The 72089-nt window shown below is 39.6% G+C and overlaps 1 protein-coding gene across 1 annotated transcript; it reads left to right on the forward strand.

Annotated features, from left to right (window-relative positions):
* Positions 1-3658: 3658 nt before the first annotated feature.
* B3GLCT (beta 3-glucosyltransferase) lies at positions 3659-56560 on the forward strand. Its single transcript, XM_054387087.1, has 15 exons — positions 3659-3746; positions 12733-12794; positions 15536-15575; positions 23179-23288; positions 29556-29632; positions 34656-34767; positions 36922-37058; positions 39012-39075; positions 43938-44069; positions 44185-44254; positions 49374-49487; positions 50777-50876; positions 51831-51950; positions 52306-52450; positions 56393-56560. The coding sequence occupies exons 1-15, from the start codon at positions 3659-3661 to the stop codon at positions 56558-56560; spliced, it is 1539 nt and encodes a 512-aa protein (XP_054243062.1).
* Positions 56561-72089: the final 15529 nt, after the last annotated feature.

Here is a 72089-nt window from a genome sequence, read left to right on the forward strand (position 1 = left end):
TTTTCTGTGCCAGCGACCAGAGAGAAGGTGTTAAGCAAACATTATTTGCCCCCTAGGGGAGGAATTGGTTTTGATCCATCTTAACAGTCTTCTAAGCATCTTTGACTGATCACTTCATGCCCATTTTTTTCCCAGGTCCTTTCTAAAGTGTCTGTAATCTAAAGCAGCAGTCTCCATCATTAGAAATTTCTTCGTTGAACTCTGTACTCAAGACTCTTTGCTATAGCCCCATGGAAGTACTCCATAAAGCTTTGACTGAATACCCTAAGACTTACCCCAAGATTTTAATTATAAGCAAGTGCTTCCCAGGAAGGAGAGAGACTAAATTCAGACTACACTGTGAGCTATCACAGGACTGACTGGAATGCTGATCTCAGTGGTTTGGTTGTTTGGCTTACAGCATGTGTAGGCTCAGATACTGCAACTTTATAAATTCTTCTGAACAAGATGGGGCAAGTCCCAGGCCAAGTGTCACTGACCAAGTCACTTGAGGCTTTCCCCAATAATGCAGATTTCTCCTGGAGACAGCTATTTAAAGTGGTCCAAATTGGACAAGGGAGTGCAGTTAAGGGCTCCCTCCCATGCTCAAGCTTTCTGCCTAGCATTTGACAAATGTAGATGTACTCCCAGGGTGTTAGCTGGACATAGAATCATAGAATCATAGAATCATAGAATCAGTCAGGGTTGGAAAGGACCACAAGGATCATTTAGTTCCAACCCCCCTGCCATGGGCAGGGACACCTCACAGTAGATCAAGCTGGCCAGAGCCTCATCCAGCCTGGCCTTAAACACCTCCAGGGATGGGGCCTCAAACACCTCAACCACATCATGATCTTAATGTAATGAATTATTGTTGAATTAGTGTCTTGAGTAGCTGAAAGCTGAGAAATTGTGTTTCCAGATGCATGTTATGTTTCAAAAAGTAATTATGTGATTCTGAACTCATTTGGATTGGTTTTGCTGATTTCTGCAGAATTAGTCGTAGCTTAAATTTGTGCTGAGTAGGACAGAGAGATCAAACCACAGCAGTCTGAAGAAGAGTTAGAATAGAACTTAACTCATGTAATTATCAGGCCTGTCTCTGCTTAAAAGTCCTTTCCACCCCATCCATTGCAAGAAACCATGAATAATTGTCATTCCTAGATTAGTTAAACTAATTATGTGTGTGTGTATATATATATATTTATATATATATATATATATAAAACAAAGTAGTTCCAGGCAAGTTCTGTAACTCAGTAACTGCCCTTGTGTCTGGTTCATAATTTCTCTCTTCTTCTCCCAAATTATAGTCCTTCTGCAACAGAGCCATGAGAGTGTCCTGTGTCACACAAGGGCAAACCACCTTTGGAACACATGCCAGCCTGGCCTGTCTCAAGTAGACATCGTCAACTGCCTTTGAACTTCTCCCACAGTTCCCTTTTTTTCTGACATGGCAATGTGAACATCTTGTTCTGAGGCAGAAAGGTTGGCTGTCCCTTGGTTTATGTAAAGAGATGAGTGAATAACACGTTAGCACAAGTGGTGCAGCAGTGTGCTCTCACGGCCAAGACAGCCAGTGGTATTCTGTAATGCATTAAGAAGTGTGGTGAGCAGGTTGAGGGAGGTTCTCCTCCCTCATCTGCCCTGGTGAGGCCACACCTAGTGTATTGTGTTCAGTTCTGGGCTCCCCAGTTGAAGAGGGATGGAGAACTACTGGAGAGGGTCCAATAGAAGGCCACAAACATGATTAGGCCCTGGAACATCTCTCATACAAGGGAGGCTCTTTAGCCTGGAAAAGAGAAGACCAAGAGGGGATCTTATAAATCTAAAGGGTGGATGGGGCTGGGCTTTTCTCAGTGGTGGACAAAGGGAAGTGGGTACAAGCTACAACACAGATTTCATTTGAACATAAAGAAAAGCTTCTTTACTTTGAGGGTGATGGAGCACTGGAACAGGCTGTCTGGAGAGGCTGTGGAGTCTCCTTTGGCAACTTTTAAACCCCACTTAGATGTGTTTCTGTGCAATTTGATCTATGCAAACCTGCATTAGCAGATGGGGTTGCTTATATGATCTCCAAAGGTCCCTTCCAACCCCTACCAATCTGTGATTCTGTAATTTTATTTAGTATCTAAAAAGATGTCCTACCAGGATAAAATAAATATTATGTACATACATCTGATAGAATTTCTTTGTATTCATAGCCTCCCTGGGTAGTCTGAGAAGTGAAACAGCAACTGAGAAGTGAAACTTACGAATGTAAGATTTATGTAATACTGTAAAAGGAAGGAAAGCTTGCTGGTGTTCTGCCCATGTCCCTTACCAGAAAGGTCATGATCTTCATCCTTCCTGAGATGGAAATTCTCAGTGGAGTAGTTAGAATAACAAATACAATCTGAGTTTATACATTGAATAGAATTTGAGAAAATGTAAGACTTTAAGGCCCAAATATGAGACTTAAAACACTTGAGTGTTGTTTTTTGTTAACAGTTGGAGAACATCAGGGTTTACAGAACATAGAGTTCCATATTTCTAGGAAGGGTGCTGCAGTGAAATTTCTATTTGTGAGAAACCAAAATGTTGCTTAGCTTTTAGCAAAAGGTTGGGGTGGTAATTATTTGACTGACAATATTTAAATTTGTTTGTGAGAGGAGAAAGATTAAGTTAATAACCAAACAACTCTCTTTTGTCTGAACTGAACAACCTAGGACTTTCCATGGAGTTAATAATTTAGCGTTAAGACTTAGTGACATTACTGGTTTTGGTACCATGATGGATGATCAACCATGACTACAGAGAGCTGTGCTTACTTGGATTTATTTTAGGTTGGCCATTTAGATGACAGAATCACTTCATCTGGAAAACACCTTCATTGAGTCCAACCACTATCTATCAAGTTTGGTGCTAACCCACATCTATGTATCTTGTAAACACCTCCAGGGATGAGGACTCCATCACCATCCTGGGGAGCATAATCTAGTGTTCGATAACCCTGTCCATGAAGAAGTTTCTTCTAATATCCAATCTAAACCTCTCCTGGTGCAACTTGAGAACATTTTGTTACTAGGGAGAAGAGATCAACACCCACTTCAACACAACCTCGTTTCAGGTAGTTGTAGAGAGCCTTTTTTTCCAGACTAAACTCCTTCATCCACTCCTCATAAGATCTGTTCTCCAGAGCCCTCACCAGCTTTGCTGCCCTTCTCTGGCTCCAGCATCTTAATGTCTTTCCTGTAGTAAGGATGCCAAAACCGAACACGGACGTATGTAAGGCTGCAGGCTCCGGATACTCCTGGGGAACGGACAGTCCGTGAGTGCGGCCTAAGAGGGCTGGGAGCCCACGGAGCGGCTGTCGGGCGCCACCTGCAGGCCGCAGCGAGCCAGAGCCTGCCGGAAGACGCGGAGCTGCAGGGCGCCGCCTTTCCCGCTGCTGTCCGCCAGAGGGCGCCGCAGGCCCCGCGCCACCTCCTCTTCCCGGCACTGGCGTCCGGTCTTGCCGGGCCCTGGCAGGGGGGAGGGAAGAGGAGGAGAGGGGAGGAGAGGAGGGCGGGCTGGCGGCGGCGGCACCGCCACCCAGCTGGAGGCCGCTCGGCCGTGCTTCTGCGGCAGAAGTGGACGGCGGGCGCACCGTGCCCGTGTTCTCCTTCCCCTGCCGTAGGGCTTGGCGGCCGTTGCCAAGATGTCTCGGGAGCCCGGTTGCAGCCGCTGGCTCCTTTTCGCCGCGTGCACCCACCTTTTCTTCCTTCTCCCGCCGCTCCGCACCCCGGGTGAGTGGCCGGGAGCCGGGCTGGGCCGGGCCGCCATGGCGAGGTGAAGGGAGGAGACCCGGGACGTTCGGCCCCTCCGCGGAGGTGATGAGAGGGAGGAGGGCACAGGACAGAGCTGGAGAGCTCGGGGTCACTGGAGCCGCCGCTGGCGCTTCCTCACCCTTCTGTCCCGCCCCGTGAGAGGAACCGTGCGGGAGGTGCCCCGTCCCCCGAAGTTTGTTACTGAGCTGAGCTGGAGCGCGATCTGGGCAGTGCAGGCTCCCCTCAGCGGCCCCGACTCGGAGGTGCCGCTGACGGCCGGCCCCGGCGCCGGACCCGTTTCGCGCCCTTTGGGCTCCGCGGCGGTCCGTGGGGTCGAGAGGCCAGCCCTTACCCTCGGGCCACTGCAGGGCAGGGGAGGGCTCTGGCGGTGAAAACTGGTCATGATGGGGCTAGCTGCCTAGGTCAAGACAATGTTGTTTAAACTAGCTAAAACCCACCAGGAAGCCACTTGTACTCTTGTTCGAAATAGCGCCTTCCTGACCGGGTGATGCCCAAGGAGATGGAAAGGTAAAACCGCCTAATTAAAACGTCAGCATGGAGGAAAACAAATATAATGCTGTATTTCAGGGGTGTTTTTAATGTGTCTAGTCAGGTGGGAGCAGTTGAAAAGCTACAGGCTCTTGGAGTTTGGAGCTGTTGCTCTGAGTGTGACAGAAAAAAATAAATGTTCAGATCTGTTCTCATCATTTTTGTACCTGAATGCTTCCATCTCTATAGGGTAAGCTTGTCAGTTCTGAAGCTTTGGATTTCATTGTCTTCTGTCACTATGGCTTGTGGATCAAAATCCTGCACGGGAAACCTGGTAGAAATAAATCCTGTTTTCAGCAAACTAGAGCTGTGATATTTTGATTTTTCTTCTATAAAATACTTTTCACTATGCACTTTGGGTTTTGAAGGAGTCCTATTACCTCATAAAGCTACATTTCATTCTTTCCACAGTGAGTTTTGCTCCAGTGCTTCAGCAAGGTACTGTAGCACTTCTAACCTTGAAGAGATTGTAATAAGAGAGAATAGCACCTTCTCTTTTTTTTTCATATTTCTTGTACATATGTTCAGATAAAAGGCAGAAATGGAGAAACTTGAGTTCTTGCTTCTTGCAATTCTATTTTGTTTAGTAGGTCTTGATGAATGCTTGCATAGAATTTGTTCCTCTGAAGCTTACTGCAGTGCCATGGCTTTCTTGTAGTTTTTAAAATATCCTTGTAGAGTAAAGCCCATTTTTTTTCTTAAATACCCCATGCTTTTGAGATGGCCAAGATAGTAAGTTTGCAAATCAGCTTTGCTCTTGCAGAGCAGAAATAATTTGGATTGCATTTCACAGAAGAAAACAGCTTGTCTGTTGGTAGTTAAGTCATTTCATAAATTGCAGCTTGCAGGTGGCAGCTTGCAGAATGGGAAAATTTATTCAGATGATTTTGTTTGGACAATCAGAGGAAATAATGATGATGCTTTTTCTTCTACTGTTTGTTTTCCTTTTCTAAAGATACTGGTGTATGCAGCACTCACTCAGACGTTTCAGTGTCTCATAGGGGTGGTTTAAGCTGCCCTGTTCCTATATGTGCAATTAGCTTTAAGAAATTTAGTGAAGAAATGAAATTAGTTGCTTTTGTGAAAAGCTACTGGAAATCTGCTTGCAGCACTCCATCCTCTTTCTCCCTCCTGTGCTCTTTCCCCATTTTGGGCTGATAATCTGTAAGTCTTCATTCTTACCTGGCTAGACCAGGGGTTATGGTGCTGATAGGGTAGCAACAATGAAGAAATACTATAAAAGCTTGCACACAAACAGGTGCAAGTAATTTATTTTGCTTGCTACTGCTCCAAGGCTGTCTCATTATGAAAGGTTCTGTCTCTTTGAGTGACAGCATCAGTGCAGATTTTCTCTGGAATCATGTCAATCCATATGATCTCGTGTTCTTTGAAAACTTCCGAGTGGGAGAAAGCCCAGCCAACCCCCAAGAAAAAAATAGGCCTTTCATTACATTATAGTTACAAGTACAAAGAAATGCCATTTTAAATGTTTTGTTTACTGCATACAACATAATCGGTAGCTTTCATTACTTGAAGTGATTATTTTTAGTCTTGGTTTTGCTATATGTAAGTCATAGAATTATGACTTTTTCGGTAGCTCTTTTAAACTGACCCACAGCCAGGTAAGGTGATTGAAATGACTCTCGGGGTCAGTCAGCCTCGGAGCAGATCATAAAAGAGGAAGATAATAGCAGTGTTGCCTTTCTGCCCCAAATGGATTTTGTCTGTGAAAGCAGAAGAATTAACTCGTCAGTTTTTAACATCTTTGGAACTTAAAGAACATACAATTGTAAACATTTGGAAGTACTACCTCCTACTACTAAGCAAAGATTAGTTCTGCGTTTATATTGTGGTACTATATCATTACATATATTTATACAGTATATTGTATTTTAATACTAGAGTATTTCCATCAATTTTCCTAAAAAATTGTTGCCATCTATTCCTGCAGTTCAGCTGCTGAACAATAAAAATAAATTACTGAGGTTTACTTTCTAGCGTTATAAGCAAGTCTGTTTACCCACCTAAATTTTAGTGAGAATAATGGAACGCTTGAGAAAAATAAATAGGAATTGAAGCTGCTTATATTACATTCTCTGGTTAAATTTCCAGGTTTTGAATAGATCTACAATGTTGTCTAGTTTTTTTCCAGTGGATTTTGGTCCAGAGTAATAAAAATAAAGAGCTTTCAAGTATTTCTTAAATGTCTTTCCTTTTTTTCCTACCTTTGCTAAATCTTGAGGATTTAGCAAAAGGAGGAGAGGACTGGCAATTGATCATTCCACTTCTGTCTCCTTGTGTCAGTTATGCAAATAGCTACTTGGCTTAACAAACTTAAAAGTACACAAAGCCTTAAATAATGAAGTGACAAACAGACAATTACGTGTTGCACCTAAGACAATGTCTTGCTGGTTTCCTTTGCTATAAGTAGCTTCGTTTACAAGAAATCATGCAGTTAACTGCCCTAGCCTTTTTGCTTACTGTGGTGCCTACACAGTTTGAATTTTTATCAGCTAATCTCTTTCTTCTTGCAACGTAAGTTCTCTGTGCTTTTCATGGTAAGTTAGTGGTCCACCTGACGTATACTTGCACTGCATCAAAAATCTCAAAGGGGCTAGAGGAAATTCTGGATTTAGCAAAGGTACCTCTAGCTCCAGGGATCAATGTGTGTCTTAGGCAGTTCTATACTGGAAGGAATGTGTTGGCAGTTTTCTGAATACTGACGTTTGAACATGAAAAGTTACTTTTGTGTTATAGTAGAATCATCGAATGCTAGCGGTTGGAAGCGACCTCCAGCGATCATTGAGTCCAACCGCCCTGCAAAGCAGAACCACTTAGGGCAGGTCACACAGGAAGGCATCCAGGTGGGTTTTGAAGATCTCTAGAGAAGGAAACTCCACAGTCTCTCTGGGCAGTGCTCCATCACCCTCACAGTAAAAAAAATTTTTCTCATGTTGAGATGAGATCCTCTGATTTCCTGTGGTGGAGATAGTAACATCTGTGATAGTTCTCAGACACAAGTCATCCCTCTTTGTGCATGTGTAATTTACACACAAGAAAAATATATCCTTGCCAGTTTACAGTTTCTACCTGCGTTGTACAACTGATCTGGTCATGAGCTGTGTTTGTAGTTAGAATTTTTCCACCTGTGGTCCAGTCCTGGGCACACCTTTTTCAGAAACTTCTTGAGAGTGAATTGTGGGTGGATGAATTAATCTTAGAAATGTCCTCTTGTGCCCAGGCACCGTATTTCCTACCTACCCTTTGGCCCCTTTGCTGATAAGTCTATGCCAGCTAGATTTGCCATGTTCTCATGCTGCCCTTTTCACAGTAAATCCTCAGAAGAGGATATTTATTTCCAGACTGAGAAACCAGGTTACTGAGCCAGAACAGCTTTGGCTATATGTCAGTTAGATTTGAATTTACCCCAGAAATGCGTTGCAATTTACCTCTGAAGACTGCTTTGTTTGTATCAAATTATGTGTGCATAATAGATTTGCTAATAAGGGGCTAGAGGGGCTGTGGCATATTTGTTGATAGAATAAATTCACACAGTCTGACTGAAAGGCATTGGGTGAAGATTCTTGAGTCTTTTTTGAGATGTGTTCAGGGGTCTGCTAGTCTGTTCAGTCAGTGGTTCTTCAGTAGTTTGAAAATAGTGTGAGCAGTTCTTATCATTAAAATGTATTAGCTGTAAAGTTTTCCTGGAATATTTAATGTGAAAGATACTGAGTAATTTTAATACATTTATTTATTGGAAAAAAGAGGAAGCTGCATGGCTGAAATTGGTGGGAATTAGGAATAAGGTATAGAGACTTTAGTGTTCATCACAGATACTGGTTTGTTTCATAAGTGATCTATATGAATGTTGAAGGTGCACTGTGAAAGGGCAGTTACAACAAAAATAATTTTTAGTCAAGCATATTCAATCTACCACTGCCCTCAACAGTATGGAAAGGCAATAAAGGAGGTGGTCATTTTCAAGGTTCACCACTTAGAAGCTCAAGTGGTCCATCCCCACATTCAGAAAGGCAAGCAAAGGTCACAGGAGGCCCATATACACGAACAAGGAGCTCATGGTGGAACAGACATAAAAAGGAAGCACTCAGGAGATGGAAAGAGGCCAGGTCATCTCAAGAGACACTGATGGAGCCACTGAGAGTGCAGACATGCAGGTAGGAAAGACCTGCCTACAATAATCTCAGGCCCCTGAATTTCAAGTAAAAGTCTGGAGTAAAGAAGAGTGACTCTCACTGGAGGAGACCAGTTTAGGGAGTATTTAAACCAAATAGATAAACAGAAGTCCAGTGGCCCTGATAGGGGTGTTGGGGCTTAACAATGTCAGTGCCACTGTTGGTAATCTTGGAAGCGCCATGTTGACTGGGGGAGATTTCTGAAGACTAGAAAAGATCAAATGTCACCCATGTCTTCAAGGAGGGCAAGGAAGAGATTCTGGGGAAGCTATAGGTTAGTCAGTGTCACCTCAGTGCCTGGAAAAGTGGTGGAGCAGTCTTGAATGCTGTTACCAAATAAGGAAGGACAAGACAAAGAGGAAGGACAAGAAGGTAACTGGGAAAAGTCATGCTTGGCAAACCCAAAAGATTTCTGTGATGAGGTGACAGCCTTTGTGAACGTGGGCAAAGTGGTGGATGTTATCTCAACTTGAGTAAGGAGGGCAGTGCTGTCTCCTATAATGTCATACACAAACTGATGGAGTGTGGGCTAGATGTTTGGACAGTGAGGTGGTTAGAAAACTGTCTGACTTGTTGGGTTCACAGGCTCTGATCAGTGTCATGGAGCACACCAGGCATTGATAAGAGGTGTTTAGCCTCTTTAGTAATGACTTAGACAATGGGATAAACTGTACCCTCAGCAAGTTTGCAGAGGATACCAAATGGGCAGGAGAGTTTGTGCACCAGCTGGTTGTGCTGCTGTTCAGAGGAACTTCAGAAGGTTGAAGAAATTGGCAAACAGGTAACTTGGAAAACCAAGTTCAATGAAGGGAAATGGTAAGCCCTGCCCCTGGTGAGGAGTCACCTCATACAGCAGTGCACATCAGGGACACACTGAAAACAGCTTTGTAGAGAAGGTCCTGGTGGGCAACAAACTGACCATGAACCAGCAGTATGCTGATGTGGCAAAGGTTGCCAGTAGCCTCCAGGGTTGCATTAGTGTTTTCAGCAGGTCAGGGCAGGTGATCTTTTTCCCTTTGCTCAGCACTGGTGAGACGTGCCTGCTGTGCTGTGTGCAGGTCTGGGCCTCCCCAGTAGAAGAGAGACATGGACGTATTGGAGGGAGTACAGCAAAGGACCATGAAGATTATTATTGGTTGGAGCTGAAGGAGCTGGAGATGTTCAGCTTGGAGAAGTTGCCATCTGGGGACTGTATTACCAACATGTGTAAATACCTGATGAGGGGCAGTGTAAAAGACTGAGCCAGACTCTGTGGTGCCTAACAGGACGTGAGGTAGCTGGCGCAAACTGAAATACAGGAAATTCCATTTAGATATAAGTAGCATTGTGGGTTTTTTACTCTAAGAGAGATTGGATAGTGGAAGAGGCTGCTTGGAGAATTTAAGTCTCTGTCCTAGGAAATACTCAAAACTTGACAAGGTCCTGGGCATCCTGCTCTAAGGGGGGCTGAACTAGATGATCTTCAGGGACCCTTTCCAACCTCAACAATTCCATTGTTATATAGCACAAAGATGAAGTAGATTGTTAAAATAATTCCCCAAAGAGATTTCTGTCCTCTCAGGCATAGTATGGAACAGTTTTGGGTTTGTTTTTTTATTTTTCCCCAGGTTATCTGTGCGTTTCAAGGATCATGTGCATTAATATTTCATAAACCTTAGAAGCAGTGTGATAGGGGTTATTCAATGTTATGGTGAGAGAGGCAGCATGTCTTGTCGATGATGGCTGTTTCAGGTCTCGTGCGCTCTTGCTCAGCTGCATGTTTAAAACTGAAAGTCATGAAAATTTTACTTACATTCCATTGTGCAAATAAGCTGAATTTATGAAGTCGTACTTCTTCAGGGTAATTAATACATTTCCTGGAGTAAGGGTGTTTCACGTTGATCTTGTAATTAGGATTGTGCCAAGTAGATGTGGATCTGATTTGTATAGGGGAAGATATTCCTTATTAGGAGCTCTAAGTATTGTTACGTTGGAAGAGGAGGAAAATGATCAGAACATGCTGTTGGCAAGGAATATAATTGATCAATTGAAGTATTCTCTCCATTTTGGAACTAGAACCACAGAACGTTGTCACAGTGTGAGAGCTGAAATCCCCCTCCCACACCCACAATAACCAGGCTAGCTCAGTCTGGAAGCAAATGAAACTCTATTTACAGAACTACAATCTATGATGAAATGCAATTAATATATACAAATATACACTATTCATAACATTTGCAAATATGTACAATCAACAAAAAAGAAAACAAACCAAGCCCTTTGGGCCCCTCAAAAGGGAGGGGGCTGTTTTTCTTTTTCCTCCCTCTCCCCACGCCCCCACCCCCCGAGCAGGCAAAAGGGAGGAAAGCCAAGAAGCAGAGAGAGGTTCGTTAGACTGAGCTTGTGAAGGTCAGTAGGTGTGTTATCTTCAGCCAGAAAAGAAGAAGCAAGCAGACTGAGAGAAGACGGACTGCGAGACTGCCCGACTGCCCCACTGTCCCATATCTTGTTTTGAGTACTGGCTCTTAAACATTTCTCTCTCTCCAGTGGAAGTGTTTAGAATAATCATTATTTTGCTTTCTTACACCCAATAGTGATTTATTTACATCCTTTCACTTTCTCTGATCAAACTTTGTGAGGAAAATTGACAGTCTTCAAAACCATCACAAATGTTTACTTGAGGACAGTGCTGAGGGAGGCACGCTCCTAGTTGTACACTAGGAAATTTCTTCTTCTTGGCTAAGTGCCATATTGAAGTGTGGCTGTGGTCAACATGAGTCAACTGTTTTAGAATGATTTTGGGATATCTACATCTTAGTGGTGTGTTTTGAGATTAAAGTTACTCAGGACCTGAGATGTTATTGTGAAACTTGAAATTTAGTCTCCAGCTGAAAGAGCATAGGGATATAGGAAATCAGAGATGGAGCACCACAGGCTTTGCACAGTCTCGTCTCCCTGCTTTCCTACATTCCAGGTTTCTAGCGTGCCAGAGGAATTGAGTTGTTCGCAATTCAGTTTGAAATCAATTTCAAACAGTAAATAATTTAAATTTGCAATAAAACACTCCACTTGAATCTGTTGATTTTTTTTTCTGCCCTAGTTAAAAAATAACACATCTATTTGACCATGATGAGTACTACCTTGAGTTCCTCCAGCTTACCAGAATTTACTTTCATTTCCATCTTCTTTGTACCTTTATGAAAAAGGCTTCTTACAAAGAGGAGTGTATGCATAGGATGGTGTCAGTGTAAAAGATGTAAAAGATTTAACATAATGATAGGTCTGTGCACATTAGCTCTTTAGCATCTCTCTTCTTTTTCTGAGTGTTTGTTTGGGTCTTTTATACATTAACAAGTTTAAGTGTTGTTCAGAGATGGCGTGCAGAGCGTGTGACAGCCATCTTCAAGTTTGATACGAATTTCTACCAGCTGCTGCCAGTCCCTGTTGTTCCAAGTGCAGCTTTGCTAATCCACATTTTAACCCAAAGAGTGGAATGCAGGTCTTCCACATGATATAACACATTATGTTCTTGTCAAGTGAATTACTGTTTTTTTTTTTAAACATGGGATTTATTTACCTTGAAGCCAAGATAAGCTTCACAACAAAGAGTGATCTTGTCAGTGATACATCACAGTACCACAGTATATCAGAGGTTGGAAGGGACCTCAAGAGATCATCAGGTCCAACCCCCCTGCTGGAGCAGGATCTCTTAGGGTAGTCTGCACAGGAATGCATTCAGGTGGGTTTTGAAAGTCTCCAGAGAAGGAGCCTCTACAAGCACCTTGGGGAGCCTGTTCCAGTGATCCGTCACCCTCACTGTAAAGAAGTTTCTCCTTATGTTGAGGTGAAATCTTCTATGTTCAAGTTTGAGCCCATTGTTCTTTGTCTTATCACTATGAACCACCGAAAAGAGCCTGGCCCCCTCCACTTGACGCTCACCTGTCAGATATTTATAGACATTGATCAGATCCCCTCTCAGTCTTCTCTTCTCAAGGCTAATATGGTGAATATTTTAAAAAATTATATAAGACTAATATATAAGAATATGTAAGACTAAGATATGGGAATGTATTAGTTCTGTAAGAACAGACTGTTGTATGTTGATAAAGATTATTAGTAACAGACTATCATTTAATGTGAAAATCTGCCTAAACGTGGTGTGGTTTTGTTTTTTTGCCGTAGAACTTTGTCAGGTGTGAAGATCGGCTCCTATAATATGAAAAAACTCTCCTTTTTTCTTGCAGCTTTTGCTGTAAGTGTAGTTCCTGAAGGTGCAGAAGATGAGACTGAACTCCCTGTGCTGCAGGTAGTAAATTTTAATTGTTGGAGCGGAACATTTTAGAAACATTAGAAAATCATCCAGAAGAGAACTGAGCAGAAAGCTTGACATCTGTGACATTGAATATTTGATCATTGACTTTAATGGTACTAAATGTTATATGATATCTTTCTGTTCTGTGTGGCATATAAGAGACCTTTAATAGGACATAAGTTATATGTAGCACTACTCTTGTAGTGTTACTGAGATCTTAACTGGATCTATGTAGTCTTAGAATAAACACAATTTTTTATTTCTTTCTTAACACTGGATTTTCTGACTTACATTGGCATTATTATTAAAAGAATTAAAGTCTTGGGGTCACATTGTGGAATAAAATTGTAATTTGGGAAACAATTTATTTTCTTTTTTTCCAAGATCAGCTGAAGAGTGCATTAGAAGCAGTTAAAAAAAAAGAGCAGTTTTGTTTAGCTCCCACAAGTTGATAGTGTTACTGCTTTTGAAAACAGTTTCTAAGTAGCTTACTTTGATTAGTTCAGAGACAGGTTTTCCTTTTTTCTTGGTTTTGTTAAATATATAATACACTGAGAGGGAAATGGCTGCTACTGTCTGCTATATTAGTGTAATTAGATACTACTACCCAAGTCACTGCTCAAGTAAAGCTTGCATATGAAATTTCAAATTAACAGAAATTGGTCAGAGCTAGCTTTACTGTTAAACAGCATAATAGCTAAGTGAGAAAATATGTATGTCCTTTAACAGACTTCTGTCTAGCAATTTATTTACATCTATATTTTTATAACACATTTGTGTATGTATAAAAGAGATTCAGGGAAGGAAATCAAGCAAAAGTACTGGCTGAATCAAGAGTTAGAACCTATAACTGCCACTTGGATCTAGTGATCTCATATCAAATGCAATAGAAGTATGGTCAGAGATAACGTGTTTCTAAATAATTTTTGGGTATGATGATGATTGCTATGTCTACAGTAATTTTCACAAATAAAGATCCCAGCAAAATGCTGATCTGATGCAGTGTATCTGGGAGACTATGTAATGTCATTCTGTTTTCATTAGTCATAAGTTGCTGTTAGTCAAATTCCATTATTCTCTCAATCTATCTGTTTAATGTTATCATTCTCATTTGAGAGGTGTTCCTGCCTGAGGCAGGGAGGTTGGAGTAAATGATCTCTAAGGTCCCTTCCAACCAAAGCCATAATTTGTGAGGTTTTCCTACTGCTTCAGAGTTTCAAAACCTTCCCTCATATGAAGTCAAGAGGTGCCTCCTAGAACTCTTCAGGCCAGAATACTATTTTTTTTCCCTTTATGTTAACAGGAATGCAACAGGCAACAATTGTGTTGTGTTTTAATAAAGGTAATTGTAAACCTTGACTTGTTAAAACACATCCTTTTTTGTTTGCCTAGAAATTAATCTTCCTATATTGTTTATGATACAGTTTTACTTAGAACGTGCTGACTTTAATGCTGTAAGAAGGCAGTACTGTATATAGTCATCAAAATTACCTAGTCTTATATAATTTTTTAAAACTTTATTCACCCAGTCATCAAGAAAGGTTCATAAGCATGGATGCAATGCAGTCATTCCTGAAAAGGTTTTACAGATGGCTACCAAGAATGTTGCAGCTTATGCATTTCAGGGTGAAAGTCAGACCTGGACAGAGGGAGAGATCATCTGATGCAAGTAGGACTAAAAGGATTAGATGGAAATGATAATTTTTATTTTTTTTTTCAAATGGGAGAGAAAAAAAAAGGACGATTTTATAAATAGGAATTATGTCACAAGGCTGTGAAAATTATATGCAAGCTGAGGAGTGCCTTATATGGCATTTCCATCTGAAGGTCTTAAACATTTGAACCAAGATAAATCCTACAACAGTCTTACACGATTATTAAAGATGATCTTGATTTTACATGTGGAGAAACCAAAGCAATGAGGTGCTACTACCAGGGAGAAATTGCGTGATAAATGAAGGCTCCATTTTTCTTTCCTACAATTTTTGTAGGAAGCACAGTACTGTTTCCCCATCCCTATTTCTCTACAAATCAGCAGTTCTTAAACACCTTTTCACCCAGCCCCTATTCTTTAGAAACAACTGAATATGCTTCTAAGATACTTTTGTTTGTCCTGGTTCCTGATTAAGGATGCAGATTCAATGTCACCATTGTCTGTTCCTCATCAATCTGTTAAAATTCCATCACAACTGTCTGTGATACAGGAGTAAATCCTAGTGTAGTCATGTTATGTACAATAATCTGTTCAGTTTTATTTGTCTTGATATAATTACCTTTGAGTCTTTCTTTAAGAATTGTTTCCTTAGATGCTTGATAGTGGATCAAGTGAGTGAGAGTGTGGTTGGGTTTTTTTTTTTACATGTTCAGCAGGTGTGTTTGTATTATAGACTTCCATATTCCATTTAAAAAAGAGAAAAAGAAGACACAACAAACATTGTTAGCAGTTAAAGATCTCTGGTATAAACTGAGTGATGGAAAAGCATTGTCTCTCATTTTTTTATTTTTCATTTTTATACTTTTACAGTATTGTCTAATTAATAATATACACTCATGTAGACTATGTTCAATTCTTGATGATGAGAACCTGTTTACTTTAGTTTTCTTACTAGTTCTCAAGTTAAAACGTTTATGTATGAACTTAGAATCTGATGAAAGCTTTGACTTCCTGTGTCTCATTATAGAAGTATTTGAGTTTTTGTGTGTATCCTTATTTTGTTTTTTCTCCTTTATTCTAGAAGTCAAAAAAAAGTGGAACAATTAGTAAAATAAGTGGAGGTGAGTACTGTGTAGTCTCTTTTTGTTTTCATTTTGGCTGCCTTTTTAGTATAAATAAAATACAGTTATGCTTTGAGGAGTGACTGAACAGTGCTGAAGTGCTCAACAGCATTGTTAGGGAATTGCTGATTCTCAACTGCTTTGTCTTACCAAGCAGAAGTTTCTTGATCTTTGTATTTGCAATTCCTGTAGCTAAGCATTTTCCTGAAAATGTGCACTTGCATTATGAAAGTAATGCATCACTTTTTGTAGTACACTATGAAATCAAATTTCATGATACTTTGTAGTTGCTGCAGTAAAAATTGAACATGAAACTGAATTTTACCACTCTCATGGTATTCTTAATACATTATTATTGAATTTATTATTGTAAATTACTTGTAACAGCTTGTAGTAACTTTGTAATATCTAGAAGCAAGCATTTAAGAAACATTAATAGGACACTGACTGGTAAAATAATTTTTTATTGGACACATGAAATAAATTATGAGAATAAAATTCTGCAGGCTACTGACTTTTCCGAAAATAAGTCTGATGTCCTTCCAGCAAATCGTTTGCAGACCTGAGATAAGGACTTGCAATCTCTGCACTGCCTATGCTATACTACAGCAGTTCAATTCTTAAAGTAGCTTGGACTGTTTCAGTACTTTCCTAAACCTTGTGCTCCTGGGTCTGCTTCCTCTGCAGAACCAGCCTAACCATGTCTCTGTTGTAGCTGTTTCTGAGTAGTTGTGAGTTCATTCTGACATCAATGATCAACACTGGGAAACTTAACATGCTTTTAGTGGAGTTGCTAACAGAACTTAGAATAGTGCTGAGAAGATCTGGGTTTTGCTTGTTTATTGACTTTTTCATTTGGATGTAGCTGCAGGCCGTATCCTTAAAACAGATAACCACTTGTGGAAAATAATTAAGGCCTTTGTCCCATTATCTTCTATTTTACCACTGAAAGGTCAGAACTATTCTGCAGAAGCTTTATTACTCTGTTTCCATGTTTACCCTTCCTTACCTGGTGTGAAACAAAGTCCACTTCTTCTTTGTGTCCTTTCATCTCTTCCTGTGGAATATCATAGCACAGCCAGGTGCTGGATGCTGCTTTTATCACTCCCAGCAGACCTGCTGTGTCTCACTTCATAAAGCGCCCAGGGAGGTATTGACAGTCCTTTTTTCCCCCCCTTTTGCAAGTGCTCAGTTTTCACAAGTTTTAATATAATCTTAGTACTTAGGAAAGCTGTATTTGGGGATGTTACAGTGTATTTTATGCAGCAGGCAGCAAAATTTAGAAACTCGATGCCACAGGAGGCTGTAGAAGCAGACCATACCAACAGTTTCAAGTGGGGACAAGTCCATAAATGTAGGGACTATAGATATATATGTATGGACTATAGATAGCAATGTATCTTCTGGCTTTTTCTAATACAATAGTTGTCAGTGCTGTTCTAGAGTACGAGGGGTACTGGAGAAAGTGGTCTTGTGATGTCTCTAAATAGTGTTTCCTATTGCTGCTGTTAAAGACAGTATACTACACTAGATGGACCAGTGGTCTCACGTAATATGTCATTTCTTCTGTTCTTTTATTTTTTTTTAAATGACATTCTGTCTCTCCCTAAAGAGTTTTAGGATTTTTTTAAAGTCTCTTTTAATTCATTTCTGTGGGTAAAATCGAGGAATAACTTGAAAGATAGAATAAAGCTATTGTAATTTTTCATTCTTCTTTTTCAAACTGTTATATAAGAAAGTTCTTTGTCTTTTATAATTAAACAGCACCTTTATACCAAGGAAGTAAAGTAACCATCTGTAGTTTTCATTTCTGAGATCTTTCTAATTGTCCTTAGTCAAGCCTTTGAAGATAGATGTCAACATCTTGATATCCTAGTCACTGGGAAAACAAGTGTGATAGAAGACTGAACTTAATGTTTCCAAGCTTGCTTTGTCTACCCAGAACGTGATGTAGCTTTCTGGATTTGCTGATGTGTAAAGTGTTCCATGCATGAATATGTTATAGCCCAGCCAGAAGGTCAGTGATGAAACCTTCCAGTGCTGGGGTCATCATTGCCCCTCCATGGCAAAACATTTGCTTTTCAGGTGGATGCAGAGATGCTCTATTAGTGGATGTATTTGTCCCCAAATGCTAGGCTACAGTGCTGACCAGCAGTTTTTTCAGTCTTTAGAATTTTTAAATAACAATAACAAATCTCTTGAAGCAAGGCACTGGCAATTTCAGGCCTAGTGTACAATGATTTTGCCTTCTTTATGAACTCAAGGAAACATTGAGCTTGGGAGCATGAGTTCTCTAGGTTCTTCTGCAGTTTCTGGAGAGGAGCATGCCTAGAGGGTGACTTGAGATCCAAGGTATGCTGTGTCATTCCTTCACCACAAGAGTATCTACTAGCTGTGGTGTGAGACGTTTGAGGTTTTTCTTCCTTTTTTTTTTCTTTTTTTTTTTTTAGCGTGTATGTTAAATGAGAAAAGAAGAACAAAGTAGTCTTGAGGGTTTTTTTCCTTTGATTTGATTCTTGCAAATATAGTGATGTTATACTTCCTCTTATCTGCAGATACTTGCAATATTCTCAAAGGATCAAAAGAATTTTTTGCAGTTATATCCTTTTAATATCCTGTCTGGCCTAGTTCTGCACTTTAACTAGGCTCTTTAGGAATTAATGAGGGAAATTTGGGTGGAAAGGTGAGAATAATATGAAAGGTTTAAATAAATTTTTTCATTAGATTGAGAGTAAATGTGTAGTTGAATTTATTTTTCTTTTTAAGTAAGCTTTAAGACACATCCTCAGTTCTGAAGACGTAAGCAACATACTTTATTGAAAAGCTATGAAAGTGTGCAGTTTGAGGAATAACTGGATACTTTCAACTTGATACCATTCTAATTTCAAGAAGTAGTAAAAATGTTGCACGTTTGGAATGGATTTTAAATTTTTTTATTTTAAATATTAGCAAGTTTGGTAAAATTTGGAAAACAAATATTGAAAGTGCTCAAACTGTGCTGAGAGAGTGTTTGAAGTTAGGATGACTTTAAGTTAGCAAGCTGCAGGCTGTAGATAAGTAAGTCATTCCAATGCTTATGGCATATATGATAAATAAATAAGCATGTACACACAGATGAGATTGTGTGTCTGGCTGGCTAGCTATCTGTCTTGTCTAAGGAGATATATATATTTATTGAGGAATGCCTCAAGTTGTGCCAGAGGAGGTTTAGGTTGGACATGAGGAAAAATTTCTTCACTGATAGGGCTGTCAAGTACTGGAAAAGGCTTCCCAAGGAAGCAGTTGGATCATCATCCCTGGAGGTGTTTAAAAGACTTGTAGACACGGTGGTTAGGTACATGGTTTAGCAGTGGAATTTGTAGTGTTAAATTAATGGTTGGGCTCAATGATCATGAAGGTCCTTTCCAGCCTGAACAATTCTATGATTCAATATGTATGCACTGCCTTTAATTCAGAAAGACCTCAGAAGCTATATAACCACATTTGCAAATTATTGTTCTTAGCATGAGAAAAGACTTGCCTCAAGTTTTAACCATGGAAGCTTTATAGTAGGCTGCAATAATCTGCTCAAAATATAAGAACTAAAAAATTCTAATCTGGAGTTTCAGGTTGATTTTAGAGTTGGCATAAAAAGAGAGGAAGGCCTACAAAATATACAAGTGGTGTAATTGTTTTAAAACTCAAGTTGGAAGCTGCTTTCTTACCTACTCAGTAGAGTCTCTGTGTTGTGAGTTAAAGCACCAGTGCTTCTGCAGTTTAATTATTGTCAGAATAAATAATGAGACCTTTTGTACTCTCTCCCTGGAGTTTCATTATGAAAATACTCCATTTAGCCTTAAACACTCTTATGAAAGAAAAACTCAAAGAAAAGAGGAACCAGGTTCAAGTGCCATTGACAGAAGATGTCAGTGGCATTCTTCTACCTGTTAGACACTCAAACTGCATCCTGGTTGTTTTAAAGTCATAGCTATAGTTCATGTGGAAATGGTTTGGACAATGTCATACATACTGCAGGGCAGTATACAAGTCATAATGGTATTCTGTCTGTTCTGTTGATGCCTGTTCTACATTTTGATGACGCGTTTAAGCAATCAGTGAGTCAGAGATGTGTTTTTAGATACCCACTGTTTCAGAAGACTTAGGTGGAAGCTCAGGAGTAATTTTCATTCTTCCCTATTTCTAGAACAAGAGAAGAGAATGGGGAAAATGCATTTCAGAATATACTTGCAGTCTGGAAATTAAAAGAGTGACTTGGAATGCCAAAGACTTACATTCAGACCCAAACTGTCTCAGAGATGAGAATTTGGGTTTCTTGCATTCGGTGAATGCGTTACCGAGTAGCAGAGAAAGGCTAACAGGCAATGTCATCATCGTGTCCTAGGAGCGTTTTTCCTTGTTTGGTGGGATGGGGAGGGTTTCCTGAAATGCTTGTTTTAAAATTTTCAGTTGTTTTCAGTTGACGAAGTAAGCCTTCTGTGAGAAATAAGCTTCACAAAAAATAATAAAAAAATTATACAGGTAGTTCATTTGTGCTGGTCGTTAATTATACTGCAATGCTAATAGGGATTTCCCTATTGCCATCTTTTGAACTGATTTGGTGGTAGTTCCTAAGGAGGAGTATTCTGGGTAGGGTCAATATATACTTACTTGTTAAAATATTTGTTACTGTTAATTAACTTAATTAAAAGTCAATTAAGGTTCCATTCTGTTTAGTGATGGCTGTGGTAAGACTCAGGAAGTTTCAGAATTCCTGTTCGTCAATTATTATTTTTAAATATGAACTTGCAGTATCTTTCCAGTCAATGAGCATTTGAGATTATTGAAGAAATAAAAAAGAAAACAACAAGACAAATACAAAGTATCTGCATATCAGTAACTGCTTTGGATATTAAATCTTCCAAAAGAGTCCATTCTTTGTTGTGCTTGGCTGACTGTTTCTCAACTGGAAAAACAGTTTAGGTGTTTAAAATTATACTTATTTTCTGTTGACATTTTAATCCAGTGAATATTTGTTCTTATGAACTATTTTGAAGTGCCTATCTGTAGCAGAGAAAATTATTTCCATTGAATTAATGAAGCAACACCCATGTAGGTGGAAAATACTCTGTTGCAGGATACTGCAGTTGTTGTTGAATGTACCATAAATGAAATTGAGTGTAATCAGATATGTGTGTATCTGTAAATGTACTGATACTAAATCAGTGATTATATCAAGCAATGTAGTTTTTGCTTTTTATCTCTGGAGATATTTTCAGTGTTGTATATGTAGATTTAGTCCTTTGATCTCATTAGCATCAATGAAGCGTCATCTTAATTTTTCACTGTTTAATTTTTGCACAGGAAATCTAGTAGATACTCTGCTAGACAGCAAGTAACTGCTCTTCAGAAGTTTTTTTTACTGTGCATACTTGTTTGAAACAGTTTATTTAGAACACCAGGAAAATGTGAAGCCAAAACTGGTATTTACAGCAATACTCCACTAGGAACTTCACAAAATTTGACATTTTCAGAGTCTGTCTTAGTGAACAAGATAAGAAGTGGAGGGAAAAGTATATCAGGGGAAAAGTAGAGAAACATTTAACTGCAGCTTTGAGCTGTCATGGGTCTGAATTTGCAAGTACTTATCCAGAGGAACAAATGCAATTAATCCTCAGATCCTGGTAGTGGTAATCTCATAATCTTAGAGAAGATGTTTGAAATTAATGCTTTTTTTTTGTTGTTGCCACTGATTTTCTTGTCATCCTCCTTCATGTACTCAATTTTACTCTTTCCTTGAGACTACTTCTCTTCTTTGGGCATTTATTCTCCATCCTTGTTCCACTGTTCTTTACTCATTCAACTCTATTTGCCAATTCGGCATTTTTAACCTGGTGGTCATGGTCTTGATGTGACACTAGGATCTTTTAGGTTAACTGATCTAGATCTGCTGTGCAAGAAATACACTATAAAAATAGATACTGCATGATTTAAAACTTTGATTTATACTGCATTGAAACTGCAGTATGAAAAGTGTTGAAATACTCTGCTGTCTGACAAGAAGCTTCAAATGCTTTCTCTAAGGTGCTCAGTCTTTGGGATACTTGTCTTCACAGATAAATGCTTGTACTAAAATCTGGCAGCTTTCAGTCAATGAACCTCCATCCTGTGTTCAGTTTGATACCTGTTATATCTCAAAAAACTTCACTTCAGTGCAATGCCAGAAGGTATTCTCAGAAAGCTCTCATAGAGGTTTTCGAACTTTATTTTCTCTATCAGCTTTCATATGTTGCTAATGATGGTGGTCTTAAAGGTTCTGCTTTTCTGAGGTCTGACTCCTATGTTTTTTTGTTGTCTGCATAATTTTTTTGGTGTGCACTTTGTTCCTTCTCCACATTTTTTGATATTGTGTATAGCTCCCATGGGATTTAAATTTCTTTCCTTTTCATACTGTCTCGTCTTGGAGTGATGCCATCTGTAGACATTAATTCAGCAGCCTTTTCTACGTTCCCTCGTGATTTAAGTAACTAGAACCTGCTATTTCTTATGCTTGATCTGATTGTCATCTCAAGTGATGGATTTTAAACCCAATTCTCAACCCCCTCCATCCTCACAAGTCCTCTTATCTCCTTGAACACTGGACAACATCACTACTAACTTCTTTTGTTCCTATGCAGTAAGTCATTGATCACTGACTTGGACCTCTTAAACTGTTACATTCTAAGTTTCCTCATCTGCAGACTTTCTCTATAGTGTCCATAAAATTCAGTCTTTTCTGGCAGAAGCTGCACTGCTGTGTAGTTCTCCTCATCTTATACCTCGACTGATACTTAGTTATGGTCTTGGGTGGGTTTTACAGCATAGGTCAAACCTTAAAAGAATTTTCAAAAGGACATCTATCCTCTTCCAATCATCTTCTCATCCTCTGCTGTGTTCTGCTTCTGAATGGGGTCAAATCTGCCTGTTTTTCTTAGTTTTCAGAGTGTTTTAAAGTATTGCTTATCACCTACTTATGTTTTTTAGTATTTCCTTTTAGTCATAAATGTTTGCAAAGCTGCTTTGTTATTTTCTTTTAAAAGAAAATACTAAATATTTTTAAAAGAAATAATTATCAGTCTCCTCTCCTTTTCGAAGTTAACTATGGTGCCCTTAAACACTGAAGACACTCGTGAGATGTTGATGCTATCCTATTAGATAAGAAAGTATTGCCTCACTGGTCTCACCTGTATCTCTCTCCATCTTTATTGAGTGAGTTCATGCATTGACTAGTGAGGGGGAGATGCTGGTTGATGACTAAGGCCTTGTAAGTCTGGTAACAAGAAGTGCTGGTGTATTTGAGAAGAAGCAACTTCATGAATGTGGCTACTGCTAACTGCAAGTGTAATTTTCTTGGCTGCTGCAAATCTCCTAGTCATGTTGTGATTTTTATATGTTAATCCTTAAAAGGACTGTTTAGGATTTCTTGTGTGTATTAGATTATGCTTTTTTACTATTTCATGAAATGTTTGTGTAACTGAAGAAATAACTTGCTGTGTCCCCTCCCACACACGTGGCTTCTCAGTGACTTTGAGGCAAAACTGAAAATCACTGCTTTTGTCTTTAAATCTTCTTATTTTCTGGTTCACAGAATTAAAAGAAATTGTATTTATCATCCAGAGCCAAAGTAATTCTTTTCATTCCAAGAGAGCAGAAGATCTAAAAAGAGATATTTTAAAACAGGCTGCAGATCTTGGAAAGGTATGTTTAGATAATACAGATTGCACATTGTTGTGTATACTTCTACTGCATTCCACTAAAAATGTTGGTTTCCTATTGTGTCTTTTTTTCAAATCCATTTTATTCCTTTTGCTAATTGCTTTCTGTGTGCTTATACCCATTGAAATTCTTGTAATACTTATTTACTGATTGTATGCTGTGATTTATCACTAAATAATTTTAATTTGGACTATATGCCTTTTCTGTGCAACAGCTGGTTATGTTTAGATGGTATTTGATGCAAACATGACAACGAGGAAGGTTTTGAAGAATGCAGCATGGTAGTGGTGGCTTTTTTTGAAAAAGAAAGTAAGATACTTTATAACATAAAGATACAATAATTTCAGTAATAGAATGATTTTAGGTGAGTATTTTATTGGAGCTGATGAGGGTGCTGTAATCTTGATTTTTGTCAGAATTCCATTGCACAATTGTAGCAATGTGGCAGTAGAGCAGAAATATGTGTGGGCATGAAAATCCTAATGGGATTCCCTACTTCCTACAGCAATAATTTTTCCACACTCCTCTCGCCCACATCAGTATTAATTTCCTCCCTGGTGCAGTACCCTTCCTAACTACTCCTTGTTCTGCCACTGGCCTGCACACTGAGCACTCTGCCTTTTACCTCCTGGTGGGCCATACTCACCTGGGAGCTGCATGTTGTACAGCTCTGGTTTTGACTTAAAACTCTAATACAAAATTTTACTTGCAAAGCGTTAGCCTAGAGAGATGATTTTTTTTTCAAGAGATTTGAATTGAAAGTGTACATAACTTGACTTTCTTTGTATTTAATAAAAATAAGAGGGGCGTACATCCCATGATATGAAATAGTTTGCTGTGAGGTTATTTGACCTATTTTTCATTTCCAGGTTCTTTGTTGTAAAGCAAAAAAAAAAAAAAAAAAAGAAGTCTTGGCCTTGGAGTGCCTAAACCAGATTCCTGGCTGTTTTAGACTTCATTTATCCAAACTTATCAAACCTGTTGTAATCAAAGCCATTCTAAATGCAATTTTAAATCCTTTAATGAAATCAGTCATGTGAACAGCCTTTGTTCTGCTCTTTCAGAGTCCTTTTTGGGATTGAAGCAAGCGTTCAGATAAAATGTGTGCAGAGAGGATTATGGCTTCAGTTGTTAAAAAAAAAATTGACTTCTGTAACATTTACAGAATATGAATGATGAAAAGATCAGTAAGTGGAAATATAAAGTAGTCACAGTGAGGCAGGAACATAGGCATGTTTATGGGAGAGGGATAAAATCTTTTGTAATCAGAGAGTTCTACCTCTGAGTACTTCTCCCTTGAGTAGGTTTTATTTCATATGGAATATCTACATTGCTTTAAAATGGTTTAAGTCACTCATTCATGTTTACATTAATCTTTAGAAGTAATTTGTCTATTTATTTTCTTTGTGTACTTAAAACATTTATTTCATGTGAAACTAATCTGTAATTCTGGTCACCAGTAGATGTCAGGATTGTGTTCATGCTTAAAAGCATATTCCATAGCAATGTGTTGAGTATTAACTAAAACTGTTCTTTTTAATTACCTAGGCTGTACTGAAGGCAGCATTTTGCTGTTTCAGTAAGATGGAAGACTTCTTTGTTAAAGCGTTGGAGAGGGGGGAAAAAAAAGTATAGTTAGATTGCTTGAATTTTAATGTATGTATGTTAAGCCATCACCATATTCCTATCTGAAATGATCTGTTCTCAAATGTTCCTGCTCATGTTTTGGCCATCTGTGAGAGACTGCTTTCAGGGAATTTGTAAACCATATCTTTCTTTTCTTTGCCAGTGGTACATGCATTTCTTTTCTGGGTGAATTAATATCCTCTGAAGTTCTTCCTAACTTTCTACTTCCACATCTGATTTCAGATGCTGGAGCGAAGCTAGCTGAAGTTTTACTGTCCAAAAGCCTCTTTAAATATTTCTCTGTTACTGTTTGAAACTATTTCCCATAATGAATTCTGACATCCATATCTCACTTTAAAGAGATTTTTAAATACTATCAGGCTAGCGTGGAAACACCTCTGAAAATGTGTCTAGGTTTTCCTTGGGCTGTATAGTACTTCTCTCTTGTTTTATTCCCTGTTAGATGTATTAATAATGTTGTACAAGTTATAGTGGAAGGATTGCTTATTCACTGCAACTGAGTGGTTTTTAAACTCATGTGTGTTCAGGTGGAATACTCATAGGACTTAATTTGCTTCAGGTCTTTCAAAATGAATACCATAAATGCAGTGCAATCCATAATGTATCTGTTGCTTCAACTTTCAGGTTACTTGCTCTAATTCTAGATTCTAATCTCAAAACCCTGTTTCCTCCTCTTTCTCCTGTCATGGTTTCTGTACCATGGAAGCTGCTTTCCAGTTGGGACTGATCAGATGACTCATTTTTTGATATTGCCATTTTAACAAGGTTTAACTGATTAAGTGAAGTGTTGGGCTACATTCTCTCATGCCCTTCTGTTTACATGTCTATAACAGTTCACCTTTATGGCAAGGTTTTGCCACAGTATCAAGATCAAGCCTGGTTTTTTAGTTAGAAAATGTGTGTTCCATGCATAACTTCCTATTATTTCCTCGTGTTATTAGATCTCGTGTCCTTTTTCTGTATGTGTAAAATTTTACTGTGCAATCTGTTTCCTTCCTAGCAACAACGTTTTTTTTCTTCTGCAAGGATTTATTCATGTCAAATAAATCCTGTAGCCTCATGAAATGTGCTTATCAGCTTAGCTCTTTAAATGCTTATTCCTTAAGATGTAGAATTTTTTTTTTGCTGTGTAGTGCACAGTTTTTCTTGACTTTGTTTATGAAAAACAAAGCTCTTTGGCATAACTTCTTCATTAGCTTTCCATCAGTTTTCCTTTTTGTAGAACAAAGATCAGATGCTAGTCTGTACCAGAGCTGTTGGGGAAGATATTTTCATGTCATCTGTGGTATTAATTTTGTGTGCCACGCTACTTGGCCAATGTCTTGCTAGTCTTTGATCAGCAGGGCTCTTTCCACAGCAAAATGATAAATTTGGCACATGACTGGCAGTGGACTGTGTGAAGCTATCTTGCTGAGATGACAAGTCTGCGCTTCTCTGTGGTGAGGACAGAGATGCTGATGAGGTAACTGCAACATCTGGCACATTCTCTGAAGTAATTACATCCCTGCTGGGGGACTCAAAAAAATTAGAGTAATTAGGGAACATGGTTCTGCAGTGAAAGAGGAGAAGACATTCCAGCCATTTTCAGTGGCCTCCTGAAACCACAGTAATCCTTAGCGAAAAGTTTTGAATATTGTAGCTCCCGATATGTGTTGCTCTTGATGTTTTTTTCTGTCTGTATTACTTCAGTCAGTTGGTAATACCAGTAAGTTCTAAAAGCCATGCAGTGTCCCTGGTTTATGAATAGAAAATGTTTGATACAGGATTTCTTTGTTCTTTTCTTCCCCTTGCCCACATTTTAAACAGTATTTTGCATTTTAGAGAACAAACACCTAAATATTACAATACTAGTTGAATTTTCTCCTAAATTTGCATACTGTTACTGTGCATAATTTAGGTTTCTTATTTAAAAGACACAAACCAAACTGATGGATTGCTTTGATATTTCAGACTTGAACTCATTTTCAGATTCCTCTATAAAGGTTATTTGGACCTTCATTTTATCTAACCATTCTTATCTCCCCCTTTGTTTTTGTTTTGCTTGGCTTCTATTTTTGTAGTATGTCATGCTTATACTTACATTCCATGACTGTCAATGAAACTTTCTCTCTCTTGTGTGAGTAGAACTTGTAGTGTGTGCATTTAAGTGGTCAATGTATGAAGTCCATATTTCCCCTTCCTTACTGATATTAACATCTGCACTTGCTTGTTTTCTGATTTACTACTTTCTCTGCTTACATAAATTGTTTGATATCAGTGTATTCTTGGTCATTTGGTTTCCTGTTGAGTCCATTTGCCTTCATAATGTTTAATTTAGCATTTGCATTTTAAAATGCAAATTTAAAATGATCATTTTGGGGCCTCAGTATTTGGGTGCTCAGCTTCACAGAATCACAGAAACATTCAAGTTGGAAAAGACCCTCAGGATCACCAAGTCCAACTGATAACCCTACTCTACAAGGTTCACCCCTAAACCACACCTCTAAACACATCCAGGGTTGGTGACTCAGCCACCTCCCCAGGCAGCCCCTTCCAGTGCCTGACCACTCTTTCTGTGAAAAGAATTTTTCATAATGTCCAGTCTAAACCTACCCAGTTGTAGCTTGAGGCCATTCCCTCTTTTTCTATCACTGATTATCTGTGAGAAGAGACCAGCACCAGCCTCTGTACAATGTCCTTTCAGGTGAAAAGCTTCTGAACTCTTGTCATGTTGACAGAGCTGAAACAGCTCTGGAATGAGGACAGAATGAATATACCCCAAAGCAGTGAATAACACACTCCACAGAATTGGAGGTTAAATAGTAATACTATTTACAAAACCAAACAAAAGTACAAAAGACACCAAGGTGAAACATTCAGAATCAGCCCTGGCTTAGCCCTGCCCCCGGCTAAGCTCCAAACCATGCTTTTTCTAGGCCTCAATGATGCATCAGAAAATATACTCCCAACCAGCCAAGCCTCTCCCCCACCCTATGCTTCACTGCCCACCCACCTGCTAGGATAAGCCCAGAGCAGGCATTAGCTACACAGCAAGAAATGGAGTCCCACCCACTAAGCCTCGCTCCCACAGCCAAACATGGCAGCAGGAGTCTTACGTCCGGAGCAGAGAGGCAGGAGAGATGACCGGATATAAGGAGATACAGGAAAAGGGAACAGAATAACATTACAATATCATGTGCCTCCCTCTTGGGACTCTCTAGATCTCTGGAGGACTGGACTTTTTTTATCTCTGTGGTTGTACAATTAATCCTTAACCTGCAACAATTCTAATTTGTTGAAAGGTTAAGTGCCTCTCAGTTCTAAAAATCAAACCTTTTGAAAGTGTTTCAGGAAAAGTGTGGAAAATAACTGTATAGTTTTGAAAACATTTCAGGGTTGCCTTGAATCAAATCAAGGTCATCTTGAAGGACTTTACAGATGTAACTGACTTCTGTTTTATCTTAGCTTTCCTCCAGCTTTTCTCTTGCCTTTTTAGTTTAACTGTTTGATCTCTGACTGTCTGATATGCTTCTCATTCTGCAAAGGTACCAGAATCCTTTTGGATTATAAATTAGGCTTTATTATCAGAAAAATTGATTTCATCCCATTAACTATTGAAACTATAGAAGTTACCTACACTGTAATGCAAGAAAGTGAATGTGATTGTCTTCCAATAATAGATATCCTGTAGATTTGTAGAAGTTGGATAATTACGCACTAATGAGGTCTTTTAAATGTTTTAGTAGTGTTGAATGGGCTCCTCTGGAGCCTTGTCTTGCATATCAGGTACTGCTTTTAATATGGCTGCTTTTCTCAGTCAAATGTGTGGTAACGGCAGTGGCTTTTTTATGTGGAAAATGAGACCTGTCACCTCACAGAGTTGACTTCTCAATGTCAGGGCAAAATATATGCAAGAACTTAGGAAGTTTAAAGTGTCTTAGGCAAAGATGCCTCTCTTAGCCACTTTTGCATTAATCTCTGCATACCTAATAGGATTTGAACAAAGCAATTTCACAAAGGTCTATCTTTACTAACTAGTAAGAGTAGCAAAAGGGCAAATATATATATAATATGAAAATATTTTCCTTTGTAGGAAGCTTCTTTGATTTTTCAAGAAGAAAAATGATAGCTCCTCGTTTTGATTTTTGTGTAAACCCATGGGGTTTTGACATGACGCTACTGTGATGGGTCAGAGTAAAGGCTGTTAGAATTCTCACATAAGATCTGTGTAATACGGTTGTCTGATGGAAAACTCCTTAGATTACCCTACATTATTTATAAGTCTTTATTTACAGCATGGGATTTTATGATACGGTAAAGAAATTAGTATGATTTATTGCTTAATTGATTACATAGGATCGATAAAAAGCATTTAACTTGAAGTGTATTAGCTTTATATCTAATAGAGAATTAAGAAAGCATGAGTTGGAAGAAGCACATTTCCCTAATTTGCAGGTCACCTTGGTTTGTATCACCAATCAATTCTGCAGGGCTACTTGCAGGTAAAAAGCAGTGAAGAGCTAAGTAGTCATTTCCAGTGTAAATTTTTCAAGATTTCTTTGGTGTTTAGGAAGAAAAATTGCATATACTTCAAGTTTAATGGGAATTTTTTTTTTTTTAAAGGAATTACCTACAGTTCTACTTACTCATCAGATGGATGTGCAGGAAGGTGCATGGACAATATTACCATTAATGAGAGAGTAAGTGTAATGAATGCTAGTTATTTTTAGAATTTTTTAACCAGGAATGTAAATCATAGTTACTCAGACTGCTTTTTTGAGAAGCAAAGATTTTAAATGAAAGTTGCAACTTTTTTACTTTCTCAGTCTACCTTTTTTGGGGGGGAGGGGAGATGGGGGAGTGTTACTAAGTAATTTTCTGTTAAATTTCATTAAATCAGAGAAAGTTATTTTAAACAGAAGAGAAACAATAATATAATGCAGCTGAACAAGGAAATTCTTCAGATTGTTACGGGTTTAAAAATTTTTAGTGAAGTATATTAGTTAAAAAAAACAAACAAAAAAAACCCAACAACCCATTTTAAAATTTATATTTTCCTATTAAGTCCCCACTTCTCACAGTGTAAGATGTAGGGTATTTTAGAACTTCTAACCTTTCAAATTACTTGGCTGAATGAAGTGCATAAATAATATTTCAAAAAGAGGTAATATCCATTTGAGGCTCCTGTCAGTTGTTTACAGTGTTTATAAGAGGTAGTATGCCTCTGTAATGAAAAGGTGTAAGTTTCAGCATCTTTTTAGAAGTTCATATGGCCAGTTTTCATCTTGGTGTGGTTAGAGAAGACAGGTCATCTCAAATATCTTCTCTTCTTGGCTTATGCAGGTGGCTCCAAGGAAGACATGCCACATACACATAACAGTTTGTTGCAAACAGTCAGGAAGCAATGATTCTTGTTTCAAAAAGTGCTACGGCTCAGTGGTGCTGAAGGCTTTCCTATGCCTAAATCTTGCATTTGAAATTGATGCCTCTTCAGCCTCTTGAGGTCTAATTTAATGAATATGATTTATTAAGGTTGGTCAGAAGGAGGTTTTGGGTTTGGTTAAGTTTTTGTGTCAGAGTGGCTGCAGGAGAGGCTGCTTTTCTTGCTGCTTTCTATTGCTTTTCCTGTGTGTAGAAACAGGAAAACAGTGCTTGTACAGGAGCTAGCTTTGAGATGCATGCGGACTGTGAAAAGAAGCAAAAGGAGAAGTAAAGTAAATTGAAAAACTGGAAGATGATGTTCCAACTATCAGTCAGCTTTCATTTTACTTCTTGGCTCTTGTTTCAATGACCTACTGGTTCCTCTTCTGAATTATTTGTGTCTCAGTGACAGGGTTTACAGATACAGCTCTTACAAGATAGCAAAGCTCAGAAGCCAAACTACAAGTGCTCATTTGTGTGATAAAGCAGAAGAAAATTCTTCAGAAATCTGAGAGAGGATCTTAAGTAGAGGATTTCCATCTTGAGAATTCTGGAATATGGATTTCCTTGTGTCTTCTGTTTCACTTATCACTTTTGGCAGAACGAAGACAGAGTAGATTAGAAGTATGTTGATGTTGCAAGGCTTGTACTGTTCAGTTTTCTGAATGGACAGAAGAGGAGGAAGGGAGAGCAGCCAATTCTGCAGCAGCTGATGGTGCCTGGCATAGTAATAAAAGATGTATTCTTGTTTGAAAACTGCTTTCCTTCATTCTGTGGTTGTCTGCATTTTTAATGAGGCCTCTAAACTGTAATGACAATTCTAAATTTTTAGTTCTCGGGCAAAGGTTACCTTGGACAAAAATACTTCCTTTCAGAAGATGTAATCATAAGACATCAATGGATCACTTATGACAGTAACTTTACTGTCTCCAGAAGGCCCACTACATTTCTTCGTAGTAACCATGTTAAATAAATAGAGATTAATTCTCTTTTTTAAATTATTAGACCGAAAATGGATGTTATCTGAGTATCTCCAATGGCTCTGTGCAATCTGAACTCCAAAGGTGTGTGCTATTAGCATCTACGTAAGACTCTCCGCAGGCCTTAAATACTTAGACTCAAAAATTCATTCTGTTTGCCCATCAAAAACTAGATGAACAGATCATTCTTTTTGTGAACTTGCATGTGCTGTATTCACAAGACACTCTAATTCTTTTTGTGGCAGTGAATGGTGCCACTGCCAGCTGGCAGCCAGTCACTAGTGGTGTTCCCCAGGGATCAGTGTTGGGCCTGATCCTATTCAATATCTTTATTGATGGTCTGGTTGAGGGGATTGAGTCCATCATCAGTAAGTTTGCAGACGACACGAAGCTGGGGGCAGGTGTTGATCTGTTAGAGGGTAGGAGGGCTCTGCAGAGGGACATGGACAGGCTCATCAGATGGGCAGAGTCCAATGGCATGAGATTTAACACAATCTAAGTGCTGGCTTCTACACAATGGCCACAACAACCCCATGCAGCACAACAGGCTGGGGACAGAGTGGCTGGAGAGCAGCCAGGCAGAAAGGGACCTGGGGGTACTTGTTGACAGTAGACTGAACGTGAGCCAGCAGTGTGCCCAGGTGGCCAAGAAGGCCAATGGCATCCTGGCCTGTAGCAGGAATAGTGTGGCCAGCAGCAGCAGGGAAGTCATTCTGCCCCTGTGCTCAGCACTGGTTAGGCCACACCTTGAGTACTGTGTCCAGTTCTGGGTCTCTCAGTTTAAGAAAGATGTTGAGTTGCTCAAACGTGTCCAGAGAAGGGCAACAAAGCTGGGGAGGGGTCTGGAGCACAAGCCCTATGAGGAGCAGCTGAGGGAGCTGGGGTTGTTTAGCCTGGAGAAGAGAAGGCTCAGGGGAGACCTTATTGCCATCTACAACTACCTGAAGGGAGGTTGTAGCCAGGTGGGAGTTGATCTCTTCCCTCAGGCAACCAGGAACAGAACAAGAGGACACAGTCTCAAGCTGCACTAGGGGAGGTTCAGGCTGGATGTTAGGAAGAAATTCTTCCCAGAAAGAGAGATTGGTCATTGGAATGGGCTGCCCAGGGGGGTGGTGGAATCACCTTCCCTGGAGGTGTTTAAAATAAGACTGGATGAGGCACTTAGTGCCATGGTTTAGTTGATTAGATGGTGTTGGGTGATAAGTTGGACTTGATCTTGAACGTCTTGTCCAACCTGGTTAATTCTGTGATTCATCTTCTTCCTGCCCTTCACCCACCTGCTTTTGTGTAAATCCAGGTATTTGTCCCCTAAAGTTCTAGCTAAGCACTAAAGCATAGGAGAAAAGCCTTTGGTTTTCACACGACATTGAATACCCTACAGACTTAAAAATGCGAGGATATCCAATACTCTTGTTTGGCAAGTTTTAGAAGAAACAGATGATGGTATCTTTTTTGCTTACCCAAATGGCAAAGATGTGCCCAGATTTGAGTAGCCAACAAGTACATATGTTTATGAAATGAAAGAATTAATGAATTGTGAGTTCTTCTGGTTGTTATAATTTAGCAGATTAAATATCATAGGAAGCACTGGATAATCAGATACCACTGCAAGATGCAGAGGGAAGGTAGCTTTATAGGAGGATGACTGTTGTGGTTCAACCCCAGCCAGCAGCTCAGCCCCACTTGCTGACTTCCTGCTGGTGGCCTAGGGAAGAGAATCAGAAGGATAAACGAGAAAAATGGTTAGTTGAGATAAAGTCAGTTTAATAGATAAAGCAAAAGCCACAAGCAAAGCAAAACAAGAAATTCATTCACCAGTCCCCACTGGCAGGCAAGTGAGTTCTGCCATCTCCAGGAAAGCAGGGCTTTAGCATACATGGTGGTTACTTGGGAAGACAAACACCATCACGTGGAACATCTCCCCTTCTTCCTTCTTCCCCCCACTTTATATGCTAAGCATGATGTTGTATAGTATGAAATACCCCTTTGGTCAGCTGGGATCAGCTGTCCCAGCTGTGTCCCCTCCCACCTCCTTGTGTACCCCCGGGCCACTCATCGGTAGGGTAGAGTGAGAAGCAGAAAAGGCCTTTACTCTGCATAAGCCCTGTTCAGTAGTAATGAAAACATCCCTGTGTGTTATCAACACAGTTTCCAGCACAAATCCAAAAGGTAGCCCCATACCAGCTACACTAAAAAAAATTAACTCTATCCCAGCCAAAACCAGCACAATGACTTGTGCCAATTGGGAAAAGACTGAACTGCTTTAGCAACCACCTGATGCTTCTAGCATCTGATTAAAAGACCTGCAGAGACAGGTATCATAGGTTCTAGCATAAGTATTTGTCAGATAGTGGGTTTGATTTTTTTGGTTTGGTTGGTTTCAGATTTTTTTGTTTGTTGGGGATTGTTTTTTTATTTTGTATGTTTTACATTGTTTTTTAATGTTATTCTTTAGGTTTTGTTTAGCTCTGTTTTGCTTTTTCATTGTTTTTCCTTTTGTTAGGCAAATGCAGTTCCCGAAAACATAAATGATCTTACTACCCTTTTGTGTTGTTGATTTTCATTGGTAATTTTATCAGTAGACAATGCTGTAGAGGAAGAAATCTGTGATGTTAGTAGATGCTAATTTTTTTATCCCTCTCCTCAGATGACTTAATTAAATTAATGTAAAAATTATGCAAAGGAAACTGAACAAGTGAAGATTGGGGCTTTTTTCCATTAGGATGTCATGAATTAATATGGCTTTGTTTTGTTAAGTAGTGAAATATTCAAGCTGGGAATAGTAAAGAAGTAAGGAATCTTGCATTGAGATTAGTGTCAGCTTTAAGGAAGGTAAGGGAGTCCCTTTGCTTTGTGTAGTTCCACAGTACTGGAATAGGTTGGGGATGATCAGTGTCAAACAGCTGTGAGAAAACCTGTCATTAGGCATTGTCATGGTTGTTGCAGTGGTGCTAGATGCCCCACAATGGGGCTTGTTGGAAGAAAGTTAAGATACAGAGGGGAAGGTAACTGTTCTCTATAAACTGCTGAATTCATAGGTGGCTATTAGACCTGTAGTACCTCAGCAATTCTGAGTGACTATTATATTTATGTATCTCTATTCCCTTCATTCTGGAATAACTGTTGCTCTATAGATAGCAGAGGCAGTATCTTTATCCATCTGCTGTAAACCTTTGATATATAATTCTAAGGTATTAGTAAAAGTCTCTGGTTTTGTGTAAATGAATAATGGATTGCGAAATATGTATATTTGGCAAATGTGGATTGTATTTATCATTCTCATAAGCCAGTTTATTAGTAAAATGTAAATTTCTTTTGTTAGCTTCTCTGTTACCTATGGTAGGAACTCCTCATGGATTTTCTTCTGTGAAGAAGATACAAGAATACAAGTTGTAAAGCTTCTAGAAACACTCAGAAGATTTGACGTGTCTAAGGTGAAATAAAAATTTAGATATTTAACACTCTGTTGAATGTCCTTGAATAGGTTTTTAGATGACACGTGGGATCATTTTAAGTACAAAATTATATACACAGAATTTTAGAATTCCTAGCTACAGAACAGTTTCTGCAGTCTAAAATTTAGTTTTATAACACTGCCTGGATTGCTTAGAGCTCCAAACACTGGAAAAGGTGTATCCACATAGCTTAAAATAGAGGGCTAGATTCCTGTTGCTGAGGCTCAGTGTGAGCAAGTATTTAACATGAAGCATTATGAGTGCCTCTCTAGCTGCTGAAGAACTGGTAGAATTGAGCAGGGGAAAGATTCCTCCTGTGGACAGCCTGAAAATGATGTAACATTAGTAAAAACATTAGTTTTGCTATGTGGTCCCTTCTCCCCATTTTCCTGACTGTAATCAGTTTTTATTATCATCAGACAGAAGGACTGATATTAGTTTGACTAGCTGTCTCTGATCTAATACAGGAGGATATTTTATTTGCATTCTGTTTCTACACTGTCTTAGAGATAAGTCAGTTTTCTTATCTGCTGGAAAAGAAACACCACCAAAAGATTTGCAGGACAAAAGAGAAAAGTCACCAAGGAACAAAATAAATTTGGCAATGCAACTGGCATAAAATGGGTTAATATTTTGAATTTTCAGTGTTCAGAAAAAAGTCCAGCTTGTTGTCCTTCCTTTGTCTGGAATAAAAGAAGCCAAAATCTCCTGTGTGAAATATGTTTTGTCACTTTATTGTTACCTTGGCCAAGCATTGAACTCTGCTTCAGGTCTCACTATAGTATATTTACTTCTTTTGCAAGCACATGGCCTTGTAATGTTTTCTCACAGCTCTTTTCTGAAATGGTAATAAAGATAATTCAAAGAACTTACATTTTTAAACACTCAGCCTTCAAAATGACTGAGTGAATATATTCAGGCTTTTGGAATATCCATTTATTTCTGTTTCAGAAACACCTACTCCTAACTGATGTTCTCAGAATAGAGACATAAAAATTTTTGTTCTAGATGCTGCTCTTAGGCCAGTTTTAACCTCTCCTTTGCATTACATGTAAAGTGTATTACAGTAACAAATTATCTTCCAATCTCCATTAAAAGCAAAATATGTTTTGCTTTTCTATATAGTACTCACCTTCTTAGTGTAAGAGTCCATAACCAATTCCTTTATATACAGTAGTAGTACATCAGGCACAAAATTTGCGTTAGCCCAGAATGAGCTCATTAATTATTCATTTTAAAATGCCAGCTGTTTGCATATTGAGAAGCCAGTATACATTAATCATCATAAAAGGTCTGCAAGGGCATGTGAATGGTTGATGAATCTGCATCTTTTTAAACTGGATATGTAGAGATTACTAACAGAAGTATTGAGATTGATGTGAATGTAATGTTGAGTGAGAACAGATGTGTGAAAGCATCCTAGGGGACTGTGGAGAACATTTAAGAGAATGGCCTTCACTGGTAACTTGGAACATTGGCTGCAGTAAAACTCAAAACCAGTGAGGACTATCTGATTTCTATAAAAGACTTCAAAGCAAGCACTTGGATGTGAGTTTTATCTGAAGATCAAGAAATGCATCCCTTTTTACTGTGAGGGTGACTGAGCATTGGTACAGGTTGCCCAAAGAGGTGGTAAAGTCTCCATCCTTGTAGGTAACTCAAAAGCTGTCTAAACATGGTCCATGCCAATCTACTGTACAGGTGGCCCTGTTTGAACAGGGGAATTTAGACCAGATCATCCCAAAAGGTCCCTTCCAACCTCAACCCCTCTGTGATTCTGTGTTTCAACAGCAGATTCATTCAACCTGTGCTTTCATAATGGAAGACAGAAGCAAGGTTAAACCAAATGGTGGGCACCCCTTCTCTTCCTGTCATTGTAAGAGGATGATAGACTGCAGCCCCAAAGAATCCAGGTGCCTATGCTGGAGTTTAAAAATACAGTGTATATTTGAAACCAGAGGACTGCCTCTAGTTTGATTTCTTAGAGAATACCATTTTTGTCTGGATTAGTGTGAACAATACACTTCCCTTGTTTTTGTTTCCAGGTTTGCTTTATGCATCATGAACGCAGTCATCATCTTCACTAAAAGGATGCTGTAGATGAACAAAATTGTTTCCTATATTCCTTTACAGGAGTGGTTTTTAGGTAAAGCATTATATGATGAAGAATCTACAATAATCCACCATTATGCCTTTGCTGAAAATCCTACAGTCTTTAAATTTCCAGATTTTGCTGCTGGCTGGGCACTCAGCATTCCACTTGTTAACAAGTAAGAAATTAATTTTTAATCACTCTAGTTTATTGGTAGTAATTAAGCGTGTTTCATTTATACCATTTTTCTAGATGCTAATCAGTATTATTTTAACTAGTTGTGCTTTTCATATGGTTTTATTTTCTATAAAGGAGGAAGGTGTTCCTGCAGTTCAGTTGAAGGTCTTGTTGCACATCCTGTGGATACATAAACTCAAATTCTGATTTTGAACTGTTTGAATGGAAGCTGCTGATGGCAGCTTAGCTATGGCAAACTCTTAGAATGTACTGATGGATTTGACTGCAGAGCCTATACTGAGCTTTTGCTGCTGCCACTTACCAGCATTAGAATCATAGAATCAGTCAGGGTTGGAAGGGACCACAAGGATCATCTAGTTCCAACCCCTCTGCCATGGCCAGGGACACCTCACACTACATCAGGATGGCCAGAGCCTCATCCAGCCTGACCTTAAACACCTCCAGGGATAGGGCCCCAACCACCTCCCTGGACAACCCATTCCAGGCTCTCACCACTCTCATGGGGAAGAACTTCTTCCTCACTTCCAGCCTGAATCTTCCCACTTCCAGCTTTATTCCATTCCCCCTAGTCCTATCACTACCTGATAGCCTAAAAAGTCCCTCCCCAGCTTTCTTGTAGGCCCCCTTCAGATACTGGAAGGCCACAGTAAGGCCACCTGGGAGCCTTCTTTTCTAAAGACTGAACAGCCCAAACTCTTTCAGTCTGTCCTCATAGGAGAGGTGCTCCAGCCCTCTGATCATCCTCATGGCCCTTCTCTGGACACATTCCAGCACCTTCAGATCCTTCTTGTAATAGGGGCTCCAGAACTGGATGCAGTACTCCAGGTGGGGTCTCACCAGAGCTGAGTAGAGGAGGAGAATCACCTCCCTTGACCTGCTGGCCACACTTCTCTTGATGAAGCCCAGGATCTGGTTGGCTTTCTGGGCTGCAAGTGCACACTGACAGCTCATGTTGAGCTTCTCGTCCACCAGCACCCCCAAGTCCCTCTCTTCAAGGATGCATTCATGCTGATGCTTTGAGAATCTAAAATGATTAGCAAGACACTCAACCAGGCACAGCTAGCTCTGGGTATTCCTACACAGACTTGTGCTCCCACTATAAGCTAACCCAGAAAATACTGCTTCGATGAAATTACATTTATTCCTTGTTCTACACATTCCAGTCATTATAAGCAGACACAGAAGAATTCATTATTAGGCGAGGGCATAGAAAGAGACTTCTTTACCATTGCTGTGCATGTGATTTATTTTCCTTTGCTTTCCCTATGTAAAATCTAATGTCACGTCAGATAGTTAATAGTTGTCCAGTACTAGTCATTCAACTAGCAGAGCTGAATTTAAAAAATGTATTATCCCCTATACAGCAATTTTATTCCTGCATCTTAAAGTGTAAGTGTTACTTGTCTTATAGAAATACTTATTTCTGATTAGAGGCTTAATTTTTAAATGAGATTTGAAAAGTTATTAATTTCAGAAGTTGAAGGCAGCTTGTTGTAGCAAGGGTTGATATTTTCATAAATTGAAAGTGTATATACACAAAAAATTGAAAGTGGAATACACAAAAAGGGAACATTGTCTGAAGCATCTGTTTGAGATGCTGATCGATATTAAGCTTCAAGCTGATGCTTTTAATCTGTAGAAAATATTATGACAGACTCCATCTACTTCAGATGAGAATTTTCTGGAAGAATGTACTGAAAAGTAATACTAACGTCATCACACTGCTCAGTTGAAGGAAGAAAAAAGGCTATGATAAAGGAATATAAGTTTCTTCTTGTGGCAATAAATACAGAAGTGTGATTTACTTATTTTTTCTCCCCCTTTTGAGATGCTCAGTAATGCCAGCCACACTTTGCTGGAGATACTAGTGACTGATTTTTGGTTTTAAGTCATGGGCTTTTTTGAGTAAATTTCTTCATCTTTGATTATATAGGCTTGCAAAGAAGTTGAAAAGTGAACCACTCAAGTCAGACTTTACAATAGATTTAAAGCATGAGGTAAGCAGTGATATATGAAAGAGAAAATTGTCTCAAGTCTGGTTTTTTTGAATGGTAATAAATGATAATGGAAGTAGATTTTTCACAGACATTGCTAAAAAGTTTGACTCTAATGGCATGTTTGATTTCTTTCTCTTTGTTTAGAGTATTATACTACTTTATATTTCAAACATAGAATTCATTAATAAAATTGTGTGTTCAATACATACATGGTTGTGTACGTTGAGGTGTCTTCTAAGGCTTGCTTTTTAAAGAAGGTGAGAGACTGCCGATTTGTGAAGCACAAGCTGACACAACTAGTAGCTCAGGTACTTTCTGAAGTCAGAACCTTAACCGCTAAGTGTGATGGATTTGGGATTAAATAGTCTGAGGAATCTGACTGTTGTGTAAAGGATCAACCATGCAACTTGCAACATGGAAGTCTGGATTTTTATTTTTACATCTAGTTTGCAACAGTTTTAGAAGGTAGTCACTAGTTCTGTCAGTGTATGAGTAGTCTGTGAAAGGAACATGAGATAAAAGGAATGTGATGATCTGAAAGAATATTGATACTACGCTTTCTGAAGCTTTTTTCCTGCCTTCAAAATATTTGTATTGTCACCAAATGAAACTCCTGAACCAAGCTGGAAGGGGAGGACTAATCTGGAATAAGATTGCTGATTTAGGGCTGGAATTGAGTAATGCTGAATTTGTTTTCGGTTTTTTTTTAACTGCAGAAAGTCAGCTATAAATTGTAGTACTGGCCCAGAAAAAAAGCCAACAAAACCAACCAAAGAAAACTCCAACTGACCTGCTGCTGTTCCAGATCTTTATTCTGTAATGGTTATAAGCCTCCTCATTTCTGATATAAATCTACAGGATATTTCCAGAGTATAAATTGGTAGCATATATAAATGAATCTGGGTTTGTGCCAACACTGTTCTTTCACATAGTTTCCTGTTATTTCTCAAGTGCAATTGGACCCCTTTCAGCTTTCCCTGTTGCTACATGAAGCAAGCCGACTGCTATTCCTTTCCTCTTGTTAATTTTTCTAAATCCAAGTATTCAGGTCTAGCTCGGCACTGACAGAGCCTCTAAATGCGGTGTCATAAAAATAATAATAAATCATTTAGCAGACATTTCTTTTATGTGCCACAGATTACTTAATGAAAAACAATTGATCACTTGACTGGCAAAATGACTTCCATCCACTTCTTATTCTGTTAGCAGTGCTTTGCATATGCTTCATTTCAGATTGATTGCCACTGATAACCTACTTCAGCCCTGTAGTTGTTCTTTCTCCACTGTCTCATGTCTCTCTAGAGAAAGTTCCATTCCCCCACATTTATTTTATGAATCACCATCTTCGTCTTAAGTCATTTCTATCTCTACATCCCTCTTGTGTGAATCAAGATTAAAAACAAATCAAGGGATATAATCTGTTGTCTGTGGTCTTTAATGATTGTGTGCAATGTCTAAATTCATGAAGTATGCTAAAATTTTTAACAAATGGTTTAGTTTTATAGAGTCCTACTAAAACATGCCTCTAGTATTTGGTATTTTACTATGCTCTTTATCAGTTTGTTTTCACCTTAACACTTCCAATTCTCTATTTCTTATATCTGTAACATTTACACCCCTTTCCATCTGGAAGGCCTGTCTTAGCTGTACCAATATGGTAAAAGGTTTTCATCACGTTGTTGCTCATTTGTAGATTGTTCAATTACAGAAGTCTTAAAAACAATGTATAGCATAGTCCTTGATACTTATATTCACAACTGGAAGTGTGGTTTTGTATATCTAACATTAGATTCAAACTAGAACCTAAGACCATTTTCTGTCTTTTTATTGTAAACCCATTTCCATTGTTTTAAAAACAGTCTGTCATCTGATCAACCCAAAATGACATTCTGACCTCACTTCTGAAATATGTTAGCTTCACACCATTCTAAGGCTTTCTGTTGAAGATTTCATTATCCAGTGGCAAATTATGAACTTTCATAAATAATTCATGTTAAGTTACAATTGTTAAATACTCCTTCTGCTGCAGGAGCATTGCTGCTTTGTTGATTCATGTGGCAGACATTCATTCAGAATAACTGAATTGTAAAACAATACAATCTTATTAAAATGTATTGAAATCTCTTTAGAAATACCATCCCTTTCTGTTGTGCTACAAGGCAGGGTTAAGAACCACTTACGTGCTGTAACGTGAATTTGGTGACAAGGCAAAAAGCTAACATTGGAGATCAGTGTGTGTTTGTTTGCTGCTCCTTATCACAAGCATATTGGTCTTAAATGTCACACATATTTTCTTCCCTATAGAGTGGTCCTTCCATTTGGTACCTTGTTGAACTCATCTGTAATGCAAAAATCATCTGCATTTTCACAACAGTTGTATAGCGCAGTTGCTCACAACTGGCTGACTGATCCCTGAGCAGCAACCTGCCCCTCCCAGCCAACTTTCCTCAGTTTATATACTGAGCATGATGTTCTGTGGTGTTTGGCTAGTTAAGGTCAACTGTCCCAGCTATGCTGCCACCAAACTTCTTGTGCACCTGCTTGCTGGCAGAGCATGGGAAAATGAAAAGTCCTTGACTTAGAATAAGCACTGCTTATCAACAACTAAAACATCAATGTGTTATCAACATTATTCTCATAATAAATCCCAAACACAGCACTCTACCAGCTACTAGGAGGAAAATTAACTCCATCCCAGCTGAAACCAGGACAAGGAGCATTGCTAAACCAGCAAGAAAATTGGCCATTTAATAATGAAGAGGCTAAGAGAAAGTAGAACTTGTAAGCTACAAAACTCCATGTATAGGAAGAACCTGCAGCCTGAAGTACATTGTTTTAGCAAGTCACCGTCAGCTGAACAGTAGTAGTGAGCGTGTTGGTACTCACAGCTCCCAGTTGTATACATCTACTCAATTACAAGGAAAAGTACAGTAATTCAAACTTGTCAGTGCAAACTAAATGTTTTTACTTTGCAGTTGGAGGCAGTCTGGGAGTGCATGTGTAGTTAGGACATCCCAGTTACAACCAATAACTTGATTAAAAGTCATCAGTTAATTGTGTTCTGATATGTGACTGTACCCTCATTGAAAATCTTTCGAATCTGGAAGCTTAGGTTTCAAAAATCTGATTGTATTCTTAAGCCTGCCCCCAGGGCCTGTAACAAACTGACACTTTATATTTTATTCCCTCTGAGGTTCAGAAGTGGTTGTCTGCAGGTCGTTGGGATTTTCTGAGGGTGTTGAATCCTAAGTGAGATGAGCAGGAAAATAATTAACTTAGAAGTCTGTAACTGGTTTGGTGACTCGGGCTTGTCCACACCATGCTTAATGCTCTGGGTTTGTGCTGAGTTCTTCCTGAACACTAGGGAAAAGGACCTATTGTGTCCTCTTAACAGCTTAACGATCACATTATTTGCTAACAGAGGAGCTGAATTCTGGGCCTGGGAGGTTTTAATGCTGACAGTTCCTAAGTAGGTGTAAAAAATGAGAAAAAGGCAAACTTTCGTTCGGTCTCGTCCCATATTCCAAGCACTTAACTTGCCTTTTCCATGCACAAGTTACTGGAATATGTATGAATAACATGGTAAACAGCAACTAGAACCCAAGGCTTGTTTTCCTCCCATGGAGGAGTCTATTTGCCCTTGTGCAGTAACTAGGTCCCCCTTCCATCCGCTTTGTTGGTTCCATGAATCTTACTTTTTGCACAGACAACTCAGTTTCATGAGGTGGCATGGAGTGTCTCTCTCCCAGTATAGCTATGGTTTGTTGATGTAGGCACTCTTTTGAAAACTAGAAGCTGTAACTTCTGAGTTAGGCAGAAGGAAACCTAGAACTGAGATCTCCTACATCATGAGTATATGCTCAAACAGTTTTTGTCCAAAGATGCTTTCACATCTTAGGCCTATTCTCAAGAGAAACTAATGAGCATTTGGAATTAGAAACACATTGTCGGGCAGCTGGGAAGATCTGAATCCACATACTTACTGAGATATTATTTTCTTCTTTTTTTATTAAAGAATTTTGTTTCCACAAGTTTCCAAATAGTTTTCTGTGAAATGAAGTTAATCTTTTAGTTGTTCTGAGGTAGGAACCCAGCATAATGTCCTGAATACTTAATCTGGCAAAATTATAAGCATTGTAAAAGTATTGCAATAGAAACGTTGGGCGAGTCTGTGTTCTTGATATGTCATGAAGTAAAGAATGAAATATTATTCTACAAAGGGATGGGGTATTTGGTTTTTTTTCCAGACAGCACCATTTTGCTTCTTTGTTTTTCTTTGTGCGTTTTGGCTGGATTGGTTTTTTGCTGTTGAATTTAAAATAAGACTTTACTATAATGTACTGTATCTGTTATATTATTCTTCAATTTGTTTTACACCTTCTCAGAGTTTCATTACTGATTTTGAGCATTTCAAATTGACACCAGAGAATGTCTATTTTGAAAAGCTGAAAAATTCCACATAGAACAAAGCAGGCCTAGCTATTCCAAATTACCAAAAAAATTCAAAAAGAGAACACAGTAAGGATTTTTTACTTTAAAAGAAGATTTGAGTAATCATTTACCATTTCATATTAAAGATGAGTTGTTTTGATGGGTGTAAATACTTGAAACTTATTGTAATTCTGTGAATCAAATATTAAAATTTGTCTGTCCATAGAATTTGTTTTGTAGCAAAAAAATTTTCATCTTTACTCTAGAAATGTGAGCAAGAAGTAAGGTATGCAGCAAGTTAATCAAGTAAGAGACAAATCTTTTACAGCATCTTGTATTTTTCAATTTTCCTGTTAAGTTTGTCCTGTGATATGATTTCCGTGTATGCCCTGAGACTTCACTACTGATGGAACGTTTTTCTGTTTTGATAGATTGCCCTGTATATTTGGCAGAAAGGAGAAGGACCACATCTTACTCCAGTGCCTGAGTTCTGCACAGATGATGTAAACTCGTACAAGACTGATCACTGTGCAACAACATTCAATAATTTTCTACCACTTTGTGTAAGTACCATACTTTAAATACCTGTTTCACTAGATATAGGGACATACGCAGCCTAATAAGTGTTGACAGGCAGAGCCTGTAATTTAAAAATTATTTTTTGTTCTGTTCATGTAGGGTGAGCCAGTGAAAAAGGAAGATGTTTTTGTTGCTGTAAAAACATGTCGGAAATTCCATGGTGACAGAAGTAAGTTGTTGGTTGGTCAAGGTAGTGCTATGCAATATAGTTTATGAAATAAATATTTAAAAGACAAGCTGATGCATTCCCTCTGTGTAGCTCTTGGGTCTAAATATGTGCAAAATCCACTGTGAAACACGAAAACTTCAGAACTGTAAACAGCTTATTCTTCAGGTAGTATTTTTTTGCTATTGGTGAAGGGTTTAAGATGAAAAACTCTGCTTGATTGTTTCATCATTAGTGACTGGCTGGCAAAAATCTTGAATACCTAAATTTAAAATGAAGTTAACTTATATTGTTATCAGTTGGAGCTATTGCAGTGTTAAGTAATACAGCAGCTGTTATAATATCCTTCAGTGTGTTTCCCTCTGCTAATTGGTTCACTTCTGTTCCTTGTACTAGCAGTGGCAGTTGTGGAGCTGTGGCTGATTGAGAAATCTGAACAAGATGAGGGGTCTCTTCCCTCCTCCTACCTTTTATCCTGCCCTCTCCTCCAGTGAAAGACTGAGCAGTTTGTGTTGTCATTCTGGTTTTGTCATTACCCCGTACACATGTGTTTTATAATGCTTGAAATGGGAAATTTTGTCTCTCGGAAAAATTTGATCCAAGCCACAGCCCAAGAGTTTCCCACATGTGCAGCACTCTTGTGTGTTTCATCTGGGAATTGTAGTGTTACATAAATAGTGGTAGTCACCATGAAAATTATTGTGATGCCCATGGCAAAAAAAATCACAAACAAAAAGACCTAGCATAGCGCAACAAGGTACATCCAGTGAGTATTAACTTCCTTCTCAGAGGCACAGAAAATAAAGACAGAGAAATATTCAGCATCAGCTACTACACTGTAAGGCTCAGCTGACTTGAAGGTGATCCAATGTGTATAAAACTTGGAAGGAAGAATTCCAAATTCACTGATTTAGGGGAAGATCCTCTACCTACTTGATGCCACCTACCAGTCCAGTAGAGTTTACTTCTAGATGCTCTGTCAATAAGGAAATTCAGGAATGCATTTGTTTCCAGGAATTTACTTGAGTTTTGCGTGCCCTTGAATACTCCAGGTACATAATTTTGCCACCATTAGGCTTAGTTTGTTTGTAAACATAATTTAAAGTGATGATTATTGGCAAAAAAAAAATTAAAACTTAATTAATGGCTAATAGTTGTACAAAATTTTGCAGTTTTGCCACAGCTATTGTCAGAAGACAGGATGTAGCTAACAGCTGTTTTCTTAACTAAGTATCTGTTTACTGAGGCATCCAAAACTGTAGGTTCTGTCATTTCTGAATTTAGATTATTTTCTAGTTGCTGGGGTTTTTTTTCTTCAAAATAGGATTTATGGATTATTTTTTTTCTTAATGTTACTGCACTTTTTTATAATCACTTTATCATTAGGGTGTCTTTAAAGTAGCTTTTGACAAAACAAAATTGACTGTCCTGTAATTGGAGTTCACTGAAGAGTTCTCCTTTCTGGATCCATGTTAATTTTTTCCGTCAAAATTAAAACAAAAAAAAAAATCCAAACATAGTCAGAGAAGAATTATATGGCTTCAAAAAGGTAGCATAAACATCCTTCAAGAAACACCTGTTGAAGACTGAGGAAAATTCTTGAACTTTCCTCACAGCTTCCAGTGTTATGCAATAGAGGAAAATCTTACTCAAGATTTTGAAAGATTAATGGATACCAGCTTCAGAGAGCTCTTTTTACCTGGTAAGTCATTTTTTATTGTATGCCAAAAACTACGTATGTGCAACATTAAGGCTTAGCATTCAGTGTGTAAAAGCAGCTAAATTTTACTTCAGGATTGACTTCAGATACAATTCTTCTTTACATACCATATGTGATCATATAAGAAAATTTAAAGACTGCAAACATGCATCAAAGTTCTAGATGTAGCACAAATGGAATATAATTAAGAGCTTAGAGCTGACCTTCTGTAAGTATCTCTGTGGTATGGTATTAAAACTTCCATGTGATCATAGGTATTAATACTTTAATAAATACCTGCATCAAGTCTTGGTCCACAATTTCATGCAGATGTTCTTTTTTTGGAACATATGATGTGTTAGGAATTATAAAATACTGTGGGATTCAGTTTACAATAGACATCAGTCTGGATGGAGGCATTTCAATCAAAACAATCAAGGAAAAGAGAGAGACTCTTTGCTAGTAGCCCCCTTTACAGACCATTTTGGTGAGGTGAGACTCAGGTCCTTGCTTCAGTGAACTTTTGTTTTTTGTTTATGCAAATGGAGACTCCACCAGAGCAACTGAGAGGCTTATTCTGTAATAGCAAATAGTTCTTTGTATGCTGAAGCACCCTATTGAGGTCCTTGACTGGAGAAAGGTAAAACAGCCTTTTACAGGTGCATCTCTTCTGCGTTTTTGTATCTGTGATGCTGCTGTACTGGGGCCTCACTTTCTGACAACTTTCTGGTTTTGGTCTTTTGAGAAACATTTTATTAAGTAGAACATTGTGACAAAATGAGAAAATAATTCCCTGCCTATTTGTTTTCTTATTCTACTTGGGAAAAAAACTAATGTTTACATGGCATTCTCTGCCAGTTAATGCCTGATTATGCAATGTTATATGATGTAATGTGACTTTTTATTACACTGGAGATAGAGTTAATGCACTATGAAATTCCTGGCTTTGCATTTCAAAACTGCACCATAATGTTATATGAATACATTTTTTTAACATAATTCCCTTTGGATGTTCTATGCAAAAATTGAAAGCAGTTTTACATTCCTTTAAAACCTTTTAGAAGCAGCATTGGCCATTGCACAATACTGCAGAAGTGAAATTAAATTTATTTCAGATACTTTACCATACTCTTACCATTAGTGCATTGAGTTCTTACCACTCTGTGTTAACAGTTACTTTTCAGTTCATTTTAGTGTTATCAAACAGGCTATTGGTCAATCAAGAATAATAAATCCTTCAAGTCCCTCTGTGATCAGAGCAAAAAGAAGTGAACAAGTAGGTAGGCATCAAACATCAAATTAGGTGATGAGTGATTCCAGCAAGGGAATGAGAAAGCATCAGAATTTTATATAGCAACAAAGGGAAGTTATGTAAATATTTCTTCCATTTAAAGAATAGATGGGTTGAGTCTAGCTGGATGCAGAGTGCAAGCCACCCTGTTATTCCTCTTCTCAAATGAACAGGGGAGAGAAAATCTAACAAAAGGCTCATGGTTTGAGATAAGGGCCAGGGCTATCTTTCAGCAAAACAGACTCGACTCAGGGAAATTAGTTTAATTTATGACTAATCAAATCAGAGTAGGGTAATGAGAAATAAACCCCACCCAGATCTTAAGCTGTCTTCCCCCCACCCCTCCCTTCTTCTTAGCCTTAACTTTACTCCCAATTTCTCTACCTCCTCCCCTGCAGCAGCACAGGGGGATGGGGAATGGGGGTTGCAGTCAGGTCGTCACATGTTGTCTTGGCTGCTTCTTCCTCTGCAGGGGGACACTCTTCCCCTACTCCATCATCAGGTCCCTTTCATGGGAAGCAGTCCTTCAGGAACAGACTGCTCCAGTGCTGGTCGCCCCTGGAGTCAGAAATTCTGCTAGGAAAACTTGCTTCAGTGTGGACTCCTCTCTTCAGCATTCCACAGATCTTACCAGAAGCCTGCTCCTGTGCAGACTTCCCACAATGTCTCCTTTGGGCACCCACCTGCTCTGACATCAAGTCCTCCATGGATTGCAGGGGGACTGCCAGCCTCACTGTGGTCTTCACCATGGGTGCAGGGAAATCTCTACTCCAGCACCTGGAGCACCTCCTACCCCTATTTCTTCATCCAACCTTGGTGTCTGCAGAGTTGTTTCTCTTAGATATTTTTACTCCTTTCTCTGGCTACCATTGCAGTTGCTAGCAACTTTTTCCTCTTCTGAGATATGTTAGCCCAGATGCACTACCACAGTCACTGATGGGTTTGCCCTGGGCCAGCAGCAGGTTCGTCTTGGAGTTGGCTGGCACATTCACTCTTTTGGACATAGGGGAAGCTTCTACCAGTTTCTTAGAAAAGCCCCTCCTGTAGCCCACTCACTACCAAAACCTTGCCATGCAAACCCAATACAGCAGCAAAGGGCAAAATGAGCTATTCACAAGCATCAGAGTTATATAGCAGCAAAGGAAACTTACATAACTATTTCCTCCATTTAAAGAACTAACTGCTACCAGTGAGATCCATTGGATGGTGTCAAAGGATGTAAAACAATGACAGCAGAATGGTGTGTTTTTGAATAGATGCTTATCTAAGACCTGGCTACTTAATTTTTAAAATGGGAAAAAAATCATTATTTTAATCTGATAGTTTCATTCCAAAAACCTTGCAAGCATTTGGCTTGTTTTTGTGTCACCCATAGATTATTCGCTTTTGGATACAGTTTAAACATTCATAGCATCATTATTAGGATTTTTTTATGATCAATTTTAAATGAATGGCAAACTAATAAAAATGGTGTTGCTTCTGTAGAGAAGCATTAAGCAGCCTTCCTTTGAACAGAATCTTCATGGGATCAGAACTGGTTGTATGATATTTATAAACGTCCTTCTTTGAGTGTGCCTCCAGTGACAGACACTTTTGAGCATTGACACATCCTTGCTGTCACATAAGATGTACATTACTCACCTGTAGTATTTTGAAAGGTGCATTTGGTCATTGTCTGATTAAGAATATTTTATCCTCTCTGCAGTTGGATGTGCTGTGCAATAGTTCTAATACTGGAAGAGTGATTGATCTCTAATATTGTTCATGCTGATGTGCTATGATGTCTACTGTAGCAACTGTAAAAGTAAAGGATTCCATACTTTGGTTAGCATAAATGTAAACATCAGAGCTTTAAATGTAATATGAACGAAACTATAGTCATATTAAAAAAAAAAAAGTAATTCTATAAATAAAGCTGCATTTACTGGCTTTCATAAGAATGTAAAATTGTGTCTCTCCAAATACTGTAGAAAAGGGAAAAGAATGAACATTTAGAGCGGTGATGTTGTGTTTGAAACAGCCTTTTCACTACCATGCAAAGGAATATGTCAGCTGACAAGAAGTATAAATGTTTTGATCACGTATTTATTTTAACAAAGTTATTTGTTTCAATGTCAACTATTGTTTTGCAGTACCAGTTGTAAAGCAGACCTGGGAAAGAGAAGCTGCCCTTATTGAATACTACAGTGACTATGCAGACATTTCCATCCCTACTATAGATTTAGGCATACCTAATACTGACAGAGGTGAGCTAGTGACTGCTGTTGTCAGTTTTGTGCAAATAACTGTATAAAGTTGGTAAATTTTGTGGATGGCATGTGTATTTCATATGTAGTACATAACATAGAAATTCTATATTTCAGTGGCACATTTGTGCAGCCTAAACTAAAGGAATTCTTTTGCCACACAGGAAAGAGATGGAGAGTGCAGTTTGCTGTGTAGGCAGAATATTCTTTTCAGGAGGAATACAAAGACTCTTGAGTATGAAAGCATGGTAGACTGATACACTCCCAAAGACAAGAATTGATGTTATTACACGGGGTAGGATCATGAGTAAGAATATCAATAGCTGCAGAAGTCATATATTTATTTCAAAAGACTTCTTCAAATGGTAGCAACTAGTTACAGAGCATAAGCTTGCCACATGGTACTCGAAAATTATATGATTGTGCCTAGTATGTCTTGATTTAAGCACAATATCCAAATGTTAAGATTGGAAGATCTTTTTATGTCAAATAACATGGTTTCAAATTAATTTGTGTTTGAATAGGAAAAAGCTGTGGATATGGTGGCTTCCATAAGTTTATTCGTTTTAGAATTTTTTTCTTTTATTTCATCTGTTGCTTCTAGGCTCATAGTCTTTGCTGCAAGCTCTTACCTTCTGAATTAGAAGGCCATATGCTGTGGCCTGCTAGCTTTATCTCACCTTCTAGGTCAGTTGTTCTGCTGTCTGGATTACTTCCAGCTGCCTTTAAATTTTTTTGGTCCTCTACAGGGTCTGTTAGAGGCAGAGAAAAAATAGACAAAGATTTGCATTTGCACAGGTGCATTGTGAGTATTTTCACATGTGCAACCAGTGAACATTTACAGGAGGCAACAGACCTTCTAGGTGCATGTGCATCATCTGCAGCAAGTACTAGTCACACCAGGGGGAAGGAAGCTTCTGTGTTTGGCCTTTGAGCATTGCTGTGGAGAGCAGTGGGACCAGTGGGCTACTGACATTCTAAACTAAACAAGTTGTGCTGAGTGTGCTCTAATAATATTTTTGTCCATCTTTCATAATGGAATATAATAGAGAAACCTCAGTATTATTTTTGTAAATGATCATATGTCAGTTTTCATGAAGGTTCACGGTTTCACAAAATCAGCAAACCAGGACTTCCTTCATTTCTCAAGCAGAGAGTTATTCAAGTATTTTGCCAGTCATTTCCAAAATGTTTTGTGTAGTGCAGTAAAATATTTACTTAATGAATAATTGCTTATTACAAAATCTCATTTTATTTACAGGTATATTCTGTTATTTCTCCTCATTTAGGTCACTGCGGGAAAACTTTTGCCATTTTGGAAAGGTTTTTGAATCATAGCTCTCCCAGAATTCCTTGGCTAGTCATAGTGGATGATGACACACTGATCAGGTATACATTGCAGCACTTCAGGAATTACCACAATTCATGTCAGCAGGAGTTTTAGCAGTATTCATCTCTTTTGTATTTAAGAGATATAGATGTTTTATTATTTATGTAGCTTTATATTCCTGTAAGGAAAAAAAATAGTTACTTTTGGCATTTCTTTACTGATATTAAAAACAATGTAATCTTGTAACTTGATAAAAGCTAGGCATGTTAGTGTTCTTGTGTAAACATATTCTGAATGTGATCCCCTGTTGTGATTCTTCAGCGTAAGTATGTCTGATCCTATTGGTTATAGGCATTTGCTAATACGCTTTCCAAGATGTAGTCCTCACATAAACATGTCATAAGAAAGATTCCATAAGCTTAGTTGTCAGAGACACCTAGGACAGTTGTCCAAGGACTTGCCTTTGTTAGAAAAGAAGTTCCCATTCACATGAACACTAAGTGTGCAGTATGAGCAAAATAAGGCACAGTGGATAACCAGCAAGTCGTGAATAGAAGAGGTAGTTCAGGGCAATACATTGAAGAAGAAGAATTTGGAAGAGGCTGTAATTCTAGGTGAAGCAATATTTGTACAACTGAATCTTCATGTTTGGTTTTCAATTCCTAGGGGAAAAAAAGATAATTTACAAAGACTTTACCATTGCTCAGAAAAAATAATTTCCTGTTTTCTCTGAGATGTGACAGAGTTTTGCTGAGAAACTCACCTGCTTCAGAAAAATATTTTAAGCGGATTCATCGTTTGTCCTAATGTATCAGTCATCTCTCACAGGAAATAACCCATTGTAAATTTCTGTTCCAACAGTTTGTGTATCTGTTTTTTGTAGAATTTCATAGATAATTTTTGTGCCATTTACTAGAATGCCACTTAAGCTAGCACTGACAGTTTCAAAAGGAATGCCTATGTGATTTTTATTTTTTTTAAACTACTTTTTTTAATGGATTTTCATACTGTAGTATCTTCAGACTCCGAAAATTACTCAGCTGCTATGACCCAAATGAAGCAGTGTTTCTTGGAGAACGTTATGGCTACGGCTTGGGAACAGGAGGATACAGTTACATCACTGGTGGAGGAGGGTAATTTATTTAAACTCCTGCTGAGATCTACATCAGTCCCTGCTTTGAGTGCAAATATTTTGAATATGAGTGTTGCAAAGGAGACACACACAAAACAGGAGGCTAACAGCCACTGATTTATTAGGATTTGATGTAATTGGTGTAATTAATTTTCATTGTATAAAGTAATTACCTTACAGAAAGCACTTCTTGCTTTACTCCTCAGTACTGAAAGTTTGACATTTCAGATATTTTTGTATCAGAGGGCTACATTTTGTCTATTTTTATATAGTTTAGTAATATATATTAATTCCTGTCATTTGTCTTCTCTAGTAGCTGTTGTCTTATGTATTTCATTTGCTCTTTTTTCATTCAGGATGGTTTTCAGCAGAAGAGCTGTTCAGAAGCTGCTTGCTAGTAAATGCCGATGTTACAGCATGGACGCACCTGATGATATGGTCCTTGGGATGTGTTTCAGTGGCTTAGGAATCCCCATAACACATAGTCCACTTTTCCATCAGGTCAGACAGTTATTTTTACTAGTATTTAAAATATGTTTCATTCTTTTAAGTACAGACATAAAGCAAGACTCATAAATATTGCAAACTCATCAATATTGCAGACTCGATCAATATCTAATAGCAATAACCAAGATGCTGCTGTTGTACCTATTCCTCTCCAGAACAAGTTCGATCAAGCAAATAAGAATATTCCCAAACGTTGGATTACTACAATGCTTTAATAGATTGTAAGATATTTCAGTTACCGTATGACTACGTTCTATATTGCAGTCAGAGATGGGAACTTTAAAAAACAAATAGAATTAAGAGCCACATGCTTTGGATATTTGTGGTATGTCCTCTAAGAAAAGAATAAAAACCCCAAAACCACAACAAAACAAACAAAAAAACCTAAAACCAACCACACCACAATATTTTTTTTCTTTAGATAATGGAGGCTGAAATTTTTCAGTATGTTTACTCTACTTACCCATTTTTTCTACTGATTCAGTGTTTACTCTTCTGAAATACCTCATCGGTGAGGACAAAACATGTGAAATTCTTTCCAGAACTGTTGCTTTTGTAGGGGATTCTGAAGAATAGTGTAAATATGATAGAAATGACCCTCTGCTGATCTTTGGAGGTCCCTTCCAACCTAAACCATTCTGTGCTAGCACAAAGGGAAAAAAAGGTCACAAACCATGATGTTCTTGTAAGTATATTCTCTAGTTTGGGAGAGGTGAGTGGGAATAGATTTGAATCTTTTTTCTGTCTTCCAGACTATTTAATGATATAACTGTAGTGTCACGGTGGAAAATGTGATGTATTGGGTCCCAGAGAGATTTGCCGCTTCATAAACTAAATAAATATTTTTAACTTCCTCCCATGGCATTAAAGAGAAGCACCACTTAGGATTTTTCCCAAACATTGCACATATTTTTTTTTTTTTTTTAATAATGTTCAATGTTTTTCAGGTGCTATCATAGTTTAAAAGCTGTGAGGCCTGTGCATCTGAATGTGAACTGAGATTAAGATAGCAGACTGCTTGAAAATCAGTAAATTGCCATGGCATTCAAAAGCAGCTGCCGGAGGGAGCGAGGGGTAAAGTTTGATGTTTAAGTTACCAGCTTCGCCTATATTAAAATTCTCTGTCTGATTAGATTTACTATTTAGAGAAATGGGCATAATGAGAATGCATTATTCAATATTTTAATTCCTTGTCTGTATAAAAAAAACATGTGTGTTTCCTGGTTTGTTAATCATCACTAACTCCTTTCAGTACAGAAAGCAAGTAAGGCATCCTCTAAATTCAACAGAGTTATTGAATAATTTGTACTTGCACAAATGTTTTAAAAAAACCATAACCCACCTAATTAAAGGAGACTCAAGAAGAACAGAACTCATTGTACAAATTTGTAGAACAGCCTTCCTTGTAGCCTTTAAGAGTGTGCATTTGATACTGGATCATTTTCACAGAATCACAGAATGTCAGGGGCTGGAAGGGACCTCAAAAGATCATGTAGTCCAACCCCCCTGCCAGAGCAGGATCACCTATGCCAGATCACACAGGAACACATCCAGGCAGGTTTTGAATATCTCCAGAGAGGAAAACTCCACAACCCCCCTGGGCGGCCTGTTCCAGTGTTCTGGCACCCCCACGGTGAAAAAACTTTTCCTCCTGTTCCCATGGAACTTCCTATGCCTCAACTTCCACCCATTGCCCCTTGTCCTGTCATTGGGCATCACTGAGAAGAGCCTGGCTCCATCCTCTTGGCACTCACCCTTCATATATTTATAAGCATTAATGAGGTCACCTCTCAGTCTCCTCTTCTGCAATCTGGAGAGCCCCAGCTCCCTCAGTCTCTCCTCATAAGGAAGATGTTCCCCTCCCTGGACTCTTTCAAGCAGTTCCCTCTCCTTCTTGAACTGAGGGGCCCAGAACTGGACACAATATTCCAGATGTGGTCTCACCAGGGCAGACAAAATGAAAGCATAGTAGTTCGATTTTGCACACAGAAGGTTACACTTGAATTGTAATTCATCTCCACTATTGCTTGTAACGAATTCTAATTTGACTTACCTTGAACAAAAATTGACCCTAGGGGGCAAATTTGTCTGTGCTTATCCCACAGATTCCACTGCTATGCAGCAAACAGTTTTACAAATGAGAGAAACAAAAAAAACCCACATTTTCTGTTAACCAGAAAATTATTTTTTAAAGACTTGGCTGAAATGTTATGAGAGACGACCTTCCTTGACGTACATATACTTAGTACAATTTCTGATTTGTATTCTGAAACAGAAGGAAATGTTTCTTTATCCTTAGAATGTCTGTGATGTAACAGTGCTTGCTGACTCTTTCACTGCTTTCCTATTTGCTTACATGCCAGGTATGTCACAGAATCACAGTGTTAGGGGTTGGGTGGACCTTGAAAGATCACCTAGTCCAACTCCCCTGCCAGAACAGGATCTCCTAGAATAGGTTACACAGGAATACATCCAGGCAGTTTTTTAATGTATCCAGAGAAGGAGACTCCACAATCTCTCTGGGCAACTTGCTCCAGTGTTCTGCCACTCTCACAGTGAAAAAGTTTTTCCTTATGTTCACATGGAACCTTCTGTGCACCAGCTTACATCTGTTGCCCCTTGTCCTGTCATTGGACCTCACTGAGAAGAGCCTGGCTTTGCCCACCCAACACTCACCTTTCACCTTTATAAACATTAATGAGGTCACCCCTCAGTCTCCTCTTCTCCAAGCTAAAGAAACCCAGCTCACTCAGCCTTTTCTCATAAGGGAGGTTTTCCACTCCTTTAATCATCTTTGTGGCTCTGCACTGGACTCTTTCAAATAGTTCCCTCTCCTTGAACTGAGGGGCCCAGAACTGGATACAGTATTCCAGATGTGGCCTCACTAGGTTACATGTTCTGTAACCTGTTCTACCTGACTTTTGATATAATGAGACTCTTAAAGAGAACAGGAACCTTCCCATGTTAAGTGGCAGACAGGTTTGTAGTCTCAAAAATACAAAATCTGCACAAAAGCAACCTTGAGGGAGATAGGCTCCCTCTTGATTTCTCCAGTGGAATTTAAAAAATAAACACTCTTTGTTTAAATATCAAACAAAAAAACCCAACAACACATATTCAAAGTTCTTAATATCAAATTGTGCTGCCTGATTATACAATCAGGAGTGTGTACAGAAATGTGTGAAGAAATCAGCATGCAGAATTGATTAATACCACAATGAGTAAGTGAAGCATAAAGTAAATCAGTTACCAGTTTAGGCATCAAATCAGTGATTCAGTGTCCAAATCACTCAGTTTTCTTCTTGTGTTTTACATGTAGAAGAAAACCCCAGTGTGTGTCTTCCATCCATTTCTCTTTACGAAGACTCTATTTACAATGGAAATACCACTACAGCTTTTTATATAATGATGCACTTACATGCCATTAAACTGTCAGAGGAAATGAAGCATGCCTGGTGCATTAACTCAGCTGTGTTGTATAGCTCTGTTGTAATTCTGTCTCTTTTTTTTTTATATAACTTGATAAAGAATAACAATGCAGTTCCCTGGCGCCACAATACTTCCTAAATTTGGTAATCTTTCTCCATCAGCTACTTCTGGCCTTAGTAGGATCCTACAATCACACTGGCAGTGCTGGCAACTCTGGTGAAAAGGAGGAGCAAGAGAGTATCACTAAAAGATAAAATTCATTTTATCTTTATTGAACCAAACCTCCATGTTTTAAAAGATGCAATACAAACTCTACACTGTCCATCTTTCACTTCCTTTCATAGGTTATGACCATTTCGTCCTGAGAAGTAGGGTATGTTTAACATGTGCGTGATGACTGCAGATCTAAATTAATTCCTATCAATTAATTCAATAGAATGATGTCAAAACCCTTTTGTTACCATCTTGTGTATTTTCTCAGTGCTAAGGTGGTTTATTCTTTCTTAGGCAAGGCCAGTGGACTACCCAAAAGACTACCTCGCTCACCAAATTCCAGTCTCTTTTCACAAGCATTGGAATATTGATCCAGTGAAGGTGTATTTCACATGGCTGGCACCAAACACAGAAGAGCCAGAGAAAGCAAAGAAAGTTGGACATAACAGAGAGGATTTATAAGCAATAGAAGAATGTAAGTGTGGATTAATGTGCTGCAGATGAGGGACAGTCACTACTGTGATTTTTGTGGTGGTGTTTCGTTCCTCTTTGTTGCATTGCTTCAGAGCAATGGAAGAAGTTGCCCAATTGAGCTTTGGATTCTTTTCTTACATTTGGTTTCCTTCTAAAATGTTTTGGTGCTTTGTATACCAATGTATTTGACACTTTTAAAATGTCTCATACAACTTTATCTGTGTTCTCATTTGAACTTCGAATTAGCATCAATTTACATTTCCTTCCTTTGTTCTTCCCAAAGCTAAACTCATGTTTTTGGGAACCTAATATTGACCTTGTGTTGAACATCTATTGAACATCTATCTCTCACTGACAGAAAACAGCTCTCTAAACTGTTCCAGAATAGATTCTCGATAAATCAGAGAGCAGACATGAATTTGTTTCTCCGACCAGCAGCTAATAAAGGCTTTATAGTCATTTAAAATAGATATAAAGTCCTTTACACCAATTTAAAATAGAAATATTGTCATTTCTTAAGGCAGATGGACCAAGCATGAACCACTGTTGTACCTTTTATGTAAGGAATATCATGTTCAAAATAGGAAAAAAAAAAGAGGTTTAGGACAAGGATTTCTGAAGTGACCACGGGAGGTCACTGTGGCTCCTTTAGAAACCTGAGTTACTGTGTCTCTCTTTGGCAAGTATAAATTCAGCTCTTAAGGATTTTTGCAGAACTAACATTTCAGCGTTTCTGATGAGTGCATTTCAATAGTACATCAATGCCAGCTTTAAAAAGCTAGTAGTATTCCTAATTTATATCATCAAGTAATTGTATGTGAAGAATGATTCGTATTTAAATGTTCTTAGTTTTTGTTTGGTTGGGTTTGGGGTTTTTTGAGTAATTCAGTTTTGTAAAAATGTTTGTACAAAACCTGGCTTTAGTATGTTCTAAACTAATTTTATATTGTAAAACTGCTCCTTTTAAGGTGACAGTATATGCCTCTTGTATGCTGTTATTTAACTCTGCTTGCTCCATTGTAACCAAATACAGGTTCTTAAAGCCATACTGCTGAAATAATTTATGTTTTGTTTTCTTTTGGTAGGTTAAAAATTGATTCCACTCCACGGTAATGCAATACTTATTCTTAAGTCAAAGTAGGGGAACCACTGATTCCTGTTTCAGTAATTACTGAAGTTGTGTATAAACATTTGTTTGTGAATGTAGCTTGTGGAATTTTAAGCATTTGAACAGCAAGCACATATTCATGAGAGATGGAAATTCTGATTAAGTAGGAGTAATCTGTGTTAATGTCTTTTTACTTCCCACTATCAGTGCCTTAAGCAGTAGACATTTTACTGATACCAGGACTGTGTTCTTAAGTACCATGGACAAATTGTTAGTTATGTTTACTGTTTAGAACTGTGAGATCTGAAAGCTGAATAAAAGCATTTTTTTCTTTAGCCTTTTGTATCTTCTTCCTTTTTGTAAACCGAGAACAAGATTACTTAAACACCTGTGTCATAATTTTGTGACCTGAATAGTACTCTGTGGTCAGCTGTACTGAAAGACAGCTCAAACGTTTTTTAAATTATTTATTCATATTCTGTCCTGACATGCTTTTCCAGAGTAGGCTAATTTTCAGGTCTCTAGTTTTGTCCAAATGAAAAGTGCTTTGGGATGTCACTGGGATTCTTGATGCTATCAAAAAAAATATGTCATTATCAAATTCTCCAAAGGTCTTGCAACATAGTCCAATCACTTCCAGCTTCAGACTGCTCCTGTGGAGGCAGAATAGGCCAGGCAAAGACAAGGTGTTTTGGGTTCACACTGTGCTGTATTTGTAGCTTCTGCCTTGTTTAGAGATTTGGAACCATCAATTTGTTCCATTCATTGCATACTCAGACTTTTGCTTCCAGTCTGACAGGTGTAATGATAACTGTCTTAAAGCCCATATTTTCTCTTGCCAATAGCCCTGAATTTTACTGCAAGGATTCTGAAGGTATTAGTGGTATTAGTAAGCATTAAAATTCTGGTTCCCATCTTCATAGTTTTGAAAGCAGTGAAGCAGTAATTTATGCAAGTATTCTGCCCCCAAAACTCTGATTTTTGAGACATAACTAAAGATATGCAACCCTAGCAGCAGCATGACAGAAGTGACCTTCTATAAACTGAGAAGTTAAAGATTTTTTTTTTTCCAAACAGAGAATCCCAGAAAGTCTTTGAAAACAAGATGTGAAGCCTTCTATGTTGAATTTAGTTTTAGGAGACTTAGCAAGACCATTACTATCTGAAACATAAAGACAAAATTGCATGTTAATAAGTGTGATCAATTTCTAAATGGTGTCATGTTAAAGCAAAGCAAAAGAAGGAGACTTCACATCTCAGTTTTGTAACAGTCAGATGAAACAGGACTGCAAAGCTGCTAGACTGCTTGAAATCCCCTTTTCTGGCATGTTCCAGAATCGTGGTGTGAACAAAATAATCTGGGAATCATTACTGACAGTTCTTTTTAATGTTCATTGCATAGAAAATTGCTGTGTATTAAGGTAAGTCTTTCTGGAATTGTCTAGATAATTTGCTTGGTTGTTCAGTCAGCTTTCATGAGCCAGAAAGTCTTGAAAGAGTGGTGCCTTCACTATAGCAGGATATGGAAACGATGAGTGATGAAATACTTGAATCCCACATTTGACCACACGTGCAAATGAGGACTGTGAATCTGTTGTTATTTCTCTACATCTGCAGGTGGCCCAGGCATGGAGAGACCCAAAAGAAATTGACCTTTGTCTCTTCTCTCAGAGAAGAAAAAAGGGCAAGGGTCTGAGGCAGCTTGCCAGTTGGGTAACTTTCTTTTTGTCCAGGAAAACTTTGCCCTAACACTAGGTCTAATGACTACTGACTGGAAGGAGAAGTCTAAATGAATTTATTTTCAGTTCCCCAATTTCTCATGACTTAGGATTTTTACTGTGGCTGGAACTAGAATATGTCTCAGGCAGAGGCCCAAGACACCGTTCCATTTGATTGCTAGAAACTAAGATCAACACTGGGTAAGGACTACTAATAGAAACCTGTGAAGTGCCTCCAAAGCCAGTGATGCCACTTGAGTATCAAAAAAGTGGAAAAAGTAACAGGAGGTCTGTTTTTTAGAGCACTGTAAAACCCTGAAGGCTTTGTTCATTGGACTCTGTGATAATAAATAAATTTGAGTTTACTATAATGGAATTGCTTCTACTCATTGTTGATATAAAGCTAAAGGAGAAATGTCAAATGATGAGTGAAATACTCCCTGATGATGCCACCTCATCATATCTACTGAGTAAAATAAGAGCACTTGAATCTCTGCCCTTAAAGCTGCCTGGTGCAGCTTCTGCTTCTCAGTTCCTAGGTCACAGCAGCATGGTTGCTTCACCCTTCTCACTGCCCAGGTGCACATACCTCACTTGTCAGTACAGAACAAGTTTCCCTCCCCAGTCACATTGAGGAGGGTATTCTGGACTCATTTATTTGTACCCCTCTGCACTGCCTCTGCTGGAATCAGCAGGAGAAATCTCATGAGATTCACTAGGGCCTACATTTGGATGGCAAGAACGAAACAGCTTTGGCAGAGTGTCTGTCTGCACACTGGTTAATTCTGAACACCACAATAGAAGTATTTAAATGTGAAAAGGTAAGCAGACATTCTGCCAACGGAGGCCAAAAGGATTCACAGTCAATCCTTTATGGTGCGAGGCAGGATGCCTTTAAGAATCACAGAGTTGAGGACATCCAAGAGGACCAGAAAGGAAGTGTAAATTGTTACTCTATCCCATAATTCTGCTATCTCTTTGTAAGCTGGCTGGAGGGCCAACTCTTTCCCTTTTCCTCCCTCTCTTCTCTCAGGAACGCAGCAGGGACTGCTATCTTTCGCGATGCGAGGGAGGTTTGTGGCCTTGGCAAAGCTGCCAACTCAGGCCTAGCATGGGGGAAGCAGGGGACATGGAGGCCTGGGTTTTTGGACTGATTTGGAGGGAGGTTGTGTGAAGGAGGTTTGTTAGAGAACCTGGGCAGACCTGGGATTTGTGTTGTTTTATATGCTTTGGTATTGTTGTATGCAGTTTACCAATAGTGCTTTCATTTGAACTCCAGATTCTTTCCAATCCAGTGTGGAGTGGTTTTCTTTACTCCTTTTGCAAAGTGAGTAGGTGAAGAGCTCTGTCTCGCTCCTTAAACCAAGACAGAAGAACTGGTTTGGAAAGCAGGCAGTAGAGAGGGGTGGCAGGAAATTACATCAATATCATGATCGTGAGAAATCTATAGGCATGTTGGTTTTGTAAGCTAAAAAAAATATTAAAAATAATGCTAAGATATTTTTGTGAGGAATACATTTTTAAAGCAATGTTTTTCTGAGTCTGAAAAGAGTCTAGCTTCTACACAGAACAAGTCCAAAAAAGTAAAAAGCAGGAGGTTAATATCGTACAAACTTGACTCAAAAAAAAAAAAAAGGAAGGAAAAGAAAAATAGTCTTCAGTGTGGGCAGTTTCTTAATTGTCATAGTAAGAAGCCAATAAAGAAAATTTTCTGCTGGGAAAATTATTGTGCATCATCAACTAGTTCCTGCCTACTTCTCTCGTATGTATTTAAAACAGCTGTATCTTTGTAGGAACATCTGTTAGTGGTTATTGGTAGTGCTCCAATTCCTGTGCCTATAGAGTATGAGAGTATCCTGTGATTGTTCAAGTCCAAAACCACCTCAGAGACAATGGCTCAACACAGTGGATCTGTGAAATCCCTGCGTTGCTCTGCTGTGATAAATACATGAGGACCCCAGACAGGAAGGTGGTTGTCAAGGCTTGGAGGATGGGCCACGCTTGCTCAAGTGCTGGTTTATCACAACTTCTGGGCCCAGAAACATCCCAAAGACCCCAACACTTGGGCTCTGCAGGGCAGGACAGCTAGCCAAGCTCTCTTTGCTGAATATGGTTTTAAGACCCCAGAGAAACAGCATTTTTTTGGATGAGAAAGCGAAGCAGCTTCTGAGATGATAGTTCTGATTGACGTATCTGTTAATAGTCTCCTCATCAAGAGGACTGATCACTTTGGGAAATGGTCTTAACTGCTTTTAAGCCCTGCATTACAAATGGGAATTAAGGATAGGTTGATCTGCTCCACAGAGTCTGACTGGAGAAGCCAGATAGTCAGAGGAGCTGAACCTGTGTTCTTTCCAAATCATGTGTTTCAGAGGAACCCAGCTCCAGGTGCACTGAAATATTCCAGGGGAGTATTTCATCGACTCACAGTTGCTGAGAGGTTTGGAGCCAGTGCTGTACTTCTGGGTGAGCAGATCCCTCCTACTTGACTTCCCTTGGGGACTACCTGCCAGAGCTGTTTCTCAACAGCACATTCACACAGAAGCTCAGAATTACAGAATAACCCAGGTGCCTTTGGAGCTCATCTGGTCCAAAGCCCCTGTTCAAGCAGGACAACCTAGAGCTGGGTGCCTATACCCACATGACTTTGGAATATCTTCAAGGATGGAGACCTCACCACCTCTCTAGTTGTCCTGTACTGGTGTTGGACCATCCTCACAGCATAAAAAGGGTTTCTTTATGTTTGACTTCCTTTTGTGTCACATTGTGCCCGTTGCGAGAAGACTTTAGCTCCATCTAATCTACACCTTCCCAACAGGTACTTAATGATAACATCTTTCCTGAGTCTCTGCCTCTGAGCAGTCCCTAAAGTGGCCTACCAGAGGTTCAGATCCATTCTAATAGCAGCCTTCCAGTACCTGAAGGGGGCCTACAAGAAGGCTGGAAAGGGACTGTTTTCAAAGGTCTGTAGTGGTAGGATGAGGGGCAATGGTTTTAAATGAGAGAAGAGTAGACTGAGGTTGGACATTAGGAGAAAGTTCTTTAACATGAAGGTAATGGAATAGGTTGCCCAGGGAGGTAGTTGAGGCCCCATCCTTGGAGATATTCAAGGTCAAGCTGAAGAGGGCTCTGAGCATCCTGATCTAATGGAGGATGCCCCTGCTTATTGCAGCAGGGTAGGACTATATAACCTTTGGAGGTCCCTTCTGACCCAAACCATTCTATGATTCTGTTTTTACTTATTTATCAGGTTCTCTTTAATCTGGCAAGGTAACTCCAGGCACTTTTCCTCTAGAGGCTGTTTACAAGTTTTTAATGACTGTCACAAGTGCCAGGCAGTTGCTGCATGGTGAGAAGCTGCTGGGAGCAATTAGCACTGGGGGAAAATGTCAGAGAGATTCAAGCGTAACACAAAATGCTGCTGCCTTTTTTTTTTCTGTCGGTGGCAGCACAAAACCTTTGTAAGTCTCCAGCCTCTGGGGTTCAACCACCTACACAGTTACTCAGAGCAAGTCCTCCACCCACAGCCCCATTTCACTTCCCTGCAAGGCTGGCACTGGCACTGGGAGCTGGAGAGCCACATGAGCTCCACAGTGTCCCAGCATCCTGCACTTGGCAGCTTTCTGCAGGATGGGTCATCTGCAGCTCACACCTCCATGGGAAGCTGCTCTGGCTGCCTGCATCACTTTCATCACTGCTTAGCCTGTCTCTCCTATTGCCTCGTTTTGCTGCTTGGTTTTGCCTCCAGCCACCCTGTCACCCTACCTAGCTCTCCAGCACATCAGTCCTCCAATATGAGTGCTGAGTTACGCAGCACATTCCTCCTGCTGCCCTCACCCCAATTGGAAATTAATTGGGCAGTTACCACTGTGAGCTGTAGGTTTTGTATCTATTGCTTGTGAAGGAGAGTGTTTTCTATTAACACTTGGGCCCCTTGCAAGGCTCATTACCAGTACCTAGCTCAAGGGTTTTTATTAAAGCCATCCTAGGGACTGCATTGCTTGGATGGCAAAGATGTAATGCTGGAGGCACTGATGAGGAAGGGATTGGTGATTTCCTCCAACTCCTCGCCTGCTGTGTGGCTTCCCTGCTCTCCAATGTGGAAGTGTCCCCTTCCTGGGCACAGAGGTGATCTGCTTGTAAAAGTGCATGCTTCATTGTATCAGTTATTTATCCCTCAGGCTGAGGCATCTTCACACCAAATCCTCTCTAACCAGTATAAAGAGTGGAAGAAAAGTGAACAGAGGGTTCAGAGCATCTAAGGGATTGGTGCAGGCAGCTCCCTCCCTTCATGTTCACATGAAATTGTTTCCATGGTGCAAAAAAATTAATATATTTACAGATGCACAGATTGTGTCAAGTTGGAAGAGACCCTCAAAAGTCACCTTGTCCAACCATCCTGCAGTGAGCAGGGACACCCCCAACTAGGTCAGGCTGCCCAGGGCCACATCTTGAATGCCTGCAGGGAAAGGGCCCCATCTGCATCCCAGGGCATTCTGTTCCGGTATTTTACCACTCTGTAAAGAACTTCCTCCTTATGTCCAACCTAAATCTAATCTGCTCCAGTGTAAAACCATTGCCCCTCATCCTGTCACTACAAGCCCTTCTAAACAGTCCTTTCCCAGCCTTCCTATAGGTTGAAATATCTGAAGGGAACCTACAGGAAGGTGGGGCCTATGGGAAGAGTGAGGCATTCATCAGTGCCCCAGTAGAACCAGTTTGTATCTTCAAAGCAATTCAGGAGCTGCCAGGTCAATCAGTGGCAGCCCCACTGCTAAGTGTGGAGAATACCAGGACCAGCAAGCAAGCTCTCAGTTGATGCCCTCTCGCAAGGATCTGCTTGCTTGCGTTGGCATCCTGTGCCTGTGTGTCAACATTCAGAGGAATTATTGATTGCTGGGTGCAAGGGCTGGGCTGGGCTGAGCAGAGCAAAGTTTTTCATTGGCATCATTTGAAAAGGCAGTAGAACTGTGTTTTTCAGTCAGCTGTTGAAGATGTTTCATTTTACGTGAAGTACTTATACACCCAGAGGAGCAGTATGTAGATCCCAGGTCAGACTCTCTACTGGCTAAGTAGCTGCTGGATATATTGAGACAAGTATAAGAGGCCCTCACACAGATGTCACAGCTGCAGTTGCCCATATTGCGTCTCAGAAATGTTTAGCAAGGTTCTGGCTGTATCATTTTGGGCAGAGAGAAAAGCTCTTTGCAGCAGAGGCTCATTTATGTCCTCTGTTACAGCAGCTGTGAGACCAAAGTTACAAAAATACATGTGATGTTCATTAGGGCATATTGGGCTCTCACATCTCAGGCACTCTGAGTAATTTGGGAAGACTATCTTAATCCTGTCTTTTTAGAATTTGTTTTTAAATGTATTCTTCGTAATATGGCTCATGGAATAACTCTTGCACAAACAGAAATCACCAGCATCAGACAAACACAAATCACTTTTGAGTTGGCTGAGTCATCTCCCTCGGGGTATAATTAATTATCCAAGAAGTACACATCCAAATGTTGCATAAGAGCTCTCTTCCTACTGAAATTATCAAGTACATTTAAAAATGTATTGAGGAGGAAAAAAAATAGCTTAAAATACCTTTGTGAGCTTCTAATTATTTCCAAGCTAGGTTCAGAGCCAGTACAAAACATCCATACATAACTCAGCATGCTTCTACATGCTGTGTGCTCACAGGCATGTAGAGCTCCCCAAAATCATATCATAATCCCTGAATCCTTTATTGCTGCCCTAACAGCAACCAGTGAGCTCATATTGCTGACTACTCTGAGGGGAGAACTGCCCCTGAGATCACTGTTGGTCACAGCAAGACATAGGGGTCTAAGTGGATGGTATTGTTGACCATGAGCCAGCAATGTGCTCTTGTGGCCAAGAAGGCCAATGCCATTCTGGGCTCTATTAGAAGGGGTGTGGTTAGCAAGTCGAGAGAGCTTCTCCTCCCCCTCTACTCTGCCCTGGTGAGGCCACTTCTGGAATATTGTGTCCAGTTCTGGGCCTCTCAGTTTAAGAAGGACCTCAGGGAACTGCTTGAGAGAGTCTAGCACAGAGCCACAAAAATGATTAATGGAGGGGAACATCTTCCTTACAAGCAGAGACCAAGGGAGCTGGGGCTCTTCAGCTTGGAGAAAAGGAGCCTGAGGGGTGACCTCATTAATGTTTATAAATATGTAAAGGGTGAGTGCCAAGAGGATGGAGTCAGGCTCTGCTCGGCAGTGCCCAAAGACAGGACAAGGGGCAATGGGTGGAAGTTGAGGCATAGGAAGTTCCATGGGAACAGGAGGAAAAGTTTTTTCACCGTGGGGGTGCTGGAACACTGGAACAGGCTGCCCAGGGGGGTTGTGGAGTCTCCCTCTCTGGAGATATTCAAAACCTGCTTGGATGTGTTCCTTTGTGATCTGGTACAGGTGATCCTGCTCTGGCAGGGGGGTTGGACTAGATGATCTTTCGAGGTCCCACCCATCCCTTAACATTCTGTGATTCTGTGATCTTCACTCCTTGTCCACAGTACCCCTTTCTAGACCCAGACTCATGCCTCAGACCTCTCTGCTCCACCTCCGTTTCTGAGCAGCAGCAGCAGCATTCTTTGCAGGCAGCACTAGTCTGATCTAAAACCATGGCTTGATTTCAGACAAAACCAGCATAAAGCCAAGTTTATATCTCTTAGGAGAAGTGCTTATTGGATATAAAATTAAAATAGTTTGTTTTTTCCTAGCAGCAGGGAGCAGGAATACTAAACAATAAGCTATTGAATAACAAATATTATCATCTTCACTAGGCAAGTGTCTCAAGTAGTTTATGAGCAAGGGAGATAAAAAAGGAGATTTACTCACAGGCTGAAGAACATACATGTTTTTTATTTCTGTAATTATTTGTCAAGGGTTGTAGATCAGCTCTGTCAGACAGGCACAGGGAAATACTCTGTAAAAATGAGAGGTGGATTAACCTGGTGGGGCTTCTTCAGAGGTGCACTGCAAAGCTCCAGACATTTCATCAGTCCTGCAGGAATAATTGCAAGGCAGTTGGTTCCTACTAAAATACCTTAAACTTTCACACCACTTGGCTCTTAAGGGCTGATACTGCTTAAGAAATCTCATGGCATATAAGGCTCTTTTTCATGCAGTCTTACATTTTACTTCCCTGCACTTCTCTATTTCCTCTTTCCTTTCTCAGTGTCTTTCATCCCCCCACATCTTGGTTCTTTTTAAGCCTAATAAACCAGAGATTAAGCAGGGAGGCTGAGGGGTCCTTGGCCATCCCCCCACCCTAAGTAGGCTGGTGTGCCCTTGACATCAACACAGCTGTCATCTTTAAACCAATCTACCTGTGAAGTAGAAAATGCCCAGAGCAGCTCAGATTTATTCTCCCTGTCCTCCTGCTTGCCATTTCTGCCACTTCTTTCTATGCATTCACATACCAGTGTCTTTTACTATGTTTTGCTCCCAGAGAAGGGACAGTTTGCCATCAGCTGACAGGGATGATGCAAACAAGCACCCCAGGTCTGCTGAGTGTCAGCAGTTCCACCAGTCCCTACTGCAAGGAATACTCTGAAAAAACCAAAACCTGGTATTTTCTTGATCAGCAGCACTCAGCCACCACAAGCACTGGCAGCACCTTTGCAAATCTGCTTTAGGTATTTTTAACAGCCAGTCCCTTGCCTGATGTTAAGGTCCCATAGAAGTTTCTTTTCCTTCCCACTTGAGGATTTTCAGACAGTCTCTATCTCCTTATACACTTTGGGTAATTCCCAGTTGATTTTCAAGGCCTGTAGCAATTTTTTCTGCATGTACCTATTGCTCATGGATATTTCATCTCCTCTTTCCAGAGCACGGCTCTCTGTTACAGTCCTCCCAAAAGTGATGAATCTTCAAAGGGGACTAAGAGAACACAAATGAATGCCCCCAGGGGTCACTATGGGGACATGATTTCTGTGTGGAGCCTCTATAGGACTGCTAGAAAAGTAATCTCCCCCTGCCAGCTCCTGGAACATTCCTCCATGGAGAGCAGCATCCGTTGTGTACATGCCTGGAACAGGCTGCCCAGGAGGGTTGTGGAGTCTCTCTCTCTGGAGATATTCAAGATCCACCTGGATGTGTTCCTGTGTGATATGGCATAGGTGATCCTGCTTAGGCAGGGGGGTTGGACTAGATGATCTTTCGAGGTCTCTTCCAGCCCCTAACATTCTGTGATTCTGTGATGAAGAAGAAGCTGGAGCAGCAGTGCTGCAGAAGTGGTAGAAGTCTACAGCAAGACAATGGTTGTAGGACACATACTGGTTGAAGTGGTCAAGGCAGGACAGGAAAAGATTGAGTTTTGGTTGGGGTTTTTTTGTTTGTTTGTTTGTTTGTTTTTTGCAAAAGCTTTGCATGACCTCAGACAAGTTACTTTGTGCTGGGTGAGAGGCAATAGATTCAGATATCAGCCAGTTCTACAGTTTCATGGCTGTTCAATATGGATAAGTCTATAGAAATTTATGGGCTGCAGCACAACTGAAAGTAAAACCTTAGATAGCTAACGCTAGGCATGTGATACCAAAAAAAGCTAATGAAATGTAGGTCCCCATTTTATTTTGCCTTAGCTTTCTAGACATTGGAATAATCTGGAGCTTTGGGAAAATGACACATTTGATTAAGGTATCTTTTTATTTCCACCCATATCACAGACATGATAGATTGAGATCGCATTGGATTGGAAGGGACCCTCAAAGGTTGTCTTGTCCCTGCAGTGAGCAGGGATACCTCCAACTAGATCAGCCTGCCCAGGGCCACATCAACTCTGATCTTGAATGTCTCCAGGGAATGGAATTGGGCAACAGGTTCCTGTATTTTACCACTGTCATTGTAAAGAACTTCCTCCTTATGTCCAACCTAAATCTATCCTGCTCCAGTTTAAAACCATCACCCCTCATCCTACCACTAGAAGCCCTTCTAAACAGCCCTTCCCCAGCCTTCCTGTAGGTCCCTTTCAGGTATTGAAATGTAATTTTAAGGTCTGCCTGGAGCCTACTCCTCTCCAAGCTGAACAGCCCCAATTCTTTGAGCCTGTCTTTGTAGGAGAGGTGCTCCAGCCCTCTGATCATCTTTGTGGCCCTGTTCTGGCCCTGCTCTAGCAGGACAATGCCTCTCTTGTGTTGTAGCCCATAGCTGGACACAATACTCCAGGTGAGGTCACATCACCAGAGCAGAGTAGAGGGGCAGATGAGCCCTCAGTATTTGTTTCAATAAAGCTTTTTTTTTTTTTAAATGAACCCCACAGTGAGGCACTTTATAGCACAGATTCATTTTGGCTGACAGCTCTGTTTTAAATACTGCTCCTTACGTCACCTCTGTCAGCTCTTCTTTACTAATAAATTTGAGGCTTGGGAATCAAGACCAACAGAATGTTCATAAATGAAAACTTACATGATATAAACAGTGTCAGCCACCAAGGCATAACATTTTATTTATTGAAACCCATTAGTGGCAATTCTAGCTATATCAGGCTGTCAGAAAGGAACAGATTAAAATATTTTAAAAGGCTAAGCAAAGCCAAATATTTCTCTTGATTTAAACTCAAGACTCATAGCCAAGGTGAACTGTTCACCTTCCAAGGAGAAAGGAAGATGAATGGAAGGTTCAGCATGGGCTGCCCATGGTCTTATCTCACATGATAAATGCAAAGCTGTTTGCCACTGTAAGCACTGTAACTGCCTTGCAGCTGATAGCAAAGTAAAAGCGGAGTTGGAGGCTGGTTTTGCTTTCGGGAGGTGGTGGGTAGGGTCCCATCACAAATGTAACAAGCTCAAACCCGTTCCCAAGGCTTGTGTTTTCAATCAAAGAGAGGAGGTACCGTCTGTTTGGTTCATCTCTTAGAGGCCACGCAAACTAAGCTTTCACCCAAACAGAAATTCCTGTGAATGTCGTGTTTGAATAACCTTCTTCACCTGTACTGAGGTGGTGGGAGCAAGTACTGCGTCAGAACTCCTTGAGGAAGCCTCCTGAGAAACCTCCTCTGTGCCAATGGGTAGCCCTGCAAGACAGTTTTATTTAAACCTCTTGGAGTTATTTTTAAAAGTCCCTTTTATCAAGTAATGGAGAACAGAATACTTACGACCTGTTGGATTTGGAGTCCTTTTTTCTCTGAAGGAGTTTGTTATGCTGTCCCTCTTATGTTTAGCATCCTGGGAATGAAGTGACTCTCAATACAGTTCCTCGGGTTTTGTGCTTGTTTCAACAAATCTGAAAAAGAGCAAGAGATTTTTGCTGAAGTCCTGTTGCTAGGGAAAATTTCCTACCTTATTTTAAAGTCCAAGCAGGTAAGGCTACAAAGATCTCTTAAAATATTAAACTTAGGATTGTTTGTTTGTTTGTTTTTGAAAGGCATATAAGGGAATTTTAAAAACCCAAACAAACCACAAACAACACCAAACAAACAAACCCCACAGTATTTTCCTGGGGAAATTTTCTTTTTCCCAAGAGTCCAAAGTGATTCCCAGTGTTCTGTGGACTGTCATGAATTGCCTTGAGTCTGCAGGGTTCAAGAAGTCCTGGCTACTTTTCTCTTTCCTTTCATGGGAGCGGGAATGTAGAAAGTGGAATGTCCTATCAGACAACACAAGCTTCCTTCTGGATGTGTTGTACAGTGTGCTGTGAAGTTCATGTCAGTAGGAATTTGCTCCAAACTCTTGCTAGCAGAGATCAATCAGGTAACTATCAACCCTGAGCTGCAGTTCCTGTGAAGAAGTGGCAAATATCAAATGTGACAAGATCAGTTCAGTGTATGAAAACAAAGCACCCTGATTCTACAAATGCTGAAGTGATCTCTTTTGATACAACTCAAAATGGCAGGTCTCAACTTTTACCCTGGCATGGAATGCAAAGCAAGGGTTTAAGGCCAGCATTTGCTGCAGTCAGGATCATATGGGCTCAGCTCAGCTCCACTTGGAGAAGCAGTGCATGAGGGAGTGTTGCTGCAATGCCTTCCCTCACCTCTGCAGTGCAGACTGGAGTGCATCCAAACCTCGAAAGGTCTCTGAGCTGTGAATCCAACCTTTGAAAGGCCACTGAGTTTTTCTCAGTGCTCAGTTATCAAACAACCTGTAACTTCCTTGGTTTCATAGAGTGTACCCTCAGCAAGTCTGCTGATGATACGAAACTGGGAGGAGTTGCTGATATCCTGGAAGGCTGTGTAGCCATTCAGCAAGATCTGGACAGACTGGAGAGCTGGTTCCAAAGGGGAACCAACAAGGATAAGTGTAGTGTCCTGCACCTGGGGAAAAACAACACCATGCACCAGTACAGATTACTGGATGACCTGCTGAAAAGCAGCTCCTTGGAGAAGGACTTTGGAGACCTGGTGAACAATAAGTTATCATTGGGACACCAATGTGCTCTTGTGGCCAAGAAGGCAAATGGTATCCTGGGGTGCATTAAGAAAAGTGTGACCAGCAGGTCAAGGGAGGTTCTCCTCCCCTTCTACTCTGCCCTGGTGAGACCACATCTGGAGTAGTGTGTCCAGTTCTGGGCTCCCCAGTTCATGAGGGCCAGGTATGTGTTAGAGAGTGTCCAGCAGAGGACTACAAAGATGATGAAGGAACTGGAACATCTGTTTTATGAAGAAAGGCTGAGGGACCTGGGGCTGTTTAGTCTGGAAAAGAGAAGACTGAGAGGAGATCTTATTAATGTTTATAAATATCTGAAGGGTGGATGTAAAGAAGAAGGGCTCTTTTCAGAGGTGTCCAGTGATAGGACAAGGGACAATGGATAACAACTGGAACACAGGAAGTTCCACTTCAATATGAGGAAAAACTTCACTGCAAGGGTGAAGGAACACTGGAAGAGGCTGCCCAGGGAGGTTGTGGAGCCTCCTCCTCTAGCGATTTTTCAAGACCCATCTGGATGTGTTCCTGTGTGACCTGCCCTACATGATTCTGCTTTGGCAGGGTGGTTGGACTCAGTGATCTCTGGAGGTCCCTTCCAACCCCTACCATTCTGTTTCTGTGATTCATAGTAAGAAGTGAGGTAAGGATGCCCCTGCGCCTGGCAGGGTGGTAAATGTCTATTCCTGGGGGCACTGGCACTATAGTTCAGCTTGTGTAAGAAATTGTCTCTACCAAAACCTCTTCTGGGACCAACACTTCTCCTGCTCACCTGAGTGACTATTTGGCCCCAGTGTTCACCCAGAAAATGCAACAGAAACAGTTAACTGCTTTTCAGTGAGCCCGTACCCAAATTGAAGTGCCTTGGGCATGGAAAACTGCACAGATTTGAGCCTTTCCTTTTTTAAAACAGCACCCAAAGCCTCCCCTTCTGCAGCTTTCATCAAAATTGTGTAAGTGGCACTTCTAGAGCTTTGCTTAGTGGTTTTCTGCTGTTTTCTGTCTCTTGGTGATGTGTATCTGCTGTGTATTTTACTCTGATACGCTGCTGAGAGCCACTCAGCTTGCTGCCTCTGTATAACCATTACAGCCGCAGTGGGAAACCCCGTGACTGAATGCACCAATGTCACAGATGGCCTAATTCTAGGGAGGAAAATCAGTTGGTACAAGCCATCACTGGTACTGCAGTTCTCACCTGTTAAGCTAAACACATCCAAAATTGTCACTATCTGCTGACTGGGATTGAGTGCATGTGCTAACAGTTGTATTGGGTTTGTGTAGTAAGGTTTTGGTTAGGGGTGTGGTGCTACAGGGGTGGCTTCT

This window comes from Indicator indicator, chromosome 1 (assembly GCF_027791375.1).
Source record: "Indicator indicator isolate 239-I01 chromosome 1, UM_Iind_1.1, whole genome shotgun sequence".
Taxonomy (NCBI): domain Eukaryota; kingdom Metazoa; phylum Chordata; class Aves; order Piciformes; family Indicatoridae; genus Indicator; species Indicator indicator.

Coding starts and splice junctions, on each gene's coding strand:
- B3GLCT (XM_054387087.1), top strand. CDS start 3,659: ATGTCTCGGGAGCCCGGTTGCAGCCGCTGGCTCCTTTTCGCCGCGTGC. Junction 3,747..12,732: donor CCCGCCGCTCCGCACCCCGG/GTGAGTGGCCGG, acceptor TTTTTCTTGCAG/CTTTTGCTGTAAGTGTAGTT. Junction 44,070..44,184: donor ATAATTTTCTACCACTTTGT/GTAAGTACCATA, acceptor CTGTTCATGTAG/GGTGAGCCAGTGAAAAAGGA.